The sequence below is a fragment of the Oncorhynchus keta genome, unplaced genomic scaffold (genome assembly GCF_023373465.1).
Source record: "Oncorhynchus keta strain PuntledgeMale-10-30-2019 unplaced genomic scaffold, Oket_V2 Un_contig_2689_pilon_pilon, whole genome shotgun sequence".
Classification (NCBI taxonomy): domain Eukaryota; kingdom Metazoa; phylum Chordata; class Actinopteri; order Salmoniformes; family Salmonidae; genus Oncorhynchus; species Oncorhynchus keta.
The window spans coordinates 47,307-119,395 of record NW_026285230.1 but is presented as its reverse complement, the minus strand read 5'-3'; the positions used below and the strand labels follow the sequence as shown (position 1 = coordinate 119,395).

Genomic DNA, 72,089 nt, shown 5'->3' with positions numbered 1-72,089 from the left:
TGAATGCACCAATTTGTAAGTCGCTCTGGATAAGAGCGTCTGCTAAATGACTTAAATGTAAATGTAAATGTCATTTGTGTAAGTGCTGTGCTTGTTGAATGTCCTTTCCTATAAGCTGAAAGTCTGTTGTCAATTTGTTCACTGTGAAATAGCATTGTATCTGGTCAAACACATTTTTTTCCAGGAGTTTACTAAGGGTTGGTAACAGGCTGATTGGTCAGCTATTTGAGCCAGTAAAGTGGGCTTTACTTTTCTTGGTTAGCGGAATTATTTTTGCTTCCCTCCAGGCCTGAGGGCACACACTTTCTAGTAGGCTTACATTGAAGATGTGGCAAATAGGAGTGGCAATATCGTCTGCTACTATCCTCAGTCTTTTCCCATCTAGATTGTCAGACCCCGGTGGCTTGTCATTGTTGATAGACATCAATATTTTTTTTCACCTCTTCCACACTCACTTTAAGGAATTCAAAAGTCCAATTCTTGTCTTTCATCATTTGGTCAGATATACTTGGATGTGTAGTGTCAGCGTTTGTTGCTGGCATCTCATACCTACATTTGCTAATCTTACCAATGAAAATGTCATTAAAGTAGTTGGCAATATCAGTGGGTTTTGTGATGAATGAGCCATCTGATTCATGATGGAGCCGAGTTAGCCTTTTTTTTCACAAATGTTAATTTAAGGTGCTCCAAAGCTTTTTACTATCATTCTTTATATCATTTATTTTTGTTTCATAGTGTAGTTTATTTTTTATTTAGTTTAGTCACATGATTTCTTAATTTGCAGTACCTTTAGCCAATCAGTTGAGCTGCTAGACTTATGTGCCATACATTTTGCCTCATCCCTCTCAACCATACCATTTTTAAATTCCTCATCAATCCAAGGAGATTTAACAGTTTTTACCATCATTTTATTAACTGGTGTTTATTAGTAACTGGAATAAGTAGTTTCATATATGTGTCAAGTACAGCGTCTGGTTGCTCCTCATTACACACCACAGACCAGCAGCGTCTGGTTGCTCCTCATTACACACCACAGACCAGCAGCGTCTGGTTGCTCCTCATTACACACCGCAGACCAGCAGCGTCTGGTTGCTCCTCATTACACACCACAGACCAGCAGCGTCTGGTTGCTCCTCATTACACACCACAGACCAGCAGCGTCTGGTTGCTCCTCATTACACACCACAGACCAGCAGCGTCTGGTTGCTCCTCATTACACACCACAGACCAGCAGCGTCTGGTTGCTCCTCATTACACACTACAGACCAGCAGCGTCTGGTTGCTCCTCATTACACACTACAGACCAGCAGCATCTGGTTGCTCCTCATTACACACCACAGACCAGCAGCGTCTGGTTGCTCCTCATTACACACCACAGACCAGCAGCGTCTGGTTGCTCCTCATTACACACCACAGACCAGCAGCGTCTGGATGCTCCTCATTACACACCACAGACCAGCAGCGTCTGGTTGCTCCTCATTACACACCACAGACCAGCAGCGTCTGGTTGCTCCTCATTACACACCACAGACCAGCAGCGTCTGGTTGCTCCTCATTACACACCACAGACCAGCAAATATTCTTTACATCATCAACATATGAATCACTACAAAACTTGTTGTGTGAGCTCTTATACACTATATTAGGCCCAGCCTTTGGAACTTTTGTTTTTCCTTAGATATGGCTACTGTATTGGGGATCACTACATCCTATGCATTTGTGAATACCGCTTTAAAGCAATCCTCCTCCCGTAATCAATTACTCGACTATTCAAGCCGAAATCTGTTTTTAGCCTCTTCGAGAGACATGCTAAGCCCTGAACTCCCTCTACTTACAGCACTTTGCTTCGCCTCCCAACTATGACCGCAGCACAGCTGTGCTAAAAACGTTGTTTAGCACGCCCTCTCATGTACAATTGCTTTAGTATTACAGGCTGTTGGGCTGTATAGAGGTATAGGGCTGTATAGAGGTATAGGGCTGTAGGGCTGTATAGAGGTATAGGGCTGTAGGGCTGTATAGAGGTATAGGGCTGTATAGAGGTATAGGGCTGTATAGAGGTATAGGGCTGTAGGGCTGTATAGAGGTATAGGGCTGTAGGGCTGTATAGAGGTATAGGGCTGTATAGAGGTGTAGGGCTGTATAGAGGTATAGGGCTGTAGGGGTTTAGGGCTATAGGGCTGTATAGGGGTTTAGGGCTGTATAGGGGTTTAGGGCTGTATAGGGGTTTAGGGCTGTATAGGGTTTAGGGCTATAGGGGTTTAGGGCTATAGGGCTGTATAGGGGTTTAGGGCTGTATAGGAGTTTAGGGCTATAGGGCTGTTTAGGGCTATAGGGGTTTAGGGCTATAGGGCTGTATAGGGGTTTAGGGCTATAGGGCTGTATAGGGCTTTAGGGCTGTATAGGGGTTTAGGGCTGTATAGGGGTTTAGGGCTATAGGGGTTTAGGGCTATAGGGCTGTATAGGGGTTTAGGGCTGTATAGGGGTTTAGGGCTGTATAGGGGTTTAGGGCTATAGGGGTTTAGGGCTATAGGGCTGTATAGGGGTTTAGGGCTGTATAGGGGTTTAGGGCTGTATAGGGGTTTAGGGCTGTGTAAGGGTTTAGGGCTGTTTAGGGCTATAGGGGTTTAGGGCTATAGGGCTGTATAGGGGTTTAGGGCTGTATAGGGGTTTAGGGCTGTATAGGGCTATAGGGCTGTATAGGGGTTTAGGGCTGTATAGGGGTTTAGGGCTGTATAGGGGTTTAGGGCTGTATAGGGCTGTATGACTGTATAGGGGTTTAGGGCTGTATAGGGGTTTAGGGCTGTATAGGGGTTTAGGGCTGTTTAGGGCTGTATGACTGTATAGGGGTTTAGGGCTGTATAGGGGTTTAGGGCTGTATAGGGGTTTAGGGCTATATAGGGCTATAGGGCTGTATAGGGGTTTAGGGCTGTATAGGGGTTTAGGGCTGTATGACTGTATAGGGGTTTAGGGCTGTATGACTGTATAGGGGTTTAGGGCTGTATAGGGGTTTAGGGCTGTATAGGGGTTTAGGGCTGTATAGGGGTTTAGGGCTATAGGGCTGTATAGGGGTTTAGGGCTGTATAGGAGTTTAGGGCTATAGGGCTGTTTAGGGCTATAGGGGTTTAGGGCTATAGGGGTTTAGGGCTATAGGGGTTTAGGGCTATAGGGGTTTAGGGCTATAGGGCTATAGGGGTTTAGGGCTATAGGGGTTTAGGGCTATAGGGCTGTATAGGGGTTTAGGGCTATAGGGCTGTATAGGGGTTTAGGGCTGTATAGGGGTTTAGGGCTATAGGGCTGTTTAGGGCTATAGGGGTTTAGGGCTATAGGGCTTTAGGGCTATAGGGCTGTATAGATGTTTAGGGCTATAGGGCTGTTTAGGGCTATAGGGGTTTAGGGCTGTATAGGGGTTTAGGGCTATAGGGCTGTTTAGGGCTATAGGGGTTTAGGGCTATAGGGGTTTAGGGCTATAGGGCTGTATAGGGGTTTAGGGCTATAGGGCTTTAGGGCTGTATAGGGTTTTAGGGCTATAGGGCTTTAGGGCTATAGGGCTGTATAGTGGTTTAGGGCTATAGGGCTGTATAGGACCACAGGGCTGTATTGGACCGTAGGGCTGTATAGGACCACGGGGCTGTATAGGACCGTAGGGCTGTATAGGACCGTAGGGCTGTATAGGACCGTAGGGCTGTATAGGGCCGTAGGGCTGTATAGGACCGTATAGGGCCGTAGGGCTGTATAGGACCGTAGGGCTGTATAGGGCCGTATAGGGCCGTAGGGCTGTATTGGACCGTAGGGCTGTATAGGACCGTAGGGCTGTATAGGGCTGTATAGGGCCGTAGGGCTGTATAGGGCCGTAGGGCTGTATAGGGCTGTATAGGGCCGTAGGGCTGTATAGGGCCGTAGGGCTGTATAGGGCCGTAGGGCTGTATAGGGCCATAAGGCTGTATAGGACCGTAGGGCTGTATAGGGCCGTAGGGCTGTATAGGGCCGCAGGGCTGTATTGGACCGTAGGGCTGTATAGGACCGTAGGGTTGTATTGGACCGTAGGGCTGTATAGGACCGTAGGGCTGTATAGGACCGTATAGGGCCGTAGGGCTGTATTGGACCGTAGGGCTGTATAGGACCACAGGGCTGTATTGGACCGTAGGGCTGTATAGGACCGTAGGGCTGTATAGGGCTGTATAGGGCCGTAGGGCTGTATAGGGCCGTAGGGCTGTATAGGGCCGTAGGGCTGTATAGGGCCGTAGGGCTGTATAGGGCCGTATAGGGCCGTAGGGCTGTATAGGGCCGTATAGGGCCGTAGGGCTGTATAGGACCGTAGGGCTGTATAGGACCGTAGGGCTGTATAGGACCGTATAGGGCCGTAGGGCTGTATTGGACCGTAGGGCTGTATAGGACCGTAGGGCTGTATAGGACCGTATAGGGCCGTAGGGCTGTATAGGACCGTAGGGCTGTATAGGGCCGTAGGGCTGTATAGGACCGTATAGGACCGTAGGGCTGTATAGGACCGTAGGGCTGTATAGGACTGTATAGGGCCGTAGGGCTGTATAGGACCGTAGGGCTGTATAGGACCGTATAGGGCCGTAGGGCTGTATAGGGCCGTAGGGCTGTATAGGGCCGTAGGGCTGTATTGGACCGTAGGGCTGTATAGGACCACAGGGCTGTATAGGACCGTAGGGCTGTATAGGACCGTAGGGCTGTATAGGACCGTAGGGCTGTATAGGGCTATATAGGACCGTAGGGCTGTATAGGACCGTAGGGCTGTATAGGACCGTAGGGCTGTATAGGACCGTAGGGCTGTATAGGGCCGTAGGGCTGTATAGGGCCGTAGGGCTGTATAGGACTGTAGGGCTGTTTAGGACTAAAACAAAATGTCTTTTTGTTTTATAATAAGACCAGGATTGAAACAAATGCACTGTGTGGACATCTCACTGTACTGAACAGTCCAGAGCAGTGGGATGGCCACAGCGACACAGTGAGGTATGTTTCAATTTCAGCAGTATTAAAGGGATAGTTCATTTGAAATATAAAATACACATTTCTTTCCTTACCCTGAAAGCAGTGTATGGACAAGGAGAGACTGCAATATGTACCAGTATTACTATCCTACTGTATGTTACCTGAAGTCTTTTCTCACATAAAATCATAGGAATTGTTAACTGAGAAATACTCTTTTCAATTTCATCCCTCGCTCCAGATGAACTGCTGGGATATTCTGGAGATTTTGGGAGTGGTGTGGGATGGGAGGATGAGGAAGAGAAGGAGGAGAACGGAGAAGAGGCGGAGGAGGAGGAGGAAGAGGAAGAGGGGGAGGCAGACGACGGAGGATACATCTGGTAGAAACTGAACCCAAACGGAGAACCTGGTCGGGATGGATCCACTGGCCTACAACTACAGGGATGATGGCTGAGGCTTGCGTCCCAAATGGCACCCTATTCCTATGTAATGCACTACTTTTGACCAGGTCTCATAGGGACACCCATAGGGGGTCTGTCAAAAGTAGTGCACTATATAGGGAATAGGGTGTCATTTGGGATGCACGCATCTTTGTCTCCTAACAGCAAAAGATTTGGGGATTTCGGGGCATGGGATTCTGTCTCTATTGTCGTTGATCTGGGGAGTGGGAGGTGTGTGGGGGGGTACAGTGGTGAGATTGCTAGTTTTTGTCTTAAATATGTGAATTATTGCTTAATTCTTTTCTGTTTTGTAAGCAAGAGAGCGTTCTGTTTCACCATAGAGAACTATCATCTGATAATCTGGCCATCAAATGTTACTGTCAGAAACGTTCTGTTTCATCATAGAGAACTATCATCTGATAATCTGGCCATCAAATGTTACTGTCAGAAACATTCTGTTTCACCATAGAGAACTATCATCTGATAATCTGGCCATCAAATGTTACTGTCAGAAACGTTCTGTTTCATCATAGAGAACTATCATCTGATAATCTGGCCATCAAATGTTACTGTCAGAAACGTTCTGTTTCATCATAGAGAACTATCATCTGATAATCTGGCCATCAAATGTTACTGTCAGAAACGTTCTGTTTCAACATAGAGAACTATCATCTGATAATCTGGCCATCAAATGTTACTGTCAGAAACGTTCTGTTTCATCATAGAGAACTATCATCTGATAATCTGGCCATCAAATGTTACTGTCAGAAACGTTCTGTTTCAACATAGAGAACTATCATCTGATAATCTGGCCATCAAATGTTACTGTCAGAAACGTTCTGTTTCACCATAGAGAACTATCATCTGATAATCTGGCCATCAAATGTTACTGTCAGAAACGTTCTGTTTCAACATAGAGAACTATCATCTGATAATCTGGCCATCAAATGTTACTGTCAGAAACGTTCTGTTTCATCATAGAGAACTATCATCTGATAATCTGGCCATCGAATGTTACGTTCTGTTTCATCAGAAACGATAATCTGTTTCAGAGAACTATCATCTGATAATCTGGCTCAAATGTTACTGTCAGAAACGTTCTGTTTCAACATAGAGAACTAAATCATCTGATAGAGAACTGGCCATCAAATGTTACTGTCAGAAACGTTCTGTTTCATCATAGAGAACTATCATCTGATAATCTGGCCATCAAATGTTACTGTCAGAAACGTTCTGTTTCACCATAGAGAACTATCATCTGATAATCTGGCCATCAAATGTTACTGTCAGAAACGTTCTGTTTCACCATAGAGAACTATCATCTGATAATCTGGCCATCAAATGTTACTGTCAGAAACGTTCTGTTTCAACATCATAGAGAACTATCATCTGATAATCTGGCCATCAAATGTTACTGTCAGAAACGTTCTGTTTCAACATAGAGAACTATAGATAATCTGAACAAATACTCATCTGATAATCTGGCCATCAAATGTTACTGTCAGAAACGTTCTGTTTCATCATAGAGAACTATCATCTGATAATCTGGCCATCAAATGTTACTGTCAGAAACGTTCTGTTTCATCATAGAGAACTATCATCTGATAATCTGGCCATCAAATGTTACTGTCAGAAACGTTCTGTTTCATCATAGAGAACTATCATCTGATAATCTGGCCATCAAATGTTACTGTCAGAAACGTTCTGTTTCATCATAGAGAACTATCATCTGATAATCTGGCCATCAAATGTTACTGTCAGGTTCTGTTTCATCATAGAGAACTATCATCTGATAATCTGGCCATCAAATGTTACTGTCAGAAACGTTCTGTTTCATCATAGAGAACTATCATCTGATAATCTGGCCATCAAATGTTACTGTCAGAAACGTTCTGTTTCATCATAGAGAACTATCATCTGATAATCTGGCCATCAAATGTTACTGTCAGAAACGTTCTGTTTCATCATAGAGAACTATCATCTGATAATCTGGCCATCAAATGTTACTGTCAGAAACGTTCTGTTTCATCATAGAGAACTATCATCTGATAATCTGGCCATCAAATGTTACTGTCAGAAACGTTCTGTTTCATCATAGAGAACTATCATCTGATAATCTGGCCATCAAATGTTACTGTTACAGAAACGTTCTGTTTCATCATAGAGAACTATCATCTGATAATCTGGCCATCAAATGTTACTGTCAGAAACGTTCTGTTTCATCATAGAGAACTATCATCTGATAATCTGGCCATCAAATGTTACTGTCAGAAACGTTCTGTTTCATCATAGAGAACTATCATCTGATAATCTGGCCATCAAATGTTACTGTCAGAAACGTTCTGTTTCATCATAGAGAACTATCATCTGATAATCTGGCCATCAAATGTTACTGTCAGAAACGTTCTGTTTCATCATAGAGAACTATCATCTGATAATCTGGCCATCAAATGTTACTGTCAGAAACGCTGTTTCATCATAGAGAACTATCATCTGATAATCTGGCCATCAAATGTTACTGTCAGAAACGTTCTGTTTCATCATAGAGAACTATCATCTGATAATCTGGCCATCAAATGTTACTGTCAGAAACGTTCTGTTTCATCATAGAGAACTATCATCTGATAATCTGGCCATCAAATGTTACTGTCAGAAACGTTCTGTTTCATCATAGAGAACTATCAAACGCTCTGATAGGACCATCAAATGTTACTGTCAGAAACATTCTGTTTCATCATAGAGAACTATCATCTGATAATCTGGCCATCAAATGTTACTGTCAGAAACGTTCTGTTTCATCATAGAGAACTATCATCTGATAATCTGGCCATCAAATGTTACTGTCAGAAACGTTCTGTTTCATCATAGAGAACTATCATCTGATAATCTGGCCATCAAATGTTACTGTCAGAAACGTTCTGTTTCAACATAGAGAACTATCATCTGATAATCTGGCCATCAAATGTTACTGTCAGAAACGTTCTGTTTCATCATAGAGAACTATCATCTGATAATCTGGCCATCAAATGTTACTGTCAGAAACGTTCTGTTTCATCATAGAGAACTATCATCTGATAATCTGGCCATCAAATGTTACTGTCAGAAACGTTCTGTTTCATCATAGAGAACTATCATCTGATAATCTGGCCATCAAATGTTACTGTCAGAAACGTTCTGTTTCACCATAGAGAACTATCATCTGATAATCTGGCCATCAAATGTTACTGTCAGAAACGTTCTGTTTCATCATAGAGAACTATCATCTGATAATCTGGCCATCAAATGTTACTGTCAGAAACGTTCTGTTTCACCATAGAGAACTATCATCTGATAATCTGGCCATCAAATGTTACTGTCAGAAACGTTCTGTTTCACCATAGAGAACTATCATCTGATAATCTGGCCATCAAATGTTACTGTCAGAAACGTTCTGTTTCATCATAGAGAACTATCATCTGATAATCTGGCCATCAAATGTTACTGTCAGAAACGTTCTGTTTCATCATAGAGAACTATCATCTGATAATCTGGCCATCAAATGTTACTGTCAGAAACGTTCTGTTTCATCATAGAGAACTATCATCTGATAATCTGGCCATCAAATGTTACTGTCAGAAACGTTCTGTTTCATCATAGAGAACTATCATCTGATAATCTGGCCATCAAATGTTACTGTCAGAAACGTTCTGTTTCATCATAGAGAACTATCATCTGATAATCTGGCCATCAAATGTTACTGTCAGAAACGCTCTGTTTCACCATAGAGAACTATCATCCTAATCTGGCCATCAAATGTTACTGTCAGAAACGTTCTGTTTCACCATAGAGAACTATCATCTGATAATCTGGCCATCAAATGTTACTGTCAGAAACGTTCTGTTTCACCATAGAGAACTATCATCTGATAATCTGGCCATCAAATGTTACTGTCAGAAACGTTCTGTTTCACATAGAGAACTATCATCTGATAATCTGGCCATCAAATGTTACTGTCAGAAACGCTCTGTTTCATCATAGAGAACTATCATCTGATAATCTGGCCATCAAATGTTACTGTCAGAAACGTTCTGTTTCAACATAGAGAACTATCATCTGATAATCTGGCCATCAAATGTTACTGTCAGAAACGTTCTGATCATAGAGAACTATCATCTGATAATCTGGCCATCAAATGTTACTGTCAGAAACGTTCTGTTTCATCATAGAGAACTATCATCTGATAATCTGGCCATCAAATGTTACTGTCAGAAACGTTCTGTTTCATCATAGAGAACTATCATCTGATAATCTGGCCATCAAATGTTACTGTCAGAAACGTTCTGTTTCATCATAGAGAACTATCATCTGATAATCTGGCCATCAAATGTTACTGTCAGAAACGTTCTGTTTCATCATAGAGAACTATCATCTGATAATCTGGCCATCAAATGTTACTGTCAGAAACGTTCTGTTTCATCATAGAGAACTATCATCTGATAATCTGGCCATCAAATGTTACTGTCAGAAACGTTCTGTTTCATCATAGAGAACTATCATCTGATAATCTGGCCATCAAATGTTACTGTCAAAACATCATAGAAACATTCTGTTTCATCATAGAGAACTATCATCTGATAATCTGGCCATCAAATGTTACTGTCAGAAACGTTCTGTTTCACCATAGAGAACTATCATCTGATAATCTGGCCATCAAATGTTACTGTCAGAAACGTTCTGTTTCACCATAGAGAACTATCATCTGATAATCTGGCCATCAAATGTTACTGTCAGAAACGTTCTGTTTCATCATAGAGAACTATCATCTGATAATCTGGCCATCAAATGTTACTGTCAGAAACGTTCTGTTTCAACATAGAGAACTATCATCTGATAATCTGGCCATCAAATGTTACTGTCAGAAACGTTCTGTTTCATCATAGAGAACTATCATCTGATAATCTGGCCATCAAATGTTACTGTCAGAAACGTTCTGTTTCATCATAGAGAACTATCATCTGATAATCTGGCCATCAAATGTTACTGTCAGAAACGTTCTGTTTCATCATAGAGAACTATCATCTGATAATCTGGCCATCAAATGTTACTGTCAGAAACGTTCTGTTTCATCATAGAGAACTATCATCTGATAATCTGGCCATCAAATGTTACTGTCAGAAACGTTCTGTTTCATCATAGAGAACTATCATCTGATAATCTGGCCATCAAATGTTACTGTCAGAAACGTTCTGTTTCATCATAGAGAACTATCATCTGATAATCTGGCCATCAAATGTTACTGTCAGAAACGTTCTGTTTCATCATAGAGAACTATCATCTGATAATCTGGCCATCAAATGTTACTGTCAGAAACATTCTGTTTCATCATAGAGAACTATCATCTGATAATCTGGCCATCAAATGTTACTGTCAGAAACGTTCTGTTTCACCATAGAGAACTATCATCTGATAATCTGGCCATCAAATGTTACTGTCAGAAACGTTCTGTTTCATCATAGAGAACTATCATCTGATAATCTGGCCATCAAATGTTACTGTCAGAAACGTTCTGTTTCATCATAGAGAACTATCATCTGATAATCTGGCCATCAAATGTTACTGTCAGAAACGTTCTGTTTCATCATAGAGAACTATCATCTGATAATCTGGCCATCAAATGTTACTGTCAGAAATGCATCTCGTATCATACATGTATGTTACATTGTGAATTCAATTGCTTGAATATTGAAATCGCAGATCTGCTAAAAATGGAACGGATTGAGACCTGAGACAGTGGAAAAGGGTTCAATATTTACCTGGTTATGTTGTCAAAATCAGAGATGCTACGTATATAAATCCTGTAGCTATGATCTATGAAGCAGGACAACGAGACTAGACTACTCTGGTTATATCCCAAATGGAATAATATCCCTTTATAGTGTACAGCTTTTTATCAGGGCCTGTAAAGCTCTGGTCTGAAGTCGTGCACTACACAGGGATTAGGGAGCCACTTGGGGATGCAAGCCTCTCTTTCGAGGGTGATTCCACTACTGAGAGAAATGATTCTTTTTCTCTTAAACGTTTCTTAACGAAGCATATTTCTCGGTTCGATTTTGACGCGGATGTCGTCAAAGTAACGTTGCTCATTGGATCATTTGTGAAAATGACCGTGTTTCGTGCATTATGTGGGTACATACAGGACTGAGAAACAGGCTTGTTATTCAAGGAAGGCTTTTGTGCTACTTTATTGCTAAAAGGTATAACTGATGTACACGGCTCTCTGCGGTCTATAAACCTTTAAAATACTATATATATATATCGATTAACATAGACACAATAACTACTAATATCTCTTATGAAACTGCTTTGGGAACTTTGTTTCTTATTGTTTTATTTCAACTCAAAACTTGTAGAATGTATATTACTTGTCCCTCCCATCAACCTACACCACCAAGGGTAACATGCCAAATGGCCCCCTATGCCCTATATAGTGCACTACTTTCTATCCAGTGCTCATACAGACTCTCTCTGGTCAAAAGTAGTGTAGTATATAGGGAATAGTATTCCATTTGGAATGCAGACACTACCTTATCCAATGGGAACTCTGTAAATCACTTCAAAGAATGTGTCAGTCGATGTTCTATTATTCTCAGTCTTTATTTTGGTGTTTATAAAAACAACGTGTATGCTACTTGAAGTTCTGTGTGTATACTTGAAATCTCACCGTTAGATTGTTTTCTACGAGTATATTGTTGCCATTATTATTCCATCACTTCAGTTGTTTTTAGTATATTGCACGTTATAGTGAACATGAATGTACTTCTCCTAGGCTGAGCACTTTACTATTAAAGGCATTGGGCCACCAAAACCTCTTGCATTTTCAGTACTACTTTACAAATAGCATCTCTCCTGCAATTTTTGTAAGATTTGGGAGGTAAAATCTCTTGAGTCCTTTGTGACGTGACTTCTGTTGAATAGTTAGAAATATAGTGATGTGTACTTGTATGTGATCCACAAAATGACTGACAATGGAGAGTGTGAAAACAAACCCAATGTACATGGACAATTAAAGGATCCTTTATTGCCGAGTCCCTGTCACCTAAAATGGACGTTTATGCCAGAGCTGAACTTGGAGACAGGTTTTCATTTCATTGGTCCTAAACTGCCTCCCGACGTCAGGAAATGAAACTGCACTCTCAACAGTATCGACCCTAGCTCAGCGGTCCCGACCCTAGCTCAGCGGTCCCGACCATAGCTCAGCGGTCCCGACCATAGCTCAGTGGTCCCGACCCTAGCTCAGCGGTCCCGACCCTAGCTCAGCGGTCCCGACCATAGCTCAGTGGTCCCGACCCTAGCTCAGTGGTCCCGACCCTAGCTCAGCGGTCCCGACCATAGCTCAGCGGTCCCGACCATAGCTCAGCGGTCCCGACCATAGCTCAGCGGTCCCGACCATAGCTCAGCGGTCCCGACCATAGCTCAGCGGTCCCGACCCTGGCTCAGCGGTCCCGACCATAGCTCAGCGGTCCCGACCATAGCTCAGCGGTCCCGACCATAGCTCAGCGGTCCCGACCATAGCTCAGCGGTCCCGACCATAGCTCAGCGGTCCCGACCATAGCTCAGCGGTCCCGACCCTGGCTCAGCGGTCCCGACCCTAGCTCAGCGGTCCCGACCATAGCTCAGCGGTCCCGACCCTAGCTCAGCGGTCCCGACCCTGGCTCAGCGGTCCCGACCATAGCTCAGCGGTCCCGACCATAGCTCAGCGGTCCCGACCCTGGCTCAGCGGTCCCGACCATAGCTCAGCGGTCCCGACCATAGCTCAGCGGTCCCGACCATAGCTCAGTGGTCCCGACCATAGCTCAGTGGTCCCGACCATAGCTCAGTGGTCTCGACCTATTACCTTTATGGTCCACTACTTTTGACCAGGGTCAATAGGGTTCACTTTATAAAGAATGGGGTGCCATTTGGGACTCATTCTCTGAGCTACAGCACCAACAATACTGTGATACAAACCTAAAGGAGACTGAGCTACATCACCAACAACACTGTGATATAAAACCTAAAAGAGACTGAGCTACATCACCAACAATACACTGATATAAACCTAAAGGAGACTGAGCTACATCACCAACAACACTGATATAAACATAAAGGAGACTGAGCTACAGCACCAACAATACTCTGATATAAAACCTAAAGGAGACTGAGCTACATCACCAACAACACTGATATAAACATAAAGGAGACCGAGCTACAGCACCAACAATACTCTGATATAAAACCTAAAGGAGACTGAGCTACATCACCAACAATACTCTGATATAAAACCTAAAGGAGACTGAGCTACATCACCAACAACACTGATACAAACCTAAAGGAGACTGAGCTACATCACCAACAACTCTGATATAAACATAAAGGAGACTGAGCTACAGCACCAACAACACTCTGATATAAACCTAAAGGAGACTGAGCTACAGCACCAACAATACTCTGATATAAACCTAAAAGAGACTGAGCTACATCACCAACAATACTCAACAATAATAAAACCTAAAGGAGACTGAGCTAAGGCACCAACAACACTCTGATATAAACCTAAAGGAGACTGCGCTACATCAACAACAATACTCAACAATAATAAAACCTAAAGGAGACTGAGCTACAGCACCAACAATACTCTGATATAAACCTAAAAGAGACTGAGCTACATCACCAACAATACTCAACAATAATAAAACCTAAAGGAGACTGAGCTAAGGCACCAACAACACTCTGATATAAACCTAAAGGAGACTGCGCTACATCAACAACAATACTCAACAATAATAAAACCTAAAGGAGAGGGTAGAGATATGCTATGATGCACTCTTTGGAAGTTGCATGATAACAGCCCTGTACCGAAGATTATATTTAGAGTTAATGGCTCAGTTATACAGTATTTGCAAATACTGCGCATCTCAAACATACTTTATTATCACACGTAGATTAGAAGTGTCGATGTGTAGCATTTGCAATTTAATCTTTACAGCCTTACAACAAAACATGACAAGTGAGGAATGATTGTTAAAAATATTTATGGAATTTCTCACGTTAAAATGATCCGAGTTATCATAAGTACATCCAGTAATAATGTCTATGTGCCAAATGGCAACCTATACTTTATAGTGCACTACATTGGACCAGGGTCAATAGGGCTTTGGTCAAAAGTAGTGCACTATGTAGGTAATAGGGTGTTATTTGGGATTTACAACCTGCGTGTTTTGTCAGCTCCAGGATAATGAATTGTACAAAGAAAGAGACCATCTCCATTTTACATTATTTACAATGAATACAGAAATGTTAATGGTACTCAATAGTTAAATACTGATATACAGCGTTGGGGTTCAGTTTCATTTCAATTCAGGTAGGAAACGGAAACTCCAATTAAATTGTTCCTCATTAAAAAGCTTTGAGAATAAATGTAAATATCAGTTTAGTTCCTGAATTGAAATGGAACTGAGCCCAAGGCTGGCTGATATAAAGGCTGTTATTCCCAGAGATTCAGAGCTACAGACGTACTCTCATATCATTGTACTGATAGTCAAGAAGTACCTGCAGCATTTCAACCATAGATTTGTCTGAATCACAAAGCCAATACTTCACATCATGGACATCATAAATCATTTCAATAAATGACCTACACAGCAGACAGGAAATGTGACAAGTAGATCATCAAAAGGCTGAATCAGACTGCTGAAACACTCCCTCTATTTAAACTATAAGGCAGTATTAGCCTACGTGGCTGGAAGTACCCGTTCCCATTAGTTAATTCTGATAATAATTGTAAGTCGCTCTGGATAAGAGTGTCTGCTAAATGACTTAAATGTAAATGTAAATAATAATCAACTAAAATATGTTGGTGATGGCCATTTCAGATTCAAATTAAATTGACATCAAGATAATAAGAAATGTTGCAAATGACAGAGGCTTAGAATGACAAAGAAGATTTACCAGTAGGCCTAGAAATTAGAGGTCGACCGATTAATCATAATGGCCGATTAATTAGGGCCGATTTCAAGTTTCAGATTGTTATGAAAATCTGTATTTTGGGGCGCAGATTTGCAGATAAAAAAAAAAAACATTTTTTAAAATTAATTATACCTTTATTTAACTAGGCAAGTCAGTTAAGAACACATTCTTACTTTCAATGACGGCCTAAGAACGGTGGGTTAACTGCCTTGTTCAGGGGCAGAACGACAGATTGTCACCTGTCAGCTCGGGGGATCCAATCTTGCAACCTTACAGTTAACTAGTCCAACGCAATAACGACCTGCCTCTCTCTCGTTGCACTCCACAAGGAGCCTATTACGCGAATGCAGTAAGCCAAGGTAAGTTGCTAGCTAGCATTAAACTTATCTTATAAAAAACAATCAATCACAAGTTAACTACACATGGTTGATGATATTACTAGATATTATCTAGCGTATCCTGTGTTGCATATAATCTGACTGAGCATACAAGTATCTAAGTATCTGACTGAGCGGTGGTAGGCATATTTGTGCGTTTTGCCAGCAGCTCTTCATTGTGGCCAAGCATTGCACTGTTAATGACTTCAAGCCTATTAACTCCCGAGATTAGCTGGTGTTACCGATGTGAAAAAGGCTAGGTAGTTAACGCGCACTAATAGCATTTCAAACGTCACTCGCTCTGAGCCTTCTAGTAGTTGTTCCCCTTGCTCTGCATGGGTAACGCTGCTTCGAGGGTGGCTGTTGACGTTCTGTTGCTGGTTCGAGCCCAGGGAGGAGCGAGGAGAGGGTCGGAAGCTATACTGTTACACTGGCAATGCTAAAGTGCCTATAAGAACATCCAATAGTCAAAGGTTAATGAAATACAAAAGAGGGAAATAGTCCTATAATTCCCATAAAAACAACAACCTAAAACTTCTTACCTGGGAATATTGAAGACTCATGTTAAAAGGAACCACCAGCTTTAAATGTAACCTTTCTTACATGGCACATATTGCACTTTTACTTTCTTCTCCAACACTTTGTTTTTGCATTATTTAAACCAAATTGAACATGTTTCATTATTTAGTTGAGGCTAAATTGATTTTATTGATGTATTATATTAAGTTAAAATAAGTGTTAATTCAGTATTGTTGTAATTATCATTACTACAAATAAATAAATAAAAATCGGCTTCGGCTTTTTTTTGGTCCTCCAATAATCGGTATCGGCATTGAAAAATCCTAATCAGTCGACCTCTACTAGAAATATCTGGGACGTGTTCATTTTAGGGCCTGCAACGGAAAACATTTTAAAACATTTTGCAACTGAAAACGAAAATGATTGTTTCCATTGTCCAAGTGCCGTTTCAGTCCATTTTCATCCGTTTGGTGCCTAATGAACACGACCCAGGTCTGCGAACAGGAAAGGGCATGGACCAAGAGCCCTATTCAAACTGGTGCCCAGGCTATCTGGTGTTTCCTTGAGTAGTACGTCACTCAAAGCATGCAAGTGGGATTTATTTTTTAAACCAGCCTTGATCGAATAGGGCCCAAATATCTATTTTTAAACCAGACTTGATTGAAAAAGGACCAATATATGTATTTTAAACCAGACTTGATTGAAAAGGGACCAAATATCTATATTTTTCAACAAAAACCTCTGCCAGGGCTATGTTAGTAGAGTAGCATAGCCTTTTTTGTTAAGATTAGCATTGCAGTGGCCACTGATGGTCATTCCGCTTTATTGCTGCATACCATGGAATGATGGCAATGGCGGTCTCTTATTCTGGCCTGTTACAATGTACCTGCATATCATGGCACTATAGCCATTCATTCATTAAACTGTAGTAGGACAAACATTACATCACTACTACAACCCCCCCCAGGTCTATTATATGTACACATCCCAAAGTCACTTGCAAAATAGTTTGCATACGTCTTTGGCTGAGTGCATTGAAGGCAATAGCTGCGTGGACCATTACAATTGATCTCAAACCCCTGGTACGCGTACCAAATGTCAACCCTATTCCCTATTTAGTGCACTACTTTTGATCAGGGTTGGAACCCTATTCCCTATTTAGTGCACTACTTTTGATCAGGGTTGGAACCCTATTCCCTATTTAGTGCACTACTTTTGACCAGGGTTGGAACCCTATTCCCTTTTTAGTGCACTATTTTTGACCAGGGTGGGGGCATAGAAAGTATGGGTTCTCTGAAGTAGTGCACTATATAGTCAATATGCTGCCATTTGGGATATACATGCCATGTATAGAAATAGAATCAGGTCAAATGGACTCCGCCCCTAAACCTTAGATGACGTTCTATTCGATGCGATTGGAACTTGGGTCTGTTGGAATATTCCTGCTCAGTCTATCTATCCTCTTTCATGTCCTCTTAGTGATAAGAACATCTTATTCTAGGTAGGACTGCTATGTACAAGTATTTGTACCGCCACCATTCACATAAATATCCTTATCATTTATAATCTATTTAATTTAAAACTACTTGGTCCTTCATGTTTCAGAAATAATTGTAAAGTTCACAGTATACCTTATAAAGGTTCTACATTGGTACAGGTCATCTGCCGTATACTGTAGCTTGAATTGCAGCTATGATCAAATCTGTTGGGGTAGAACCGGATACTCTAATTTACACGCCAGAGAACGGGTCGACGTTATACTTAACTAATGGACTTATTAGTATTACACGCAAACCCATCTTGAATCTTGTGACCATGAACCACTTTTAAAAGTTTGCATAGATAGAAACCTTTAAAATGGACCAATTAATGCTGAAATTGACAGATTATTGGGAGCTTCACATCTTTCCACATGGTGTGGGGGTGGACGATATGGGCCATTTCATTTGATAGCTTATCCTCTTCATTCCCCCCAGAAAGATGGGAGTCCGTTTAGTAAAAGAAGCGCTGCCTAGATGTCAGTCGATGTATTGTGCCAGCCACCTGAAGCCATCTCCATAGCCCTGCTTCTTCAGGACACTGCACATGAAAATCTCCAGAGGTCGTGCCTGCAGCTCCTTCACCGACACGTTACCCTGGAGAAGAACAACAGGATCAAGCTGTTATAAAAGACCACTCCAGCAACACGTTACCCTGGAGAAGAACAACAGGATCAAGCTGTTATAAAAGACCAGTCCAGCAACACGTTACCCTGGAGAAGAACAACAGGATCAAGCTGTTATAAAAGACCACTCCAGCAACACGTTACCCTGGAGAAGAACAACAGGATCAAGCTGTTATAAAGACCAGTCCAGCAACACTGTTACCCTGGAGAAGAACAACAGGATCAAGCTGTTATAAAAGACCAGTCCAGCAACACGTTACCCTGGAGAAGAACAACAGGATCAAGCTGTTATAAAAGACCAGTCCAGCAACACGTTACCCTGGAGAAGAACAACAGGATCAAGCTGTTATAAAAGACCACTCCAGCAACACGTTACCCTGGAGAAGAACAACAGGATCAAGCTGTTATAAAAGACCAGTCCAGCAACACGTTACCCTGGAGAAGAACAACAGGATCAAGCTGTTATAAAAGACCAGTCCAGCAACACGTTACCCTGGAGAAGAACAACAGGATCAAGCTGTTATAAAAGACCAGTCCAGCAACACGTTACCCTGGAGAAGAACAACAGGATCAAGCTGTTATAAAAGACCAGTCCAGCAACACGTTACCCTGGAGAAGAACAACAGGAACAAGCTGTTATAAAAGACCAGTCCAGCAACACGTTACTCTGGAGAAGAACAACAGGATCAAGCTGTTATAAAAGACCAGTCCAGCAACACGTTACCCTGGAGAAGAACAACAGGATCAAGCTGTTATAAAAGACCACTCCAGCAACACGTTACCCTGGAGAAGAACAACAGGATCAAGCTGTTATAAAAGACCAGTCCAGCAACACGTTACCCTGGAGAAGAACAACAGGATCAAGCTGTTATAAAAGACCACTCCAGCAACACGTTACCCTGGAGAAGAACAACAGGATCAAGCTGTTATAAAAGACCACTCCAGCAACACGTTACCCTGGAGAAGAACAACAGGATCAAGCTGTTATAAAAGACCACTCCAGCAACACGTTACCCTGGAGAAGAACAACAGGATCAAGCTGTTATAAAAGACCACTCCAGCAACACGTTACCCTGGAGAAGAACAACAGGATCAAGCTGTTATAAAAGACCAGTCCAGCAACACGTTACCCTGGAGAAGAACAACAGGATCAAGCTGTTATAAAAGACCACTCCAGCAACTTCACCTTTTTTTCTGCTGAAAAACATTATCCCCTAAATATCGTAATGTACACACACTTAAGGTTTAAAAAAAAGAAGAATAAGAATGTTTTACCCACTTGTGCCATACAGTGCATTCAGAAACTATTCAGACCCCTTGACTTTTTCCACATTGTTAGGTTACAGCCTCATTCTAAAATGTATTCAATTATTTGTTTTCCTCATCAATCTATCTCTACCTGCACATTCATCTTCTGCCGATCTACCGTTCCAGTGTTTAATTGCTATATTGTAATTACTTCGCCACCATGGCCTATTTATTTCCTTATCTTACCTCATTTGCACTCACTGTATATAGACTTTTTGTTTTCTTTTGTTCTACTGTATTATTGACTGTATGTTTTGTTTATTCCATGTGTAACTCTGTGTTGTTGTATGTGTCAAACTGCTATGCTTTATATTGGGCAGGTCACAGTTGCAAATGAGAACTTGCTCTCAACTAGCCTACCTGGTTAAATAAAGGTGTTCTCAACTAGCCTACTTGGTTAAATAAAGGTGTTCTCAACTAGCCTACCTGGTTAAATAAAGGTGTTCTCAACTAGCCTACTTGGTTAAATAAAGGTGTTCTCAACTAGCCTACCTGGTTAAATAAAGGTGAAATTTAAAAAAATATTTAAAAAATACACACAACAATGCATAATAAAGCAACAACAGGTTACATTTTTTTGCAAATTTATATAAAAATAATAAATTAACTAATTTCCATAAGTATTCAGACCCTTTGTTGTGAGACTCAACATTGAGCTCAGGTGCATCCTGTTTCCATTGATCATCCTTCAGATGTTTCTACAACTTGATTGGAGTCCACCTATAGTATATTAAATTGATTGGACATGATTTGGAAAGACACCTGTGTGTGCTACAGTTGACAGTGCATGTCAGAGGAAAAAAAAACAAGCCATGAGGTTGAAGGAATTGTCCATAGAGCTCCGAGACAGGATTGTGTCGAGGCACAGATCTGGGGAAGGGTACCAAAAAATGTCTGCAGCATTGAAGGTCCCCAAGAATACAGAGGCCACCATCATTCGTAAATGGAAGAAGTTTGGAACCACCAAGACTCTTTCTAGAGCTGGCCACCTGGCAAAACTGACCAATCAGGGGAGAAGGGACTTTGTCAGGGAGGTGACCAAGAACCCAATGGTCACTCTGACAGAGCTCCAGAGTTCCTCTGTGGAGATGGGAGAACCTTCCAGAAGCACAACCATCCCTTCAGCACTACACCAATCAGGATTTTATGGCAGAGTGGCCAGAAGGAAGCCACTCAGTAAAAAGGCACACGACAGCCCACTTGGAGTTTGCCAAAAGGCACCTGAAGAGACTGACCATGAGAAACAAGATTCTCTGGTCTGATGGAACCAAGATTGAACTCTTTGGCCTGAATGCCAAGCGTCACGTCTGGAGGAAAACCTGGCACCATCCCTACGGTGAAGCATGGTGGTGGCAGCATCATGCTGTGGGGATGATTTTCAGCGGCAGGGACTGGGAGACTAGCCAGGATCAGCAGAGAGAAAACCTTGATGAAAACCTGTTCAGGAGCTCAGACTGGGGCAGAGATTCACTTTCCAACAGGACAATGACCCTAAGCACACAGCCAAGACAACGCAGGAGTGGCTTCAGGACAAGTCTCTGAATGTCCTTGAGTGGCCCAGCCAGAGCCCAGACTTGAACCCGATCAAACATCTTTGGAAAGACCCGAAAATAGCTGTGCAGCCACACTCTCCATCCACCCTGACAGAGCTGGAGAGGATCTGCAGAGAAGAATGGGAGAAACTCCCCAAATACAGGTGTGCCAAGCTTGTAGCGTCATATCCAAGAAGACTCGAAGCTGTAATCTCTGCTTCAACAAAGTACTGAGTAAAGGGTCTGAATACTTTTACATTTCTTTATTTTTTTTTTACCCCTTTTTCTCCCCAATTTTCGTGGTATCCAATTGTTTTAGTAGCTATCTTGTCTCATCGCTACAACTCCCGTACGGGCTCGGGAGAGACGAAGGTTGAAAGTCATGCGTCCTCCGATACACAACCCAACCACTGCTTCTTAACACAGTGTGCATCCAACCCGGAAGCCAGACGCACCAATGTGTCGGAGGAAACACCGTGCAATGAGACAAGGACATCCCGCCAATTGTGCGTCGCCCCACGGACCTCCCGGTCGCGGCCGGTTACGACAGAGCCTGGGCGCGAACCCAGAGTCTCTGGTGGCACAGCTGGCGCTGCAGTACAGCGCCCTTAACCACTGCGCCACCCAGGAGGCCCCGGGTCTGAATACTTATGTAAAATGTGATATTTTCCTTTTTTTTAATGAATTTACACAAATTTCTAAAAACCTGTTTTTGTCATTATATGGGGTTGTGTGTAGCTTGATGAGGAAAGGCTGTGGGTTAGGGTTAGGGTTAGTGTAGAAGTGTGGAAAAATGTTGAGTGGTCTGAATACCTTCCGAAGGGCAACTGTACCTGGACCACCTATTGAGATGGGGCTTTTGTTAAGTAAAATCAGGTGATAAATGAGGTGAAAATAGACTGGAGTACCATTAACATATTCTACAGCATATCTAAAGAACGTGAATACTGTACCGCACACACACGTCATTCAGACACACACACACACACACACACGTTAGTTGTGTTATACACTCATCTGAAATGGACTTTTAAAAAAATAAGATAATGATAATATAATAATAATAATAATGATACAATAATAATAATAATAATAATAATAATAATGATACAATAATAATAATAATAATGATACAATAATAATAATAATAATAATGATACAATAATAATAATAATAATGATACAATAATAATAATAATAATAATGATACAATAATAATAATAATAATGATACAATAATAATAATAATAATAATAATAATAATGATACAATAGTAATAATAATAATAATGATACAACAATAATAATAAAATAATAATACAATAATAATAATAATAATAATAATAATAATAATAATAATATAATAATAATAATAACAATAATAATAATAATAATAATACAATAATAATAATAATACAATAATAATAATAATATAATAATAATAATAATAATAATAAAATAATAATAATAATAATAATAATAATTTTTTTATTTTTTATTTTTTTATTTCACCTTTATTTAACCAGGTAGGCTAGTTGAGAACAAGTTCTCATTTGCAACTGCGACCTGGCCAAGATAAAGCAAAGCAGTGTGAACAGACAACACAGAGTTACACATGGAGTAAGCAATTTAGCAAGTCAATAACACAGTAGAAAAAAATGGGCAGTCTATATACAATGTGTGCAAAAGGCATGAGGAGGTAGGCGAATAATACAATTTTGCAGATTAACACTGGTGATAAATGATCAGATGGGCATGTACAGGTAGAGATATTGGTGTGCAAAAGAGCAGAAAAGTAAATAAATAAAAACAGTATAAAAACAGTATGGGAATGAGGTAGGTGAAAAAGGGTGAGCTATTTACCAATAGACTATGTACAGCTGCAGCGATCGGTTAGCTGCTCGGATAGCTGATGTTTGAAGTTGGTGAGGGAGATAAAAGTCTCCAACTTCAGCGATTTTTTGCAATTCGTTCCAGTCACAGGCAGCAGAGTACTGGAACGAAAGGCGGCCAAATGAGGTGTTGGCTTTAGGGATGATCAGTGAGATACACCTGCTGGAGCGCGTGCTACGGATGGGTGTTGCCATCGTGACCAGTGAACTGAGATAAGGCGGAGCTTTACCTAGCATGGACTTGTAGATGACCTGGAGCCAGTGGGTCTGGCGACGAATATGTAGTGAGGGCCAGCCGACTAGAGCATACAAGTCGCAGTGGTGGGTGGTATAAGGTGCTTTAGTGACAAAACGGATGGCACTGTGATAGACTGCATCCAGTTTGCTGAGTAGAGTGTTGGAAGCCATTTTGTAGATGACATCGCCGGTCGAGGATCGGTAGGATAGTCAGTTTTACTAGGGTAAGCTTGGCAGCGTGAGTGAAGGAGGCTTTGTTGCGGAATAGAAAGCCGACTCTGGATTTGATTTTTGATTGGAGATGTTTGATGTGAGTCTGGAAGGAGAGTTTGCAGTCTAGCCAGACACCTAGGTACTTATAGATGTCCACATATTCAAGGTTGGAACCATCCAGGGTGGTGATGCTAGTCGGGCATGCGGGTGCAGGCAGCGATCGGTTGAAAAGCATGCATTTGGTTTTACTCGCGTTTAGGAGCAGTTGGAGGCCACGGAAGGAGTGCTGTATGGCATTGAAGCTCGTTTGGAGGTTGGATAGCACAGTGTCCAATGACGGGCCGAAAGTATATAGAATGGTGTCGTCTGCGTAGAGGTGGATCAGGGAATCGCCCGCAGCAAGAGCAACATCATTGATATATACAGAGAAAAGAGTCGGCCCGAGAATTGAACCCTGTGGCACCCCCATAGAGACTGCCAGAGGACCGGACAGCATGCCCTCCGATTTGACACACTGAACTCTGTCTGCAAAGTAATTGGTGAACCAGGCAAGGCAGTCATCCGAAAACCGAGGCTGTTGAGTCTGCCGATAAGAATTTGGTGATTGACAGAGTCGAAAGCCTTGGCGAGGTCGATGAAGACGGCTGCACAGTACTGTCTTTTATCGATGGCGGTTATGATATCATTTAGTACCTTGAGTGTGGCTGAGGTGCACCCGTGACCGGCTCGGAAACCAGATTGCACAGCGGAGAAGGTACGGTGGGATTCGAGATGGTCAGTGACCTGTTTGTTGACTTGGCTTTCAAAGACCTTAGATAGGCAGGGCAGGATGGATATAGGTCTATAGCAGTTTGGGTCCAGGGTGTCTCCCCTTGAAGAGGGGGATGACTGCGGCAGCTTTCCAATCCTTGGGGATCTCAGACGATATGAAAGAGAGGTTGAACAGGCTGGTAATAGGGGTTGCGACAATGGCGGCAGATAGTTTCAGAAATAGCGGGTCCAGATTATCAAGCCCAGCTGATTTGTACGGGTCCAGGTTTTGCAGCTCTTTCAGAACATCTGCTATCTGGATTTGGGTAAAGGAGAACCTGGAGAGGCTTGGGTGAGGAACTACGGGGGGCGGAGCTGTTGGCCGAGGTTGGAGTAGCCAGGCGGAAGGCATGGCCAGCCGTTGAGAAGTGCTTATTGAAGTTTTCGATAATCATGGATTTATCGGTGGAGACCGTGTTTCCTAGCCTCAGTGCAGTGGGCAGCTGGGAGGAGGTGCTCTTGTTCTCCATGGACTTCACAGTGTCCCAGAACTTTTGGAGTTGGAGTTACAGGATGCAAACTTCTGCCTGAAGAAGCTGGCCTTAGCTTTCCTGACTGACTGCGTGTATTGGTTCCTGACTTCCCTGAACAGTTGCATATCACGGGGCTATTCGATGCTATTGCAGTCCGCCACAGGATGTTTTTGTGCTGGTCGAGGGCAGTCAGGTCTGGAGTGAACCAAGGGCTGTATCTGTTCTTGGTTCTGCATTTTTTGAACGGAGCATGCTTATCTAAAATGGTGAGGAAGTTACTTTTAAAGAATGACCAGGCATCCTCAACTGACGGGATGAGGTCAATGTCCTTCCAGGATACACGGGCCAGGTCGATTAGAAAGGCCTGCTCACAGAAGTGTTTTAGGGAGCGTTTGACAGTGATGAGGGGTGGTCGTTTGACTGCGGCTCCGTGGCGGATACAGGCGATGAGGCAGTGATCGCTGAGATCCTGGTTGAAGACAGCGGAGGTATATTTGGAGGGCCAGTTGGTCAGGATGACGTCTATGAGGGTGCCCTTGTTTACAGAGTTAGGGTTGTACCTGGTGGGTTCCTTGATGATTTGAGTGAGATTGAGGGCATCTAGCTTAGATTGTAGGACTGCCGGGTGTTAAGCATATCCCAGTTTAGGTCACCTAACAGAACAAACTCTGAAGCTAGATGAGGGGCGATCAATTCACAAATGGTGTCCAGGGCGCAGCTGGGAGCTGACGGGGTCGGTAGCAGGCGGCAACAGTGATAGACTTGTTTCTGGAGAGAGTAATTTTCAAAATTAGTAGTTCAAACTGTTTGGGTATGGACCTGGAAAGTATGACATTACTTTGCAGGCTATCTCTGCAGTAGACTGCGACTCCGCCCCTTTGGCAGTTCTATCTTGACGGAAGATGTTATAGTTGGGTATGGAAATCTCTGAATTTTTGGTGGCCTTCCTGAGCCAGGATTCAGACACGGCAAGGACATCAGGGTTAGCAGAGTGTGCTAAAGCAGTGAGTAAAACAAACTTAGGAGGAGGCTTCTGATGTTGACATGCATAAAACCAAGACTTTTTCGATCACAGAAGTCAACAAATGAGGGTACCTGGGGGCATGCAGGGCCTGGGTTTACCTCCACATCACCCGCGGAACAGAGAAGGAGTAGTATGAGGGTGCGGCTAAAGGCTATCAAAACTGGTCGCCTAGAGCGTTGGGGGCAGAGGATAAGAGGAGCAGGTTTCTGGGCATGGTAGAATATATTCAGGGCATAATGCGCAGACAGGGGTATGGTGGGGTGCGGGTACAGCGGAGGTAAGCCCAGGCACTGGGTGATGATGAGAGAGGTTGTATCTCTGGACATGCTGGTTGTAATGGGTGAGGTCACCGCATGTGTGGGGGGTGGGACAAAGGAGGTAACAGGGGTATGCAGAGTGGATCTAGGGGCTCCATTGTGAATAATAATAATAATAATACAATAATAATAATAATAATACAATAATAATAATAATAATAATACAATAATAATAATAATAATAATACAATAATAATAATAATAATACAATAATAATAATAATACAATAATAATAATAATAATACAATAATAATAATAATACAATAATAATAATAATAATAATGATACAATAATAATAATAATAATAATAATACAATAATAATAATAATAATAATGATACAATAATAATAATAATAATAATAATGATACAATAGTAATAATAATAATAATGATACAATAATAATAATAATAATAATACAATAATAATAATAATAATAATAATACAATAATAATAATAATAATAATGATACAATAATAATAATAAAATAATAATAGTATTGATACAATAATAATGATACAATAATAATAATACAATAATAATAATAATGATGATACAAATTCCACAGGCTACATCTATCTCTATGCTTACCTTTCCAGTGCATTGTCCATCGAGAACGAACGCCTGCCTCAGTCCCCCTTCACTGACGGCTTCAGGACGGTCTATCTTGTTACCCAGGACCAGCACAGGCACAGAGAGGATGGTCTCATCTGCTAACAGGGCCTGAACACACACACACACACACACACACACACACACACACACACACACACACACACACACACACACACACACACACACACACACACACACACACGAGGTTGAGTAATGAGACAGATGGGACAGTGAGAATGTTTGTTGTGTGCCCTGGTGTAACCTGCCTCAACTGGGCTACCTCAACGCGTGGGTTTTGTGTATGCATTTTTCACAATGAATTTTCATAAATTAGACACATTGTGAGCAGTGGAAGTGACTTACATCAAGTTCGATCTTGGATTCTGTAAGGCGGTCGTGGTCGGCACAGTCAACCAGAAAGACAACTCCATTGATAGCCGGCAGGTAGTTCTTCCAAACTCTTCTAGCTGTGAAAGAGACAGAAGATGTAGCACATGAGGTAATGTGTCAAGATGCTGACCAAACCCTAGAAAGACAATGTAATGAGTCAAGATACTGACCAAACCCTAGAAAGACAATGTGATGTGTCAAGATGCTGACCAAACCCTAGAAAGACAATGTAAAGTGTCAAGATGCTGACCAAACCCTAGAAAGACATGATGTAATGAGTCAAGATGCTGACCAAACCCTAGAAAGACAATGTAATGAGTCAAGATGCTGACCAAACCCTAGAAAGACAATGTAATGAGTCAAGATGCTGACCAAACCCTAGAAAGACATGATGTAATGTGTCAAGATGCTGACCAAACCCTAGAAAGACAATGTAAAGAGTCAAGATGCTGACCAAACCCTAGAAAGACATGATGTAATGAGTCAAGATGCTGACCAAACCCTAGAAAGACAATGTAATGAGTCAAGATGCTGACCAAACCCTAGAAAGACATGATGTAATGAGTCAAGATGCTGACCAAACCCTAGAAAGACATGATGTAATGTGTCAAGATGCTGACCAAACCCTAGAAAGACAATGTAAAGAGTCAAGATGCTGACCAAACCCTAGAAAGACATGATGTAATGTGTCAAGATGCTGACCAAACCCTAGAAAGACATGATGTAATGAGTCAAGATGCTGACCAAACCCTAGAAAGACAATGTAATGAGTCAAGATGCTGACCAAACCCTAGAAAGACAATGTAAAGAGTCAAGATGCTGACCAAACCCTAGAAAGACAATGTAATGAGTCAAGATGCTGACCAAACCCTAGAAAGACATGATGTAATGTGTCAAGATGCTGACCAAACCCTAGAAAGACAATGTAAAGAGTCAAGATGCTGACCAAACCCTAGAAAGACATGATGTAATGAGTCAAGATGCTGACCAAACCCTAGAAAGACAATGTAAAGAGTCAAGATGCTGACCAAACCCTAGAAAGACAATGTAATGAGTCAAGATGCTGACCAAACCCTAGAAAGACATGATGTAATGTGTCAAGATGCTGACCAAACCCTAGAAAGACAATGTAATGAGTCAAGATGCTAACCAAACCCTAGAAAGACATGATGTAATGTGTCAAGATGCTGACCAAACCCTAGAAAGACATGATGTAATGAGTCAAGATGCTGACCAAACCCTAGAAAGACATGATGTAATGAGTCAAGATGCTGACCAAACCCTAGAAAGACAATGTAATGTGTCAAGATGCTGACCAAACCCTAGAAAGACAATGTAATGAGTCAAGATGCTGACCAAACCCTAGAAAGACAATGTAAAGAGTCAAGATGCTGACCAAACCCTAGAAAGACAATGTAAAGAGTCAAGATGCTGACCAAACCCTAGAAAGACATGATGTAATGTGTCAAGATGCTGACCAAACCCTAGAAAGACACAGTGTCCAACTTAGTTAGGCCGAAGTCTTACCTTGTACGTGGCCGCCCAGATCAAACGTGGTGAATGTCATTCCAGCTATCGTCAACTCTTCCGATGCTTCAGGGAGAAACAAAACACATTTTAAAAAACGACTGACATTGTGTTCACTGCCGTTATTGGGACGTTAAAAACAACACAATAAAGTAGGTTGAGATGATGCCGCCTACTTGGATGCAACGTGGGCACATGCTGTCCAAGTCGGTCATCTTTCAGCATATGCAGAAGGGTTGTTTTACCAGCATTATCCAACCCCAGGAAAACCAACTTTCCTGATTTTTTGTACAACCCTGGGAAAGCACATTGACAAAGTTCATTCAACTTTTGAGTTGTAAAAACACACCACCACTCATTGTGACATGCAGTACTATACTGATCAGGGTGGGTATAATGTGTGGAACGTTCCAACAGGAATCTGTTCCAAAAACTTTGTAAAATAACAAGGATGCCCACAAACAACGCATACAAAGTTGTATAGCGGCAGAATAAGATACCGGGTAGAGAGGGTGGGCTATTTTGTTACGTTTTTCACTCACCACGTTTATTCCGAAAAATGTCTGTCCTCACTCTGGTAGCCTACGGACAAACATTAAGAATAAGCTACCTAGTTAGTTGATTCCTAATTCGGCAGCTAGTAAGCGAGGTGAATTGATCATGTTACTTTGTATTCGTTGTTTGTGGGCATCCTTATTTACAGCGTTTTTTGGAACAGATTCTAGGTGGAACATAACACACATTGTACCCACCCTACTGATAATACATTATACCCACCCTGCCGATAATACATTATACCCACCCTGCCGATAATACATTATACCCACCCTACCGATAATACATTATACCCACCCTACCGATAAGACATTATACCCACCCTGCCGATAATACATTATACCCACCCTGCCGACAATACATTATACCCACCCTGCCGACAATACATTATACCCACCCTGCCGACAATACATTATACCCACCCTGCCGATAATACATTATACCCACCCTGCCGATAATACATTATACCCACCCTGCCGATAATACATTATACCCACCCTGCCGATAATACATTATACCCACCCTGCCAATAATACATTATACCCACCCTGCCGACCCACCCTGCCGATAATACATTATACCCACCCTGCCGATAATACATTATACCCACCCTGTTGATAGTACATTATACCCACCCTGCCGATAATACATTATACCCACCCTGCCGATAATACATTATACCCACCCTGCCGATAATACATTATACCCACCCTGCCGATAATACATTATACCCACCCTGCCGATAATACATTATACCCACCCTGCTGATAATACATTATACCCACCCTGCTGATAATACATTATACCCACCCTGCCGATAATACATTATACCCACCCTGCCGATAATACATTATACCCACCCTGCCGATAATACATTATACCCACCCTGCCGATAATACATTATACCCACCCTGCCGATAATACATTATACCCACCCTGCCAATAATACATTATACCCACCCTGCCGATAATACATTATACCCACCCTGCTGATAATATATTTTAAGTTATTGACGTGAAATCAGAGATTACCTAAAAACTGTAGCACACCACTAAAGCCTCTGTAGAGCCAATCAAAGAGGAATGACATTTCACTGGTCTTTGCCTAAGAAAGAAAACAATCGGGAAGTTAGCTAGCTAGTAGTTAGCACACTGACAACTCAAGACGGGATCAACTTGTCTCACTGGATCAGCAGTATTTTGACATTTGCATCATGACTATAGTGATAGCTACAGACTCTCTTCACACAAATGCACTTGCTACTGATGCTAGCCAGCTTTAGGTTTATCAACAACAATTACAAGTCTTTTCTTATCCTAGCATGCTATTAGTTAGCACCAGCTGATCGCTAACTTAGCTTGCTATCTCGGCTACGTGGCTATCAGCTTATCTGAAATCCTGGCCTCATGTGGACTAAGGACTCTTTAAGACAGACAGACAGCTCTCCCTTTCGAAGTAAATGTATGACGGAACACACGTAACCTTATGTAACTATATAAATGACTGAATATTTGTAATAAAGCTGCCAAAAGCTTACCTGTCCCTGTCGACAATGACAGCTTTGGTCAGAATGTTTTTGCGGATTCGATCAACGAACAGCTGATTGTATTGTTCTTCGAGGTGACTTCGGGAACTTCCTAACTACCCCGGTGGCGCACTAGCGCCGCCTGCTGTGCGGGAGTATATTGCATTTTTTGTATTTATTTATTTAATTTCACCTTTATTTAACCAGGTAGGCAAGTTGAGAACAAGTTCTCATTTACAATTGCGACCTGGCCAAGATAAAGCAAAGCAGTTAGACACATACAACAACACAGAGTTACACATGGAGTAAAACAAACATACAGTCAATAATACAGTAGAAAGATAAGTCTATATACAATGTGAGCAAATGAGGTGAGATGAGGCCATGGTGGCGAAGTAAATACAATATAGCAAGTAAAACAGTGGAATGGTAGATTTTCAGTGGAATAATGTGCAAAGCAGAAATAAAAATAATGGGGTACAAATAAATAGGGTTTATGGCATTCACCTTTCACCTACCTTTCCCATAAAATACCTCAGATCCTCTGCATTATATCATAGGCATTATATTTAGACATTGCATCTACTAGCTCCCATCGTTTCCTCTTGGCAGTGGAGGATTGTTGGATGGAGTGATTCTTCAGCAGTTCTTTTCACGGTGTGATTTCCGGGTAAGAGTCAACTTCAAGGAAACTGATTTTATTCAACACACCTGTTTAAAGAGCTTTTCTTCTGTCTGCTATAAGGCTTGTGTTGTGATACAGGACCACTAGATACGAGTAAAGACTGTGTTCAGAACCGGAGGAGGGGGATGTGGTGATACAGGACCACTAGATACGAGTAAAGACTGTGTTCAGAACCAGAGGAGGGGGATGTGGTGATACAGGACCACTAGATACGAGTAAAGACTGTGTTCAGAACCGGAGGAGGGGGATGTGGTGATACAGGACCACTAGATACGAGTAAAGACTGTGTTCAGAACCGGAGGAGGGGGATGTGGTGATACAGGACCACTAGATACGAGTAAAGACTGTGTTCAGAACCGGAGGAGGGGGATGTGGTGATACAGGACCACTAGATACGAGTAAAGACTGTGTTCAGAACCAGAGGAGGGGGATGTGGTGATACAGGACCACTAGATACGAGTAAAGACTGTGTTCAGAACCGGAGGAGGGGATGTGGTGATACAGGACCACTAGATACGAGTAAAGACTGTGTTCAGAACCGGAGGAGGGGGATGTGGTGATACAGGACCACTAGATACGAGTAAAGACTGTGTTCAGAACCGGAGGAGGGGGATGTGGTGATACAGGACCACTAGATACGAGTAAAGACTGTGTTCAGAACCGGAGGAGGGGGATGTGGTGATACAGGACCACTAGATACGAGTAAAGACTGTGTTCAGAACCAGAGGAGGGGGATGTGGTGATACAGGACCACTAGATACGAGTAAAGACTGTGTTCAGAACCGGAGGAGGGGGATGTGGTGATACAGGACCACTAGATACGAGTAAAGACTGTGTTCAGAACCGGAGGAGGGGGATGTGGTGATACAGGACCACTAGATACGAGTAAAGACCGTTTTCAGAACCAGAGGAGGGGGATGTGGTGATACAGGACCACTAGATACGAGTAAAGACTGTGTTCAGAACCGGAGGAGGGGATGTGGTGATACAGGACCACTAGATACGAGTAAAGACTGTGTTCAGAACCGGAGGAGGGGATGTGGTGATACAGGACCACTAGATACGAACATAAAGACTGTGTTCAGAACCAGAGGAGGGGGATGTGGTGATACAGGACCACTAGATACGAGTAAAGACTGTGTTCAGAACCGGAGGAGGGGGATGTGATGGTATTTATTTGAAGATTTATGACAATTTTCCTATTTCAGTATCAAACAACATGATGCAAGACACGGTAAAGTGCAGAGGTTTAGACGGACTATAAAGGTCATATAGTTACACATTTGAGAAATATAATAAACATAAAGAACAGGCTTCCTTGGTTGAGTACTTGTCATGTTAAGAGGACAAGCATCAATCACAATTCATACTAAAAATGGGAAACTAATTATACTACACATGTTTTCTGTCATTTTCAAGTATATCCTTCTGTTCAGGTGAGAAAGCCTTTTGGTCCAATCTGAAGGCTCTTCTTTCAGTTCACTTAGACATAGAACCATTTGTCAACTGAGAAAATAAGTAAAAAATGTTCCATTGTAAGTGTGAAATCCAATAAAGTTGAATATATAGATATATAGATAACGTATAGAGATATTTTGTAAATAAATCACAGGTGTATTGAATTTAAATAAGATTAATTTCACGTCAAAGCACATACCAATGTAATTAACTAACAAAAGAAATACACACCTGCACTTGGAATAGGGTCTTCAGGGCCAAAAACACATGCCTACAAGACAATATCATTATTATCAATATTACTTATCAAGCACACATTAATATTACTGCTAAGCAGGTTTAGTAGGATAAGCCAAATAGTAGGATAAGTGAAAGGAACTCACAGCATCAACAACAGCCTTGGCATCAGTAGTGGAACAGCAGAATGGACTGTCTGTGACACAGGTGTTGGTACTGGATCAGTGTTCCAAGAAACAGAACAAGGGAGAAAAACACAAATACAACTGTTTTAGTTGAGAAGACTGTAAAAACACAAATAGAACTGTTTTAGTTGAGAAGACTCTGTAAAAACACAAATAGAACTGTTTTAGTTGAGAAGAAAGGGATGCCTCTGTAAAAACACAAATATAACTGTTTTAGTTGAGAAGACTCTGTACAAACACAAATAGAACTGTTTTAGTTTGAGAATACTCTGTAAAAACACAAATATAACTGTTTTAGTTGAGAAGAAAGGGATGCCTCTGTAAAAACACAAATGGAACTGTTTTAGTTGAGAAGACTCTGTAAAAACACAAATAGAACTGTTTTAGTTGAGAAGACTGTAAAAACACAAATAGAACTGTTTTAGTTGAGAAGACTCTGTAAAAACACAAATATAACTGTTTTAGTTGAAAAGACTCTGTAAAAACACAAATATAACGGTTTTAGTTGAAAATATCTGACTCTGTAAAAACACAAGTTGAGAAGACTCTGTAAAACACAAATATAACTGTTTTAGTTGAAAAGACTCTGTAAAAACACAAATAGAACTGTTTTAGTTGAGAAGACTCTGTAAAAACACAAATAGAACAGTTTTAGTTGAGAAGACTATAAAAACACAAAACAGAACTGTTAGTTGGGAGAAGACTGTAAAACACAAATAGAACAGTTTTAGTTGAGAAGACTCTGTAAAAACACAAATAGAACAGTTTTAGTTGAGAAGACTCTGTAAAACACAAATAGAACAGTTTTAGTTGAGAAGACTCTGTAAAAACACAAATAGAACAGTAAGAAGACTGTTTTTTAGTTGAGAAGACCCTGTAAAAACACAAATATAACTGTTTTAGTTGAGAAGACTGTAAAAACACAAATAGAAGTGTTTTAGTTGAGAAGACTCTGTAAAAACACAAAATAGAACTGTTTTAGTTGAGAAGACTCTGTAAAAACACAAATAGAACTATTTTAGTAAAAACAAGCCATTGACTGAACTAAACCGTCTTATATTGCTTTATCGTTGTTAATTGTTACTTGTCTTCGTAGCAATGCATCCGCATCACTGACAGCCTATTTAACAGACGGCCATATTACACAGAGATTGTAAATCTATATCTCAGTCTCACCAGTTCAGTTCTCCATTGTTGGTCTTTTTGGAGATCAGCGCCTTCCAAAACTCATGAGTTTCCTTGACTGTCTTAAGAGCAAAGTCCTGGGGGGGGCATGTCAAATAAGAAAATAAAACTCTGCATACACCTCCACTATACTACTCTCTGTACTGAGCAGAACGTACGTTGTGTCCCAAATGGCACCCTAGTCTCTTTATAGTGCACTTCTTTTGACCAGGGCCCATCAAAAGTAGTGCACTATGGGAATCGAGTTCCACCCTTGATATGTACCAGAGTAACAATGTGTACTTACATTGCAATACACTGTCTTATTCTATTGTGTGTATAAATTTGTTTTTTTAACCTTTATTTAAGTATTTAAGTTAAGAACAAATTGTTATTTACAATGATAACCCTGGGTTAACTGCCTGTTCAGGGGCAGAACGACAGATTTGTACCTTGTCAGCTCGGGGATTTGAACTGGCAACCTTCCGGTTACTAGTCCAACGCTCTATCCACTAGGCTACTCTGCCACCTGTCCTATAATTGATTTAGAGCAGGGATGTCAAAGCATTGTTTTTTTGTCCGGAGAGCCGCACTGAAAACCGGTTGTATTTCCATGTTACTCTAACCATAGTGAGGAATCTCCCATGTTTCCTGACTGTCTAGTCTCCCATGATTCCTCACTGTCTAGTTTCCCATGCTGACTGTCTAGTTCTCCATGCTTCCTGACTGTCTAGTTTCCCATGCTGATTGTCTAGTTTCCCATGCTTCCTGTCTAGTTCTCCATGCTTCCTGACTGTCTAGTTTCCCATGCTTCCTGACTGTCTAGTTTCCCATGCTGACTGTCTAGTTCTCCATGCTTCCTGACTGTCTAGTTTCCCATGCTTCCTGACTGTCTAGTTTCCCATGCTTCCTGACTGTCTAGTTTCCCATGCTTCCTGACAGTCTAGTTTCCCATGCTTCCTGACTGTCTAGTTTCCCATGCTTCCTGACTGTCTAGTTTCCCAGGCTTCCTGACTGTCTAGTTTCCCATGCTTCCTGACAGTCTAGTTTCCCATGCTTCCTGACCTTCCTGACTGTCTAGTTTCCCATGCTTCCTGACTGTCTAGTTTCCCATGCTTCCTGACTGTCTAGTTTCCCAGTTTCCCATGCTTCCTGACTGTCTAGTTTCCCATGCTTCCTGACTGTCTAGTTTCCCATGCTTCCTGACTGTCTAGTTTCCCAGGCTTCCTGACTGTCTAGTTTCCCAGGCTTCCTGACTGTCTAGTTTCCCAGGCTTCCTGACTGTCTAGTTTTCATTTGGGGGATTATTATCACTACTACACAGTTTCTATTCGGTTTGAGTCATTTTAAAGTATATTGAGTTAGTTATCCTACACGTTTATTTTACTCATACCAGCCGTGGGCTGGATTGGACCCCCTCGCGAGCCGGATTGGACCCCCTTTCGGCCTGCGGGCCATATGTTTGACATCCCTGATTTAGAGGAAGAATCCAATAGTAACTGACGCCAATATCAATGTCTTGCTATTGGGCTTTGCTCTTGTTGGCCTTCTGTGCAGAACAAACAGGTGAAAACTGTATTTTTACCCTGTCCTTGAACTCTCCGTTAAATGCAAACTGGTTCTCAGGTTTTCCATCGGGAACTTTATATTTTTTGAACCACTCAAATGTAGCTTCCAGATACCCAGGCTTGAGTCTTCTTACGTCATCAATATCTGCATTGATAACAAGAAGAAGATGTGTATTCCATGGTTAGCCACAAACACATTTAAAAACACCCACTACTGTGTAACTGTTGATCAGATATCAGACAGACATTCAGCGTCTTCAGGTCTCTGAAAGAAAGTAAGTAACCTTGTCCAAGTCAGAATGGCCCATCAACTCACTACATACTGACACCGGCTCCTGTTTCTGTAGCGGGAGGCAGCTTGACGTATAAGTACATCATTCTGGACAGGATGCTAGTCTATTGAAGGGCCTCTAAAAAGCGCTATATAAATCCCAATACATTCTGAATATGTATTAGATGTCCTCATACTGTTAAAGTTGTTGGCCTCTGGATCCTCCATGTTGATGACAATGACTTTCCAGTCTGTTTCTCCTTCGTCGATCAGAGCCAGAGTGCCCAACACCTTGACTTTAATCACCTCTCCACGAGAGCACACCTCAAAATCACAACGAGAGGGAGATGAGGAGATGAAGAAGAAGAAGTAGAAGGAGAGAGAGAGAAAAGAGAAGAGAGGAAGAGAAAGAGAGAAAGAGAGAAGAGAGAAGGAGAAAGAGAGAGAAGAAGAAAGAAAGAGAAGAGAGAGAAAGAGCGAGAGAGAAAGAGAGCCAGAGAGAGAAAGAGCGAGAGAGAAAGAGCGAGAGAGAAAGAGAGAAAGAGAGAGCGAGAACGAGAGAGAGAGAAAAAGAGAATGAGATTGACAACATTTAAATTAGAAGACTATGAATGAAGACAGTACATTCACACAACCATGTTCCTTTGACAAGCAGAAAACACACACTGAGTAACAACAGAAGGTTTCCTCCATTCAATAAAGTTGTAGTGCAGTACCTTGTATCCTATGTCACAGATGTCAATAGGGTCATTGTCACCACAGCATCCTGTATCTGCGTCTTTATGGCCTGGGTCCTCCCATGTCTGAGAAATAAATAAAGATGGGAGAACAGTGATTGATAACCTGGTTCTATTTTAAATAAACCACAACTTATAAAAGGCATTATAGAACATTCATAACCCCTATAGATGCTCAATAAATCATTCATAAACCCCTATAGATGCTCAATAAATCATTCATAAACCCCTATAGATGCTCAATAAATCATTCATAAACCCCTATAGATGCTCAATAAATCATTCATAAACCCCTATAGATGCTCAATAAATCATTCATAAACCCCTATAGATGCTTCAATAAATCATTCATAAATAACCCCTATAGATGCCCCTATAGATGCTCATAAATCATTCATAAGATGCCCATTCATAACCCCTAGATGCTCAATAAATCATTCATAACCCCTATAGATGCTTCATAAATCATTCATAACCCCTATAGATGCTTCAGAAATCATTCATAACCCCTATAGATGCTTCAGAAATCATTCATAACCCCTATAGATGCTTCATAAATCATTCATAACCCCTATAGATGCTTCATTAATCATTCATAACCCCTATAGATGCTTCAAATCATTCATAAACCCCTATAGATGCTTCATAAATCATTCATAACCCCTATAGATGCTTCATAAATCATTCATAACCCCTATAGATGCTTCATAAATCATTCATAACCCCTATAGATGCTTCATAAATCATTCATAACCCCCTATAGATGCTTCATAAATCATTCATAAACCCCTATAGATGCTTCATAAATCATTCATAACTTCATAAATCATTCATAACCCCTATAGATGCTTCATAAATCATTCATTCTTCATAATACCCCTATAGATGCTTCATAAATAATTCATAACCCTTATAGATGCTTCATAAATCATTCATAACCCCTATAGATGCTTCATTAATCATTCATAACCCCTATAGATGCTTCAGAAATCATTCATAAACCCCTATAGAAACTTCATAAATCATTCATAAACCCCTATAGATGCTTCATAAATCATTCATAAATCATTCATTAACCCTATAGATGCTTCATAAATCATTCATAAACCCCTATAGATGCTTCATAAATCATTCATACATCCTATAGATGCTTCATAAATCATTCATAAACCCCTATAGATGCTTCATAAATCATTCATAAACCCCTATAGATGCTTCATAAATCATTCATAAACCCCTATAGATGCTTCATAAATCATTCATAAACCCCTATAGATGCTTCAGAAATCATTCATAAACCCCTATAGATACTTCATAAATCATTCATAAACCCCTATAGATGCTTCAGAAATCATTCATAACCCCTATAGATGCTTCAGAAATCATTCATAAACCCCTATAGATGCTTCAGAAATCATTCATAACCCCTATAGATGCTTCAGAAATCATTCAATTTGATAAACTCATTCATAAATAGATTTCTTCATAGAGGAGATGCTCATTCATAAACCCCTTAACTAAATCATTCATAAACCCCTATAGGGATGCCTGAAATCATTTAATGCTTGCCTGAGGGGATGGCCTCCACCCCTTTAACTTGCCTGAAGATGGTCCACCCCTTTAACAGGGAGATGGTCCACCCCTTTATAAGATGGTCCACCCCTAACTTGCCTGAGGAGATGCTTCAACTTGCCTGAAATGGTCATTCAATGCTTCTAGGGAATGGTCCCCCCTTTAATGCTTGGTCCACCCCTTTAATCCTGAGGGAGATGGTCCACCCCTTTAACTTGCCTGAGGGAGATGGTCCACCCCTTTAACTAGGAGATGGTCCACCCCTGCTTGCCTTAGAGGAGATGGTCCACCCCTTTAATTGCCTGATTCCACCCCTTTAACTTGCCTGAGGGAGATGGTCCCCCTGGTTAACTAGAGATGGTCCACCCCTTTAACTTGCCTGAGGGAGATGGTCCACCCCTTTATTGTCTGAAGATGGTCCACCCCTAAGATGCCACCCCTTCATAAGATGGTCCACCCCTTTAACTTGCCTTAGAGAGATGGTCCACCCCTTTAACTTGCCTGAAGATGCCACCCCTTTAACTTGTCTGAAATGGTCCACCCCTTCATAAGATGGTCCACCCCTTTAACTTGCCTGAGGGAGATGGTCCACCCCTTTAACTTGCCTGAGGGAGATGGTCCACCCCTTTAACTTGCCTGAGGGATGGTCCACCCCTTTAACTTGCCTGAGGAGATGGTCCACCCTTTAACTTGCCTGAGGAGATGGTCCACCCCTTTAACTTGCCTGAGGGAGATGGTCCACCCCTTTAACTTGCCTGAGGAGATGGTCCATGGGAGATGGGAGACGGCAGCGTAGCCTAGTGGTTAGCCTAGTGCTTCATAAATCAAGGTTCATAAACCCCTGATAAATCTTCATAAATCATTCATAAACCCCTTAACTGATGCCCTTTTATAAATCAAAAAATTCATAAAAACTTGCCTGAGGAGATGTTCCACCCCTTTAATGCTGAGGGAGATGGTCCACCCCTTTAAATCCACCCCTTCTTGCCTGATAACCCCTTTACCCCACCCCTTTAACTTGCCTGAGGGAGATGGTCCACCCCTTTAACTTGCCTGAGGGAGATGGTCCACCCTTTAACTTGCCTGATAGATGGTCCACCCCTTTAACTTGCCTGAGGGAGATGGTCCACCCCTTTAACTTGCCTGAGGAGATGGTCCACCCCTTTAACTTGCCTGAGGGAGATGGTCCACCCCTTTAACTTGCCTGAGGGAGATGGTCCACCCCTTTAACTTGACTGAGGGAGATGGTCCACCCCTTTAACTTGCCTGAGGGAGATGGTCCACCCCTTTAACTTGCCTGAGGGAGATGGTCCACCCCTTTAACTAGGAGATGGTCCACTTTAACATACCCCTTTAATTGCCTGAGGGAGATGGTCCACCCCTTTAAACTTGCCTGAGGGAGATGTTCCACCCCTTTAACTTGCCTGAGGAGATGGTCCACCCCTTTAACTTGCCTGAGGGAGATGGTCCACCCCTTTATAAGATGGTCCACCCCTTTAACCCTGAGGGAGATGGTCCACCCCTTTAACTCCTGAGGGAGATGGTCCACCCCTTTAACTTGCCTGAGGGAGATGGTCCACCCCTTTAACTTGCCTGAGGGAGATGGTCCACCCCTTGCCTGAGGGAGATGGTCCACCCCTTTAACTTGCCTGAGGGAGATGGTCCACCCCTTTAACTTGCCTGAGGGAGATGGTCCACCCTTTAACTTGCCTGAGGGAGATCTTGCCTGAGGGAGATGTTCCACCCTGGTTAACTTGCCTGAGGGAGATGGCCCACCCCTTTAACTTGCCTGAGGGAGATGGTCCACCCCTTTAACTTGCCTGAGGGAGATGGTCCACCCCTTTAACTTGCCTGATAGATGGTCCACCCCTTTAACTTGCCTGAGGGAGATGGTCCACCCCTTTAACTTGCCTGAGGGAGATGGTCCACCCCTTTAACTCATTCATGAGGGAGATGGTCCACCCCTTTAACTTGCCTGAGGGAGATGGTCCACCTTTAACTTGCCTGAGGGAGATGGTCCACCCCTTAAACCCTTTAACTTGCCTGAGGGAGATGGTCCACCCCTCTTGCCTGAGGGAGATGGTCCACCTTTAATCATTCATAAACCCCTTTAACTTGCCTGAGGGAGATGGTCCACCCCTGTTAACTTTAAATGGTCCATTGCCTGAGGGAGATGGTCCACCCCTGAGGGAGATGGTCCACCCCTTTAACTTGCCTGAGGGAGATGGTCCACCCCTTTAACTTGCCTGAGGGAGATGGTCCACCCCTTGGTAAACTTGCCTGAGGGAGATGGTCCACCCCTTTAACTTTGAGGGAGATGGTCCACCCCTTTAACTTGCCTGAGGGAGATGGTCCACCCCTTTAACTTGCCTGAGGAGATGGTCCACCCCTTTAACTTGCCTGAGGGAGATGGTCCACCCCTTTAACTTGCCTGAGGGAGATGGTCCACCCTTTAACTTGCCTGAGGGAGATGGTCCACCCCTTTAACTTGCCTGAGGGAGATGTTCCACCCCTTTAACTTGCCTGAGGGAGATGGTCCACCCTTTAACTTGCCTGAGGGAGATGGTCCACCCCTTTAACTTGCCTGAGGGAGATGGTCCACCCCTTTAACTTGCCTGAGGGAGATGGTCCACCCCTTTAACTTGCCTGAGGGAGGTAGTCCACCCCTTTAACTTGCCTGAGGGAGATGGTCCACCCCTTTAACTTGCCTGACCACCCCTTTATCTTGCCTGAGGGAGATGGTCCACCCCTTTAACTTGCCTGAGGGAGATGGTCCACCCCTTTAACTTGCCTGAGGGAGATGTTCCACCCCTTTAACTTGCCTGAGGGAGATGGTCCACCCCTTTTACTTGCCTGAGGGAGATGGTCCACCCCTTTAACTTGCCTGAGGGAGGTAGTCCACCCCTTTATCTTGCCTGAGGGAGATGGTCCACCCCTTTAACTTGCCTGAGGGAGATGGTCCACCCCTGGTTAACTTGCCTGAGGGAGATGGTCCACCCCTTTAACTTGCCTGAGGGAGATGGTCCACCCCTTTGAGGGAGATGGTCCACCCCTTTAACTTGCCTGAGGGAGATGGCCCACCCCTTTAACTTGCCTGAGGGAGATGGTCCACCCCTTTAACTTGCCTGAGGGAGATGGTCCACCCCTTTAACTTGCCTGAGGGAGATGGTCCACCCCTTTAACTTGCCTGAGGGAGATGGTCCACCCCTTTAACTTGCCTGAGGGAGATGGTCCACCCCTTTAACTTGCCTGAGGGAGATGGTCCACCCCTTTAACTTGCCTGAGGGAGATGGTCCACCCCTTTAACTTGCCTGAGGGAGATGGTCCACCCCTTTAACTTGCCTGAGGGAGATGGTCCATGGGAGATGGGAGACGGCAGCGTAGCCTAGTGGTTAGCCTAGTGGTTAGAGCATTGGACTAGGACCCGGAAGGTTGCGAGTTCAAACCCCCGAGCTGACATGGTACAAATCTGTTGTTCTGCCCCTGAACAGGCAGTTAACCCACTGTTCCCAGGCCGTCATTGAAAATAAGAATGTGTTCTTAACTGACTTGCCTGTTTAAATAAAGGTAAAAAAATAAAATAAATAAAAAACTTGCCTGAGGGAGATGTTCCACCCCTTTATCTTGCCTGAGGGAGATGGTCCACCCCTTTAACTTGCCTGAGGGAGATGGTCCACCCCTTTAACTTGCCTGAGGGAGGTTCCACCCCTAACTTGCCTGAGGGAGATGTTCCACCCCTTTAACTTGCCTGAGGGAGGTCCACCCCTTTATCTTGCCTGAGGGAGATGGTCCACCCCTTTAACTTGCCTGAGGGAGATGGTCCACCCCTTTAACTTGCCTGAGGGAGATGGTCCACCCCTTTAACTTGCCTGAGGGAGATGGTCCACCCCTTTAACTTGCCTGAGGGAGATGGTCCACCCCTTTAACTTGCCTGAGGGAGGTAGTCCACCCCTTTAACTTGCCTGAGGGAGGTAGTCCACCCCTTTAACTTGCCTGAGGGAGGTAGTCCACCCCTTTAACTTGCCTGAGGGAGATGTTCCACCCTGGTTAACTTGCCTGAGGGAGATGGTCCACTCCTTTAACTTGCCTGAGGGAGATATTCCACCCTGGTTAACTTGCCTGAGGGAGATGGTCCACCCCTTTAACTTGCCTGAGGGAGATGGTCCACCCCTTTAACTTGCCTGAGGGAGATGGTCCACCCCTTTAACTTGCCTGAGGGAGATGGTCCACCCCTTTAACTTGCCTGAGGGAGATGGTCCACCCCTTTAACTTGCCTGAGGGAGATGGTCCACCCCTTTAACTTGCCTGAGGGAGGTAGTCCACCCCTTTAACTTGCCTGAGGGAGATGTTCCACCCCTGGTTAACTTGCCTGAGGGAGATGGTCCACCCCTTTAACTTGCCTGAGGGAGGTAGTCCACCCCTTTAACTTGCCTGAGGGAGATGGTCCACCCCTTTAACTTGCCTGAGGGAGATGGTCCACCCCTTTAACTTGCCTGAGGGAGATGGTCCACCCCTTTAACTTGCCTGAGGGAGATGGTCCACCCCTTTAACTTGCCTGAGGAGATGGTCCACCCCTTTAACTTGCCTGAGGGAGATGGTCCACCCCTTTAACTTGCCTGAGGGAGATGGTCCACCCCTTTAACTTGCCTGAGGGAGATGGTCCACCCCTTTAACTTGCCTGAGGGAGATGGTCCACCCCTTTAACTTGCCTGAGGGAGATGGTCCACCCCTTTAACTTGCCTGAGGGAGATGGTCCACCCTTTAACTTGCCTGAGGGAGATGGTCCACCCTTTAACTTGCCTGAGGGAGATGGTCCACCCCTTTAACTTGCCAGAGGGGAGATGTTCCACTCCTGGTTAACTTGCCTGAGGGAGATGTTCCACTCCTGGTTAACTTGCCTGAGGGAGATGGTCCACCCCTTTAACTTGCCTGAGGGAGATGGTCCACCCCTTTAACTTGCCTGAGGGAGATGGTCCACTCCTGGTTAACTTGCCTGAGGGAGATGTTCCACTCCTGGTTAACTTGCCTGAGGGAGATGGTCCACCCCTTTAACTTGCCTGAGGGAGATGTTCCACCCCTTTAACTTGCCTGAGGGAGATGGTCCACCCCTTTAACTTGCCTGAGGGAGATGGTCCACCCTTTAACTTGCCTGAGGGAGATGGTCCACCCCTTTAACTTGCCTGAGGGAGATGGTCCACCCCTTTAACTTGCCTGAGGGAGGTAGTCCACCCCTTTAACTTGCCTGAGGGAGATATTCCACTCCTGGTTAACTTGCCTGAGGGAGGGATGTCCCACCCTTTAACTTGCCTGAGGGAGATGGTCCACCCCTTTAACTTGCCTGAGGGAGATGGTCCACCCCTTTAACTTGCCTGAGGGAGATGGTCCACCCCTTTAACTTGCCTGAGGGAGATGGTCCACCCCTTTAACTTGCCTGAGGGAGATGGTCCACCCCTTTAACTTGCCTGAGGGAGATGGTCCACCCCTTTAACTTGCCTGAGGGAGATGGTCCACCCCTTTAACTTGCCTGAGGGAGATGGTCCACCCCTTTAACTTGCCTGAGGGAGATGGTCCACCCCTTTAACTTGCCTGAGGGAGATGGCCCACCCCTTTAACTTGCCTGAGGGAGATGGTCCACCCCTTTAACTTGCCTGAGGGAGATGGTCCACCCCTTTAACTTGCCTGAGGGAGATGGTCCACCCCTTTAACTTGCCTGAGGGAGGTAGTCCACCCCTTTAACTTGCCTGAGGGAGATGGTCCACCCCTTTAACTTGCCTGAGGGAGATGGTCCACCCCTTTAACTTGCCTGAGGGAGATGGTCCACCCCTTTAACTTGCCTGAGGGAGATGGTCCACCCCTTTAACTTGCCTGAGGGAGGTGGTCCACCCCTTTAACTTGCCTGAGGGAGATGGTCCACCCCTTTAACTTGCCTGAGGGAGATATTCCACCCTGGTTAACTTGCCTGAGGGATGGCTCCATAGTTCCAGATGTATCCTTTGTGTGGATACACGTTGGCCACATAACGGAGGTTCCCCTTCTTGATGTCTTGCTTCAATGGATTTAGAGGATCTTTGGTGGCAATCTGAGGAAAACAATACAACATTCACCTGAATCCAACGAACGGAGATATTAAGTGACGGATGCCTCTGTACCTGTTTACTATGCGTTTGCAATAGAATACTGAATAAATAGTAAGCATAAAACCATACTGCTCATTCTAATTGGAGAGGAGCGAGAACTTCACCTCTGTCTCAGCAGAGCTTCTTTCAAGGTGTCGTACACAGAGGCTAACAAAGGATCATACGACCACAAGACAAGTAGTGAAACAAACCTCCATCTTTGCATTGGTCCATCTGGGTACCTCAACAACAGCATGGAAGATGTTCTGTTGGAGGAAATAACCAATGTTTCAGATATCACCACATTTATGTTGAAAAACACAATTAAATAATGATTGTTGATTAATCACACACACACACACACACACACACACACACACACACACACACACACACACACACACACACACACACACACACACACACACACACACACACACACACACACACACCTGAGCTTCATCTGCATACATTGGTATGTCATGGAATGGAGAGATGTATTTTCCCTCAGTATTTCCTGTGTAGAGAGACAGTGATGATTGCACAGTATATCAGAAACATTCTACTGTACTAATGCATTGCAGTAACTTCAAACGACCTGATTATTAATGAACAGTAACGTTGGGGGACTTACGCCAACATGGAACTCCTCAACTCACATACAGACATACTGTAGATGCCTATACTGTAGCATGAGAGACATAATGTAGATGCCTATACTGTAGCATGAGAGACATACTGTAGATGCCTATACTGTAGCATGAGAGACATACTGTAGATCCCTATACTGTAGCAAGAGAGACATACTGTAGATCCCTATACTGTAGCATGAGAGACATACTGTAGATCCCTATACTGTAGCATGAGAGACATACTGTAGATCCCTATACTGTAGCATGAGAGACATACTGTAGATCCCTATACTGTAGCATGAGAGCCATACTGTAGATGCCTATTGTAGATCCCTATACTGTAGCATGAGAGACATACTGTAGATCCCTATACTGTAGCATGAGAGACATACTGTAGATCCCTATACTGTAGCATGAGAGACATACTGTAGATCCCTATACTGTAGCATGAGAGACATACTGTAGATCCCTATACTGTAGCATGAGAGACATACTGTAGATGTCTATATTGTAGCATGAGACATACTGTAGATGCCTATACTGTAGCATGAGAGACATACTGTAGATGCCTATACTGTAGCATGAGAGACATACTGTAGATGCCTATACTGTAGCATGAGAGATACTGTAGATGTCTATATTGTAGCATGAGACTTACTGTAGATCCCTATACTGTAGCATGAGAGACATACTGTAGATCCCTATACTGTAGCATGAGAGACATACTGTAGATGCCTATTGTAGATCCCTATACTGTAGCATGAGAGACATACTGTAGATGCCTATACTGTAGCATGAGACATACTGTAGATGCCTATACTGTAGCATGAGAGACATACTGTAGATGCCTATACTGTAGCATGAGAGACATACTGTAGATGCCTATACTGTAGCATGAGAGCCATACTGTAGTGTGTACATGTCAAGCTGTGTAGCTACCACCACTAAGCTAGTTCATTACCAAACTATATAGTGATGTATTGAAAGAGCTGGTTACTCACTGAAGAACACCCTGTAGTCCAGTGTGTTGGGCTTGCCCCTCTCCTCGATGGTGAAGCTCATGTCTACTGCCTTATTTTGTTCAGTCTGCTTCTTGGTACTGCTGCTAGTGGGCGTACTTCCTGTACTGCCTGTAGGAGTAGACAATGGGAAGCCCATCGCCTCGTCATGCAGGTTAACTAGTAGGTTAAGACCGTTGGTAGGAGTGTGAAGGAGAGTGTGAGCAGGAGGCATGTGCTCCTCTTATGGCCATGGCAACGCAGGGGTTGGTGACGTCAGGCTTGATCTGTGTGTCTGTGCGTGTCTGTGTGTGTGTGTCTGTGTGACAACAGAAGGGGGGCAAGTCTATAAGGCTCTGTGTTAGTCGGTGAACAAGGAACTACCTTCAATGTTACAATAACTGCACAGTTAAATATAGCACAGTACGCGGGTGAATTTAGACTTTGAGAAAGCTATAATTGGTCCTTGGTAGCCTAACCTAATCTCTCTGCTGTAGAGTCCTACCACTTCTTTGTAAGTCCCTGATCCCTACTGCTGTATAAGACAACTAGATCAGAGGCTAGTCTAAATACAACACATTACTGTCCTTGCTTGGTATGTGTTTTGATGCCCAGTTGTAACGGCCGTTGTTGGTGGAAGGAGAGGAGGACCAAAATGCAGCGTGGTAAGTGTCCATATTGATCATTTATTATTATAAGAACACTAAACAAAACAACAACGAAGAATGAACGAAACAGTCCTGTCTGGTGTAGACACAACACAGTCCTGTCTGGTGTAGACACAACACAGTCCTGTCTGGTGGTAGACACAACACAGTCCTGTCTGGTGTAGACACAACACAGTCATGTCTGGTGTAGACACAACACAGTCCTGTCTGGTGTAGACACAACACAGTCCTGTCTCAAAAGTGAAACCAGGCTACCTAAGTATGGTTCTCACAACACAACCAGTCTACCTGTCTGGTTCTCGATGAGACAACCAGGCTGCCTAAGTATGGTTCTCAGTCAGGGACAACCAGGCTACCAAAGTATGGTTCTCGATCAGACAACCAGTCATGTCTGGTGTAGACACAACACAGTCATGTCTCGGTGTAACTATGGTTCTCAGTCAGGGACACCAGTCATGGTTCTGTCAGGGACAACCAGACACTCAAGGGACACCAGGCTCAAGTGTTCTGTCAGGGACAAAGGCACAGAAAACAAACAGGCTACCTACACAGGGACAAACAGGCTACAAAAGTCAGAAACCAGGCTACCTAAGTATGGTTCTCGATCAGGGACAACCAGGCTCCCTAAGGATGGTTCTCGATCAGGGACAAACAGGCTACCTCTTCAAGTATGGTTCTCAATCAGGGACAACGATTGACAGCTGCCTCTGATTGAGAACCATACCAGGCCAAACACAGAAATCCTAAAACATAGAAAAAGGAACATAGACAACCCACCCAACTCACGCCCTGACCATACTAAAACAAAGACATAAATAAAAGAACTAAGGTCAGAACGTGACACCAGTTCCCTCCATAATGTAGTAGATATACAATATAACAGCGTCAGCTGGCCTAAATGTCAGGGCTTTTTGAGTCCCTCTTCATTCCAACAGAAACCGATGGAGCTGACTGGTGGTTAGAGTTCGACCAATTAAGACCATGCTTATGTCTTATGTCCATGGCATGACCTTTCACCACCTGTATAGGTCCCAAATGGCACCCTATTCCCTAAATAGTGCACTGCTTTTGACCAGAGACCCATGGTGCTTTAGGGCAATCTTACAGACTGCAAATGCAAATAAAATAAATATCATACACTTATTCATGCTCTGAAAACAGATAATAACTTGGTATTCATGCTCTGAAAACAGATAACCTGGTCTTCATGCTCTGAAAACAGATAATAACCTGGTCTTCATGCTCTGAAAACAAATAATAACCTGGTCTTCATGCCCTGAAAACAGATAATAACCTAGTCTTCATGCTCTGAAAACAGATAATAACCTGGTCTTCATGCTCTAAAAACAGATAATAACCTGGTATTCATGCTCTGAAAACAGATAATAACCTGGTCTTCATGCTCTGAAAACAGATAATAACCTGGTATTCATGCTCTGAAAACAGATAACCTGGTCTTCATGCTCTGAAAACAGATAACCTGGTCTTCATGCTCTGAAAACAGAATAACCTGGTATTCATGCTCTGAAAACAGATAATAACCTGGTATTCATGCTCTGAAAACAGATAACCTGGTCTTCATGCTCTGAAAACAGATACTAACCTGGTCTTCATGCTCTGAAAACAGATAACCTGGTATTCATGCCCTGAAAACAGATAATAACCTGGTATTCATGATCTGAAAACAGATAACCTGGTCTTCATGCTCTGAAAACAGAATAACCTGGTATTCATGCTCTGAAAACAGATAACCTGGTCTTCATGCTCTGAAAACAGATAACCTGGTCTTCATGCTCTGAAAACAGAATAACCTGGTATTCATGCTCTGAAAACAGATAATAACCTGGTATTCATGCTCTGAAAACAGATAATAACCTGGTATTCATGCTCTGAAAACAGATAATTAACCTGATTTATGTCCTCTACAAAACAGATAATAACCTGGTCTTCATGCTCTGGAAACAGATCTAACCTAGGATTGATTTATGTCCTCTAACAGGATACAGCATCTCTCCATGCTCTGAAAACAGATAATTTGGTATTCATGCTCTGAAAACAGGGACAGCATCTCCTTAGGATTGATTTAGTGCTCTGAAAAGGAGGGACAGCATCTCTCCAATTAGGATGATAGGTTGAAGATACATAAAACCTGAAAGAGGTAGCATTTAATGACCATTCCTTTGATGATGAAAACACTGAGGCCCATTGTTAATAAGGACTATGTACTAGGTGTAACTATGTACTAGGTGTAGCTCTTGGTGCACTCTGGAAAGGCTACCGCAAAAGTGTAAACAGCAACATCTAGTCATCTCTGAACTGAAAACAGATAATAACCTGGTGGCTTTGAAAACAGATAATGAGTTCTGGTCTGGAGCAAACAGATAACCTGGTTCTGGTCTGGAGAGGCCTCATGAGTTCTGGTCTGGAGAGGCCTCAAGTTAGATAGTTCCATTACAGCAAACATGATGGGGGAAAAATGTTATGCTCTGAAAACAGATAACCTGGTCTCTAATTGTACTATTAAAAAGTCTGATAACAGCATCAATGCACATAATTTGTTATGCAGTTATCTACCATCTTAGAAGAAGACAAGCTCTTAGTTGTCTGTTGTAGTTTGAATTTCAAAGGTTTGAGGGAATTGTTGAATGGCAGTTAACAAGTTGTTGTCCAATGGGTTTGACTTCAGGTTGACAACTTCAGAGCCCATGGCCTACAACTCTTCCATGGGGACGTCTCCAAAAATAAACTGTGGGAGACATGAGGACCAAACTTTTTTTTTTTTAGACATTTGAGAAAGCCAATTAATGTTCACAAGAGACTAAAAGATCAAATACAAATTTGGAATAAAAATATTTATTCTTTGTTTTCTAAATGGTAAAGTCAGTCCATCTCGCATTGAAGCTACTAATGGGTTAACGCCTCCAGTGAACACCAGACTAATGGTATTTGGTTGTCCTTCTAACACCAATCTAATGAGGGAAGCATCTCTCCAGCCGATTCTAACACCAATCTATTATTAAGTTGTCCTTCTAACTAATGGTATTAACTTCATCTCACCAATTAATGGTATTAAGTTTCCTCCAGGATTCTAACACAATCTAATGGTATTAACTTCCTCCAGCCGTTCTAACACCAATCTAATGGTACAACTTCTCTCCAGTTGATTTAGTTGTCTAACACTAATCTAATGGTATTAACATCTCTCCAGTTAGGATTGATTTAGTTGTCCAATCTAATGGTATTACAGCATCTAACACCAATCTAATTGATTTAGTAATGGTATTAACTGTCCTCTACACAATCTAATGGTATTAACATCCTCCAGTCAGGATTGATTTAGTTGTCCTCCAATTCTAACACAATCTAATGGTATTAACATCTCCAGTCGATTCTAACACCAATTGAAGATATTAAAAACCTCCAGGTAACACCAATCTTAATTACCATTCCTTTGATCAATGAACACCAATCTAATGGTATTAACTCCATTGTTCTAACACCAATCTAATGTATTAACTTCCTCCAGTCAATTAACACCAATCTAATGGCTAACTTCCTCCAAGTGTAAACAGCAATCTAATGGTATTAACTCTCTGAACTGAGCCCCACTCAAATGGACTTTCAGTACTGGCACCAATCTAATGATTAACTTCCTCCAGTTCTGGTCTAACACCAATCTAATGGTATTAACTGGTCTCCAGAGGCCTAACACCAATCTAATGGTATTAGTTCCATTACAGCAAACACATGAATGGGGGAAAAACTTCCTTAGCCGAAATAACACCAATCTAATGGAATTAACTTCCTCCAGCTTCTAATTGTACCAATCTAAAAACTCTCCAGGCTAACACCAATCTAATGGTAAACTCCTCCAATCAATTCTAACACCAATCTAATGGTATTAACTTCCTCCCCTTGTCTCGAGTCAATTCTAACACCAATCTAATGTTGTCCATCCAATTGTAGTTTGAATTTCAACTTTCCAGGGAATTCTAATGGCACCAATCTAATTGTTGTCCAAAGGGTTTGACTTCTAATGGTTGACACACTTCAGAGCTGACATGGCCTGCAACTCTTCCACCAATCTAATGGTATTAACTTCCTCCAGAATGAGGAACACCAATCTAATGGTATTTTTGACATTTGAGAAAGAGCCAATGAATGTTCAACAAGAGACTAAACCAATCTAATGGTATGGCTGGTTCCTAATTAATCCATTAACTTCTCCACTTCTAACACCAATCTAATGGTATTAACTTTCTCCATCCACTAACACCAATCTAATGGTATTAACTTCCTCCAGTCAATTCTAACACCAATCTAATGGTATTAACTTCCTCCAGTCATTCTAACACCAATCTAATGGTATTAACTTCCTCCAGTCAATTCTAACACCAATCTAATGGTATTAACTTCCTCCAGCCGATTCTAACACCAATCTAATGGTATTAACTTCCTTCAGTCGATTCTAACACCAATCTAATGGTATTAACTTCCTCCAGCCGATTCTAACACCAATCTAATGGTATTAACTTCCTCCAGTCAATTCTAACACCAATCTAATGGTATTAACTTCCTCCAGTCGATTCTAACACCAATCTAATGGTATTAACTTCCTCCAGCCGATTCTAACACCAATCTAATGGTATTAACTTCCTCCAGTCAATTCTAACACCAATCTAATGGTATTAACTTCCTCCAGCCAATTCTAACACCAATCTAATGGTATTAACTTCCTCCAATCAATTCTAACACCAATCTAATGGTATTAACTTCCTCCAGTCGATTCTAACACCAATCTAATGGTATTATCTTCCTCCAGTCAATTCTAACACCAATCTAATGGTATTAACTTCCTCCAGTCAATTCTAACACCAATCTAATGGTATTAACTTCCTCCAGCAGATTCTAACACCAATCTAATGGTATTAACTTCCTCCATCCAATTCTAACACCAATCTAATGGTATTAACTTCCTCCAGCCAATTCTAACACCAATCTAATGGTATTAACTTCCTCCAGTCAATTCTAACACCAATCTAATGGTATTAACTTCCTCCAGTCAATTCTAACACCAATCTAATGGTATTAACTTCCTCCAGCCGATTCTAACACCAATCTAATGGTATTAACTTCCTCCAGTCAATTCTAACACCAATATAATGGTATTAACTTCCTCCAGCCGATTCTAACACCAATCTAATGGTATTAACTTCCTCCATCCAATTCTAACACCAATCTAATGGTATTAACTTCCTCCAGTCAATTCTAACACCAATCTAATGGTATTAACTTCCTCCAGTCAATTCTAACACCAATCTAATGGTATTAACTTCCTCCAGCCGATTCTAACACCAATCTAATGGTATTAACTTCCTCCATCCAATTCTAACACCAATCTAATGGTATTAACTTCCTCCAGTCAATTCTAACACCAATCTAATGGTATTAACTCCCTCCTGTCAATTCTAACACCAATCTAATGGTATTAACTTCCTCCAGTCAATTCTAACACCAATCTAATGGTATTAACTTCCTCCAGTCAATTCTAACACCAATCTAATGGTATTAACTTCCTCCATCCAATTCTAACACCAATCTAATGGTATTAACTTCCTCCAGTCAATTCTAACACCAATCTAATGGTATTAACTTCCTCCATCCAATTCTAACACCAATCTAATGGTATTAACTTCCTCCAGTCAATTCTAACACCAATCTAATGGTATTAACTTCCTCCAGTCAATTCTAACACCAATCTAATGGTATTAACTTCCTCCAGTCAATTCTAACACCAATCTAATGGTATTAACTTCCTCCATCCAATTCTAACACCAATCTAATGGTATTAACTTCCTCCATCCAATTCTAACACCAATCTAATGGCATTAACTTCCTCCATCCAATTCTAACACCAATCTAATGGTATTAACTTCCTCCATCCAATTCTAACACTAATCTAATGCATTTAAATCCTCGGAAGAAGGGTAGAGAATGGGAACGCAGCACTGACTCCATCTTACCAGTGATGTCATTCCCTTCCAGGTTGATTCTTTCCAGAGACTGGATCTGCGTCAGTCTCTCGGGGAAGACAGACAACTTGTTGTTGGCCAAGTTGATGCTGGTCAGATGTTCCAGCTCCCCAACTACATCTGGCAGTTTAGTGATCACATTGCCGTGCAAGTCCAGTTCTGAAAATATATAGGAAATTATCGCTAAATCACCAGCTAACATACCTGAATATTCCTTGCACAGATTCAACACATTCAGTCAAATATTGGTGTACTAGGCTAACCTGGTCCCAGATCTGTTTGTGCTCTTGCCTACTCCATTCTGTCATTGCCAAGCCAATGACAATTCCATAAGGTGCTGACTACTGTTAGGCTGCTATGCTGGCCCCAGGCTACTATGCTGGCCCCAGGCTACTGTTAGGCTACTATGCTGGCCACTGTTAGGCTGCCATGATGGCCACTGTTAGGCTACTATGCTGGCCCCAGGCTACTGTTAGGCTGCTATGCTGGCCCCAAGGCTACTGTTAGGCTGCTCGGCTGGCCCCAGGCTACTGTTAGGCTGCTATGCTGGCCCCAGGCTACTGTTAGGCTGCTATGCTGGCCCCAGGCTAGTGTTAGGCTGCTATGCTGGCCCCAGGCTACTGTTAGGCTGCTATGCTGGCCCCAGGCTACTGTTAGGCTGCTATGCTGGCCCCAGGCTACTATTAGGCTGCTATGCTGGCCCCAAGGCTACTGTTAGGCTGCTATGCTGGCCCCAAGGCTACTGTTAGGCTGCTATGCTGGCCCCAGGCTACTGTTAGGCTGCTATGCTGGCCCCAGGCTACTGTTAGGCTGCTATGCTGGCCCCAGGCTACTGTTAGGCTGCTATGCTGGCCCCAGGCTACTGTTAGGCTGCTATGCTGGCCCCAGGCTACTGTTAGGCTGCTATGCTGGCCCCAGGCTACTGTTAGGCTGCTATGCTGGCCCCAGGCTACTGTTAGGCTGCTATACTGGCCCCAGGCTAGTGTTAGGCTGCTATGCTGGCCCCAGGCTACTGTTAGGCTGCTATGCTGGCCCCAGGCTAGTGTTAGGCTGCTATACTGGCCCCAGGCTACTGTTAGGCTGCTATACTGGCCCCAGGCTAGTTTTAGGCTGCTATGCTGGCCCCAGGCTACTATTAGGCTGCTATGCTGGCCCCAGGCTAGTGTTAGGCTGCTATGCTGGCCCCAGGCTACTGTTAGGCTGCTATACTGGCCCCAGGCTAGTGTTAGGCTGCTATACTGGCCCCAGGCTAGTGTTAGGCTGCTATACTGGCCCCAGGCTAGTGTTAGGCTGCTATACTGGCCCCAGGCTAGTGTTAGGCTGCTATACTGGCCCCAGGCTAGTGTTAGGCTGCTATACTGGCCCCAGGCTAGTGTTAGGCTGCTATACTGGCCCCAGGCTACTGTTAGGCTGCTATACTGGCCCCAGGCTACTGTTAGGCTGCTATGCAAAGATGTGTGCTACCTTAAAGATAAAGGCTTTAAAGCTATCAATCTGATAACTTGTGATAGTGTTATATAAAAGGCCCCTCCACTAAAACATGTTAAGTTAGGGGGGAGAGTACGCATGCATAGCTACCTCTCAATTGAGTGAAGGTTTTGAAAAATTTGCTTGTAACTCCTTCATCTCATTGTCAGCCAACGTGACGATGTGTATCTTCTCTGCAACGCTGTTGAGGACCCTGAATACGCCGTCTGGGAAACTGATCAGTTTGCAGTTTGACAGATCTAAAGAAATAAAGGATAACAATTAGGAATGGCCATGGTTACGTCCCAAATGGGACCCTATTCCCTATTTAGTGCACTACTTTTGACCAGGGCCCATAGGGCTCTGTTCAAAAGTAGTGTACTACATAGGGAATAGGGTGCCATTTGGGATGCATGTATGAGAAAGCATGGCTTAGAGCTGAAGAAGATTAGTATTATATTGAAAGAGGTTATTTCAAAATAAACTTTACAGTCTGTCACGATCGTCATAGTGAGGAGACCAAAGTGTAGCGTGATGTGAATACATACTTTTAATGTAAGACGAAAGACCACGAAAACAAACTTACAAAAAGAACGTGAGCGCTATCAACACTGAGCGCTATCAACACTGAGCGCTATCAACACTGAGCGCTATCAACACTGAGCGCTATCAACACTGAGCGCTATCAACACTGAGCGCTATCAACACTGAGCGCTATCAACACTGAGCTCTATCAACACTGAGCGCTATCAACACTGAGCGCTATCAACACTGAGCGCTATCAACACGCAACATCACATAGACGATAACCCACAAAATAACCCAAGGAATATGGTTGCCTAAATATGGTTCCCAATCAGAGACAACGGTAAACAGCTGCCTCTAATTGAGAACCACTCTAGGCAACCATAGACATATAAGACCCTAGAACGTAAACAACCCCATAAACCTACAAAAACCCTGGCTGAGACAAAAACACACATACTACCCTCGTCACACCCTGACCTATCCAAAATATATGAAGAAAACAAAGAATACTCAGGTCAGGGCGTGACACAGTCATACCTTGCTCAAATCTAACGCCACTGCAACCCTCTGGTTCTTATGTCAAATATGCAATTAAGTTCTAGAACTAGTCAGGCTGAGAGGACAACATAATATCATCCTGGAAGGAGAGAGCTTTAGGTAACACATTACTGCCATCTGCTGGCCGAAAGTAGTAAGACTCAACAACCTGGATATACTTGTAGATCAGGGATCATCAACTACATTCAACTGCAGGCTGATTTCTCCTGGAGTGGATGGTCGGGGGGCCGGAACATGATTACAAATCATTTGTAGACTGCAAATTGACTGCAAGAAGCCTAAACAGATATAATGTTTGACTAGGGTAGCCTAGTGGTTAGAGCGTTAGGCTTGTAACCGGAAGGTTGCAAGTTCAAATCCCAGAGCTGACAAGGTACAAATCTGTTGTTCTGCTCCTGAACAGGCAGTTAACCCACTGTTCCTAGGCTGTCATTGAAAATAAGAATTTGTTCTTAACTGACTTGCCTCGTGAAATAAAACATAATCCTTTCAAACCTTGCTTACATTTGTATACGATCACGTGTCTTTCTGCTATGCGTTGGAATAATTGGGGACAGATTTCTGGTGTTTTTACAGTCTTTTATGACCGACAATGAAAATTAGACAAAAAAGAATAATATACCGTACCAGTCAAAAGTTTGGACACACCTACTCCTTCAATGGTTTTTCTTTATTTGTACTATTTTCTACATTGTAGAATAATAGTTAAGACATCAAAACTATGAAATAACACATATGGAATGATGTAGTAACCAAAAAAAGTGTTAAACAAGCATTCCTCATGAAGATGGTTGAGAGAACGCCAAGAGTGTGCAAAGCTGTCATCAAGGCAAAGGTTGGCTACTTCGAAGAAACTAAAATCTAAAATATATTTTGAATTTGTTTAACACTTCTTTGGTTGCTACATGATTCCATATGTGTTATTTCATAGTTTTGATGTCTTCACTATTATTCTATAATGTAGAAAATAGTTTTAAAAAAATAAAGAAAAACCCTTGAAGGAGGAGGTGTATTTTATTACTATTTTCTACATTGTAGAATAATAACGAAGACATGAATTAAATGAAAGGATTGAATGAACTTACCCAGAGTATCTTTCTCTTCCTCCACGGTTGCATTGACCCTCCGGGCAACATTGGCCACAGCCTCTGCCATTATACTAGGTCTACGAATCTCACCTGGGGTAGAGATGGGGAGAGGTCGGTGTAATACTTCACATTTTAACCAGGCATTTTCAAGTGAATTTTCTTTGGCATATTAAAATATTATTAATTCATCAGGTTAATTAACATGGTTGTTGTTTTTTCATGCAATTTGGTAATTAGCTATTTTTAACATGTTACCAGGTCATGCATACAAGATTGCTAGTTGCAATTTTGTGTCAATTAGAATGTAACAATGCATCTTGTTCAATGTCAGCCATTGCTGCAACATTGTCCTCTTCACAAAGTTCACACAAAACCACATGAATAACCTGATCACCTGTCCCACGTCAAGTTATAGGCGAGATACAACAGTTAGTTAGCTATTAAAGCGAGCTTAATTCGTAGTGATAACTAAATTGCTAGCTTTCTAATGTAGCCTACTCATAATTCCACAAACGACGTCCGGGTGGAGATCTGTATAATATATTGTACAATAGAATCAGCATATAGTGTATGACGGGAGGTGGATCAACCTACCCTTAAACTTTAACTGTGGTTGACAGCTGAAAATGTTAGCAAGTCAGTTCAAGGCTCCGTCCAATCAAATCCATTCCTTTTCAAACAACCACCGTCAAATTTGGCGAGAGACTATTTTTAACCAAAGAGGATACACTGGGCTAAAGTCGATCGATGCACTTTTCAGATGACCTGTTCTGACATTATTGTTAAAATCTGTCACAAATACTTCAAAATGGTTTGTTTTTGTACGCAATTTGAGTTTAAAGACACTATTTTAGCCTCTTGTTGCCATCAATAGTTATATTGCTTCTACAGTACAAGCTACCGTATTGACGAGAGTCATAGGCGCACAAGGAAGTTTCAGAGAGATGACTGCGAAGGACTACAGATTTAAATTCTGCCCATGTCTTACGCAGGATTGATCTGTATAAATATCAGTCTGTAATGGGTGGTTGTAGCAAGTTGTGTCATCACAGTGTAGTGTCTCAGCACTAATAGCACATATACGACTAGGTCAACTGATTGTTGAGTTATAACAGTATAAAAATGGAAGTTCAGAGTTTGACCTACCTTATGATCCTGGTTAGGACTTAGCCCGCTGTGTAATGACAGAGTTGTCCTGCCGCAGCCACTATTCTGGAAAAACCCTGATTGGTCAACTATTTTTTGCTTTGTCAATGGACGTGAAGACAATGGGCACGTATTGAAACGTACTTTCTATTCATTCAACATTAAATCAATCATGGTGAATAGGATGCCAGGTGAATGAGGCCAGAAGATGCCGTTAGTGAATGGACTTTTTTCCCCCAATTGTCCTTGTTGAGTTATTACCTTTATTACCTTGTACTTAATATCTGATATAGTTCTTGAGAAGTAGGCTATTTATAGTGAGGAACATGTATTTATATTCCTGAACTTTTGGGACATTTATTTTTGTGTATTTTTTGGTGATTTCGAGAGAAGAAGAAAAAAAAGAGATTTGGATCATTCTAAAAACTGAAATTCCATCCACCTGTATTGTTTATTTTGTGTCAGGAATTCGTTTTTCGTTGTTGTTGGTGCCCCACTTGTCAGTCTAATAATAGTGTGGTCGTTTCAGGTAAATATGCCAACAATCCAGCATGGTGCATTGCTCAACTCAGAGAATTCCAGAACCCATAGAATTAGAATGAATGAATATCCACAACAGGTCATTCTAGTGAATGTAAATATCATGTTTTTTTTTATAGACAAGAGTCATAAGCATATGTTATGGTACTAATGAATGAATATTGACAACAGGTCATTCTAGTGAATGTAAATATCGTGTTTTTTTTATAGACAAGAGTCATAAGCATATGTTATGGTACTAATGAATGAATATTGACAACAGGTCATTCTAGTGAATGTAAATATCGTGTTTTTTTTTATAGACAAGAGTCATAAGCATATGTTATGGTACTAATGAATGAATAACATGACAAATACATACACATTAATCAGCTGACAAAATATTTTTACAATATGAAACATATTTATGACAAAATCATCCTAAAACAGAGAGAGCAATAAATTAACATAAATACCCAAGCTTTATTTTATTATTATTTACAATAAATATAATGTCAATGTTCCGTTACACCCAGTAGGTGTATACTATAGTATAAACAGTGCTTAAATGGTGAACAACACCATTTGCTATGACTTATAATGAAATGGCATGTCCTCTAACTGATTCCTAAAAGCAGTGAGATAAAATCAGTCCCATTCTGAGAGAAAATCCATACTGTATATATCCAGGCTTTCTAAACATACAGGATATCTACCATACTGCTTGAGTGCACATGTAACAGTATAACTTTAGACCGTCCCCTCGCCCATACCTGGGCGCGAATCAGGGACCCTCTGCACACATCAACAACTGACACCCACAGAGCATCGTTACCCATCGCTCCACAAAGACGCAGCCCTTGCAGAGTAAGGGGAACTACTACTTCAAGGTCTCAGAGCAAGTGACTTCCCGATTGAAACGCTATTTAGCGCGCACCGCTAACTAAGCTAGCCGTTTCACACCCGTTACACAGTCACAATAATCAAAAGAACTAACACCAAGTGTTTTCTTATTGTTTTCGACCATCTGATACAGACTCTTGGATAATAGTTCTGTCAGTGAAATTCCACTCGAATGTTTCCGGAACTCTCTGTTGCGTGTGTCCGAAGGAGACGAGTGGTAGCCTCGTCTCCATCTCAAGCGGTTGTGAGAAGACGGCCCCAGGCTTTGCTCCGGTCATTTCTTTACTGAAGGTCGGGTTCAAGCCTGTGACAGAGGCTACAGGCAGCCACATTCATCCACAACCATATCCTCGTGATGGCGAAGCAGCATTTCTCCATTCTCATAATACAGCATGCTTAGAGGACTCATCTTGGTGGGGGCGCAGCACGCCGAGGGAACCCGCTCAGGGTGGTAGTGTTTTAGGAGACTCTAGAGGGGGGAAAAAAGCATCAAGAAGCAATCTGCAAGTAAAACAACTACAAATAGGCATGAAGCATTGCTATAGTATCTAATTTTTATTTGACCTTTATTTAACCAGGCAAGTCAGTTAAGAACAAATCAATGACGGCCTAGGAACAGTGGGTTAACTGGTCTAGGAACAGTGGGTTAACTGGTCTAGGAACAGTGGGTTAACTGGTCTAGGAACAGTGGGTTAACTGGTCTAGGAACAGTGGGTTAACTGGTCTAGGAACAGTGGGTTAACTGGTCTAGGAACAGTGGGTTAACTGGTCTAGGAACAGTGGGTTAACTGGTCTAGGAACAGCGGGTTAACTGGTCTAGGAACAGTTTAGGAACAGGGTTAACTGGGAACAGTGGGTTAACTCTAGGAACAGGGGTTAACTGGTCTAGGAACAGTGGGTTAACTGGTCTAGGAACAGTGGGTTAACTGGTCTAGGAACAGTGGGTTAACTGGTCTAGGAACAGTGGGTTAACTGGTCTAGGAACAGTGGGTTAACTGGTCTAGGAACAGTGGGTTAACTGGTCTAGGAACAGTGGGTTAACTGGTCTAGGAACAGTGGGTTAACTGGTCTAGGAACAGTGGGTTAACTGGTCTAGGAACAGTGGGTTAACTGGTCTAGGAACAGTGGGTTAACTGGTCTAGGAACAGTGGGTTAACTGGTCTAGGAACAGTGGGTTAACCGCCTGTTCAGGGGCAGAACGACAGATTTGTACCTTGTCAGCTCAGGAGTTTGAACTCGCAACCTTCCGGTTACTAGTCCAACGCTCTAACCACTAGGCTACCCTTCCGCCCCAATGAGCTTTGTACCGTTAAGATACATACGAAAACAGTAAAGATACATTTGAAAACCAATATATTCTATGACACATTTTGGAAAATCCCGTAGAAACACATTGAAACGTACCTGCATGTAAGCATGATTAGTTGGGTTCAAGTCTTCTCCCAAAGGACTTGGACAGACCCCCTCACATCGATAGGCATTATACTTCTTTGGGAAGACGATCCAGGACCCCCAGCCTATCTGATTGAAGTCTACATGCATTTCAACTCTTCGACAGAGAGACGGGTCAATCTCGATGTTTCCGTTAGACACCTCTGGACCCCTCATGTCTGGCGGTTCCCTCTGGCCTGAGTGGCCCCTTTTTTTCCTGTGTCTCTTCGGCCTGCGGAACTTCTTGGACTCGGTGGTGGACAGGAACTTGGACTGTTCGGCCGTGTGGAGGAGACTGGCTTTGGCCTGGGAGCCCTCCTCTGTCCCTGTATGAGAGAATACAACCAGTAAGGCTCTGTCACTCACACACTGACTCTGCCGTGTTCTAGACACAGCCAACTGGACAGGGTTCTGCCGTGTTCGAGACACAGCCAACTGGACAGGGTTCTGCCTTGTTCTAGACACAGCCAACTGGACAGGATTCTGTCGTGTTTTAGACACAGTTAACTGGACAGGGTTCTGCTGTGTTGTAGACCCAGCCAACTGGACAGGGTTCTGCTGTGTTCGAGACACAGCCAACTGGACAGGGTTCTGCCTTGTTCTAGACACAGCCAACTGGACAGGATTCTGTCGTGTTTTAGACACAGTTAACTGGACAGGGTTCTGCTGTGTTGTAGACCCAGCCAACTGGACAGGGTTCTGCTGTGTTGTAGACCCAGCCAACTGGACAGGGTTGGGGAAGTACACATCTCTCTTTGTCATGTTTGATGATCTCCTCTTCATTAAGCTCCTGGAAATGTGTTCCTGGCCGAGCCAGTTCAACAGCGGACCAGTAAGGTTGTATACCTTCCAGTGCTGAGAGGAGTTAATCACAGAGGAGACGGAGAAATATCCCACCAGCTGGTGTTCCTGGCAGATCCCCTGTGTCTGCCTGCACGGGTAGTCGTGGTGATGGTAGATCTCCACGGTAATGTTGGAAGCCCTCGTCGCCCGGGGAAACCTGAACCTGAGCTCCGCTGCTTGGATCCGTTCGTCGGCCAATAAGGTGGTCAGGTCAAAGGTTGCAGTCCAGCGCCGGGGTCTGTGAAATAAACCTATTGGAAAAAAAAAAAACACACAAAAAAAACGATTTTTCAACATTTGTACTGACTAGTACTTCTTTGAACATTATCATCGGATCTGGTCTCATGTCAACTAAGTACTTCACATATATGTCTATTAGACAAACATACATCAAGTTATCCACCTGGACCACCATACAATGTTAAGTACTTTAAGATTAGGCCTATATAGAAATACAATCAAATATTGGTTTTTATGTCAGCCATCTTCTTCAAACCCTGTAAATGGTCTACTAAGGGTAACATAGATTACAAATAATTCATGTTCATTGTTTTTACTTATAAAAAGAGCTTTTAAGCAACCATAGAGCTAATGTGCTAACTGTTAATTTAGGAGGAATACACATGTTCTATTCAAGCCTGGACAGCAATTCAGGCAGAATATTTAGCATATTGTTTCTGGTTTATATCTAAGTAGTCTGAATGAGTCATGCTTGTATTCTAAAAACAATATTGTTTTAATATTTTTTTTAAAGAAATACAATTTTAGATCTAGGCAAAGCATGTTTGCAAATAGAAATTCCAACCATGTTTTTCAATGTAACTAGGCAACTAGTTTGTGGATGAATCTACCATCGGCTGGGGTCAACATCGACATGTGTGAATTAGGACATGAATTGTGATGCAAAGAAGAACAAGACATTGGAGGTGTGGTACATAATTCATCAAGAAGATTAAAGACTATTGTACTATTGTCCAAATGTAATGTGTTGTTGCTATTCGTCGTCTATTTGTTGATTATAGGTACACTGTACCAAAACATCTACATTCCTCTATGGGTCTGTTTTGCTCTGGGAAATAAAACTGAAGATTAAGGATAACACAACGATAACGACAGGAGGACGAGGCGAGGACTAAATCCACTCAGAGTAAACACCGGATCGAAACCAATCATGTAACACGTCCTTAGCTCGGCTTCCGCATATCCTCCGTTCAAACAAATAGGTAACAACTATGACACCTAGCAGTGATGTTAAATTAGATTTAGTGGTGTTGCGAGCGGAGCGGTCCGTGGAACATATATAGGCTAGATGTAGTTATTAAAATCCCGCTCTGGCCAGAGATGTAGTTCTATGTCATCACTCTAATCTAATCAAGTGAAGTGTGAAAAGAACTGAGGGGATTTGTTGATTTGAGTTAACAACAGATTTGAATAGGCATGTCTGGCAACATTTCTAATCAACATCTCCCATTTAAAGAAAAAAAAGAGGTTTGCTTTGAGAATTAGGCTTGAAAACCTGCCTTTTCACACGCTGATCCATGTACGGTTATTCAGGCCGACAAAATGAATGTGGATTGGAGCGCTTTGAGATCGTCTGGCGAAGAGATTTGACAGCCACTGTGGTGCGCAAACATAGCAAGAAAATGATCTCTTAACTTTTTTTGAAGAATAAAAATAATTCAAGCAAAAAATAGCGCAAAACAACATTTAATTTACTGGGCATAGAGGAGGCTAGGCAATAGGCCATAAACTATTATAAAATGCCCTAAACAGGATATTTATTATTATTTTCTCCTGTGTTAAACTAAATTCGGGCAGTATAGGCTAGATGTCAAGAATGTAGCGTATATGCCCTACTAAACGAATGAATAAATATGCCTATAGGCTAATATACTTTAAAAATATATATATAATCTTACTTTTTGCCATCACACTCTTGACTGTGTCTGCTTGTTTTGCGATGGCCTTCTCCATTACGTCGATAGGCCGAGTGAGATTTGACTTGTAATTCCGGTAAAGGTGCATCATATACTTCGGTGCCAGGTGATGGAATCCAGGTGGACGGTAGTCTATAGCAAAGCGTCGTGATGTTCCGTGATAAACTCCATCTCTAGATTTGTGAATTCCTTGAGTCAGCAGTATGAGCAGAGAGGCATGTAGCGCTACACCTAGAACGCCTAATGAACGCATGCTGGTCAAATTGGATGACAGATTCCTCTGTGGGTTGAGATAAACTTGGCTTTTATACCCCTCCGCACCACGCATATTTAACAAGTAGCCGCGAACATTAAAGGAAATGGACATGCGTCTTCAAGGCTTGTGGCAAGGCAGGTCATCGTCCATTGACTTGTTAATGAGATGCCCAAGCCAATGACTGGATGAAGTGTGTTTAGAACGACCAGTGAGCGAAAGTTCCCTATAGCACTTTTCTCATCAATAGATCTTTCAAACGTCACTTTGTTTGTTAGCCTTCATCTACGTTCACTTTCCGTATGAAATAGATTCATTCCAATCGATCAGTTAGGCTATAGATTAGGGTTAATGGTTTTAGTTTGATAAACCTATACATTCTGCTTTCTGTAACGAAGAGCAAGCTGGTTATGACAATAGATTACTATTCATTCTATGGACATAAGTCTATATAGTCTTTCTTACATATGTTTCTAAAATCGGGGCCCGTATCCACAAAGCATATCAGAGGTATGAGTTCTGATATAGAATCGGGGCCCGTATCCACAAAGCATCTCAGAGTTAGGAGTTCTGATATAGAATCTGTCTATATAATCTTATTCATTATGATTTAAAAGGAAAAACAGGTCATTCCTCTTTCTCTTCAGTTTAGGCATGTAGACTTTTAATAGGCTCGAGGGGCAATGTTATTGTAATATCATTAATAGCATGATATTAATAGGTCTGTGTGGGCAAATACAATTCCATGTTTTCAGAGATGTGCTGTATTTTTTGTGTTTTATTATAGACTATTATAAATATTGCGCTCTGCGTGAAAAGAACAGTGGATTGAACGCTCAATGGACAAAAAAACATTCCTCTTAGTGCGCATGCCCAGACCCTGCTTTTATTCAGATAGTGGAAATCCTTTGCTCAGAAAATCTGCGAGAAAGGACCGTATAGGTAGAGAAATACGTGGAAGAAACTATCCCTGAAATAAAACACAAACCGCTGCTTTACATCACTTTTCCTACGTTTATTGAAACATCCGACTAATGAGTGATTTTGGAGCATACACGGTTCTTCCGAGTGAAATGGTGAGTACATGTTACCGTCCTGTCTCATTTCCCGTGTCCACGCGCACATTGGTAGGCTAAAACTGTAAAACATCGGTATTCCGAGTTTGTGTTTATGTGGATATGTTAGCCAAATCTTAAGTGTGTGTGCTGATGTCGGTACGCGCGGCCAGTGCATGACCACGTTGCAACATTGCATCAAACAAAATCAAATGTGGTATAAAGTTGAAGTTTGTGGCATGTGGTTGGCTTGGCCGCCCTCCATGCCTCCTCCAGTCTCCATCGATAGGCTATTGTATGTCGACCCAGTCATGTTTGATGTAGCACTGAAATTGTTTAAATTGTTCCATTAAACTTGTTTGAAGTGCCAACCAATCTATCATTCATTGCCCATTGCGGCTGGTGGGGTGGAATTCATGTGATACAGATGGGGCCGATGTTCATTGGCTAATAGGTGTGTAATATTCAAATGATAACTCTTCGGTCGACTAAATGATTATTGGCGCTTTTACACTTTCAGTAGACCTGTTCAGGTGTTTAACACCTCTTAGGTCCGTTACTGTGCTACAAATACAACAGTTCAGTATTTTGCGATTAGTTAGTTAGACTAAGTTTGTGTAAATAGAGCAGGTGATTTGGACGGCAATTTAAATGTCCTTTTCGTTTGATGTCCTTTACCCCCATTTAAACCTAATAAGAGTGATTTGCCAAGCTCTCGAATTAGGCAGGTCAAATAAAGCAAGATCTGCATTACTGCGTTTTTCTGCATTGACACAGAACCTAGGCGCTACATTTTTAAATCTCGTCAAACTCAAGATAAAAAGTGATTATGAAGATCAATCAAGCCATTACAACATATCGATACTGTTTTTGATACCGCGCTGCTCCTCCTTCCTTTAATCAATAAATAAAGGAGCCACATAGAGAGAAATAGAAATGGCGTCTTTCTGTAGGCACTAACTCCGCCATGGTTCTTTGGACAAAGCCTATGGGGAAATTAATGGCGTTTTTGGCCGAAAATAAGGTCTGGTAAAAACACAGGCTTAGAGGATCTCATACTTTTATTTAAAATGAGATCATCTTCATCAGCTAACGTCACTTTTAGTGAATTTTGAAAAATGTGTCATTTATTTAAAAATAAATAAATTAAAATGTCATGTTTAAGTGACTGATTATCTCATAGAACAAAACGTATTAAATCTCCTAAACCTTTGTTAACCTCAGAACTTAATTTCAGCGTTTTATTCCAAAACCTTTTTCTTTCCTCATAAAAATGTTTCCCTTGGGGATGGCTGAACGAACCAGACGTAATTAATTTCCCGGGTTTTAGGACTACAAGCTGTCGACCTCTATTGACCAGACAAAACAAAATGCAAGCCAAGTTGGACTTGACCAACTCCTATTGGGCTCTTGTTGGTTAATCAAGAGACTGTTCCCCAGGCTTCCTCCCTGACGGAGCCCTATTCCCAATACACTGAGTGTACAGAACATTAGGAACACCTACACTTTCCATGACACAGACTGACCAGGTGAATCCAGGTGAAAGATATGATCCCTTATTGATGTCACCTGTTAAATCCACTTCAAACAGTGTAGATGAAGGAGGAGGAGACAGGTAAAAGAAGGATTTTTAAGCCTGGAGAATATTGTGTGTGTGTGACATTCAGAGAATGAATGGGCAAGATGAAAACATTTTTAAGAGCCTTTGAACGGAGTATGGTAGTAGGTGCCAGGCACACCGGTTTGGGTCAAGAACTGCAACACTGCTTAGTTTTTCACGCTCAACAGTTTCCTGTGTGTATCAAGAATGGTTTACCACCCAAACGACATCCAGCCAACTTCACACAACTGTGGGAAGCATTGGAGTCAACGTTGGCCAGCATCCCTGTGGATGCCCCAACGAATTGAGGCTGTTCTGAGGGGAAAAGGGGTGTGACTCAAAATTAGGAAGGTGTTCCTAATGTTTTGTAAACTCTGTGTGTGTGTGTGTGTGTGTGTGTGTGTGTGTGTGTATATAGTGCACTGTGCACTACTTTTGATCAGAGCCCTGGTCAAAAGTATTCTATGTTCTTTGGGACCTTCAATGCTGCAGAAATGTTTTGATACCCTTCCCCCAGATCGGTGCCTCGACACAATCATGTCTCGGTGCTCTGCGGACAATTCCTTCAACCTCATGGCTTGGTTTTTGACTGACATGCAACTTTCATACCTTTTTATATATACAGGTGTGTGCCTTTCCAAATCATGTCCAATCAATTGAATTTACCACAGGTGGACTCCAATTAAAATCAATGTTGTTTTGAGTCTCAAAAAGGGTCTGAATATTTATGGTAAACAGAATGCACCCAAGCTCAATTTTATAAAAATGAGTCTCATAGCAAAGGGTCTGAATATTTATGTAAGTAAGATATTTCTTCCCTTTGGGCACGTTGTCTCGCTCTCCTCCCTACAGAGAAAAGGCACCACAGACTGGGCCCGTTGTCTCCTCCCTACTTTATAAAAACCACAGACTGGGCATACTTGCAGAAAAAGGCACCACAGACTGGGCACGTAAACCACAGACTGGGCACGTTGTCTCGCTCTCCTCCCTACTTGCAGAGAAAAGGCACCACAGACTGGGCACGTTGTCTCACTCTCCTCCCTACTTGTTTTACTTGCAGAGAAACGGCACCACAGACTGGGCACGTTGTCTCGCTCTCCTCCCTACTTGCAGAGAAAAGGCACCACAGACTGGGCCCGTTGTCTCGCTCTCCTCCCTACTTGCAGAGAAAAGGCACCACAGACTGGGCACTGTGACTGAAAAGTTATCTTGCAAAATCCCTCATTTGTTTCAGGCAAAAACATTCCCTATTCCCTCAACCTTTGATCTCTTTATGTGAAACATGTAGGCATTGCTTGCATGTGACCAATAGACTTGACCTATAGCCCATCATAATCACATGAATACATTTGATTATAACAAACTCCCAACACAGTATCACATGATAGCAAAATGGATGTGGAGGATGTTATATAAAACCTGCTGTGACTGTTTAGTGACTGTTTAGTGACTGCTTAGTGACTGTTTAGTGACTGTTTAGTGACTGCTCAGTGACTGTTTAGTGACTGTTTAGTGACTGTTTAGTGACTGCTCAGTGACTGTTTAGTGACTGTTTAGTGACTGTTTAGTGACTGCTCAGTGACTGTTTAGTGACTGTTTAGTGACTGTTTAGTGACTGTTTAGTGACTGTTTAGTGACTGCTCAGTGACTGTTTAGTGACTGTTTAGTGACTGTTTAGTGACTGTTTAGTGACTGCTTAGTGACTGTTTAGTGACTGTTTAGTGACTGCTCAGTGACTGTTTAGTGACTGTTTAGTGACTGTTTAGTGACTGTTTAGTGACTGCTTAGTGACTGCTTAGTGACTGTTTAGTGACTGTTTAGTGACTGCTAGTGAAGTGACTGCTTAGTAACTGTTTAGTGACTGTTTAGTGACTGCTCAACTGTTTATGACTGTTTAGTGACTGTTTAGTGACTGTTTAGTGACTGCTCAGTGACTGTTTAGTGACTGTTTAGTGACTGTTTAGTGACTGTTTAGTTAGTGACTGTTTAGTGACTGCTTAGTGACTGTTTAGTGACTGTTTAGTGACTGTTTAGTGACTGCTCAGTGACTGTTTAGTGACTGCTCACTGTTTAGTGACTGCTCAGTGACTGTTTAGTGACTGTTTAGTGACTGTTTAGTGACTGCTCAGTGACTGTTTAGTGACTGTTTAGTGACTGTTTAGTGACTGTTTAGTGACTGTTTAGTGACTGGTCACACTGTGTGTGACTTATATAAAGCCTTTATTACAGCAGACTGAAAACAGTTGAATGCATTCGTGTATTGTGGTTTAATTCATTGTTTAAGCTAATTATTCAAAGCTCCCTTTTTGTTATTTAATCCCCCCCCCCCCCCACACAAACACAAAAAAATGCTTGATTGTGTGATGGCATGAACAAATGAATAATTGTACAGTAGCCTATATATTAAAATATATGCCTAAGTTTACAGTGTTCAGACTAAACAGGCCTACAGCTCCCAAGGCTGCTATACAAAGGCTACTAATGATAATGACATTACTTATTATAATAATGCTTAATATTAATAATAACAATAAGAAGGAGATGGAGCGTCAGGAGTGATGGCAGGTAGCCTAGTGGTTAGAGACTGTTTAGGCAAATGGTTAATGATTGGTTACAGTAGCCTATGGTTATGTTAAAATATATGCCTAGCCTAGTGGTTAAGTTACAGTGGTTCAGAGCTAAACAGGAGCCTAGTGGTTAAAATATATGCGGCTAGCCTAGTGGTTAGGTGTAGACTAAACCCTAGTGGTTAGAGTGTAGAGCGGCAGCCTCGATGGTGGTTATACAAGGCTGCTATGGTTACAAAGGCTAGCCTAATGATAGTGGTTATGACGTTACTTATTATAATAATGACCATAGCCTATGGTTAGAGTGTAATAAGGTAGCCTAGTGGTTAGAGTGTAGAGGCAATAAGAAGGAGGTAGCCTGTGGTTAGAGTGTAGAGGCGGCAGGTAGCCTAGGTAGCCTAGCCTGGGTTAGAGTGTAGAGGCGGCAGGTAGCCTAGTGGTTAGAGTGTAGAGGCGGCAGGTAGCCTAGTGGTTAGAGTGTAGAGGCGGCAGGTAGCCTAGTGGTTAGAGTGTAGAGGCGTAGCCTAGTGACTAGTAACGGCAGGTTGCCTAGTGGTTAGAGGTTAGTAACCAGGTTGCATCGAATCCCCCAAACTGACAAGGTAAAAATCTGTCATTCTGCCCCTGAACAAGGCAGTGACTGTTAAATAATAATAAATAAAATAAAAAATAACAGGTGCTGTTTGATTACAATATTATTTGTCTGCTTGTTTGGAAGTGTAAAGACAACAGTCCTAGTGGTTAGAAGGCCTACAGTTCAGGCCTCCTAGACAGTCCACTGGATCAGACTGAGACAGGCTCTATAATGGATCAGGCCTCCAGTCCACTGAGACAGGCCTCTATAATGGATCAGTCCACTGAGACAGGCCTCTATAATGGATCAGTCCACTGAGACAGGCCTCTATAATGGATCAGTCCACTGAGACAGGCCTCTATAATGGATCAGTCCACTGAGACAGGCCTCTATAATGGATCAGTCCACTGAGACAGGTCTCTATAATGGATCAGTCCACTGAGACAGGCCTCTATAATGGATCAGTCCACTGAGACAGGCCTCTATAATGGATCAGTCCACTGAGACAGGCCTCTATAATGGATCAGTCCACTGAGACAGGCCTCTATAATGGATCAGTCCACTGAGACAGGCCTCTATAATGGATCAGTCCACTGAGACAGGCCTCTATAATGGATCAGTCCACTGAGACAGGTCTCTATAATGGATCAGTGGATCAGTCCACTGAGACAGGCCTCTATAATGGATCAGTCCACTGAGACAGGCCTCTATAATGGATCAGTCCACTGAGACAGGCCTCTATAATGGATCAGTCCACTGAGACAGGCCTCTATAATGGATCAGTCCACTGAGACAGGCCTCTATAATGGATCAGTCCACTGAGACAGGCCTCTATAATGGATCAGTCCACTGAGACAGGCCTCTATAATGGATCAGTCCACTGAGACAGGCCTCTATAATGGATCAGTCCACTGAGACAGGCCTCTATAATGGATCAGTCCACTGAGACAGGCCTCTATAATGGATCAGTCCACTGAGACAGGCCTCTATAATGGATCAGTCCACTGAGACAGGCCTCTATAATGGATCAGTCCACTGAGACCTCTAGGATCAGTCCACTGAGACAGGCCTCTATAATGGATCAGTCCACTGAGACAGGCCTCTATAATGGATCAGTCCACTGAGACAGGCCTCTATAATGGATCAGTCCACTGAGACAGGCCTCTATAATGGATCAGTCCACTGAGACAGGCCTCTATAATGGATCAGTCCACTGAGACAGGCCTCTATAATGGATCAGTCCACTGAGACAGGCCTCTATAATGGATCAGTCCACTGAGACAGGCCTCTATAATGGATCAGTCCACTGAGACAGGCCTCTATAATGGACAGGCCTCAGGATCCAGTCCACTGAGACAGGCCTCTATAATGGATCAGTCCACTGAGACAGGCCTCTATAATGGATCAGTCCACTGAGACAGGCCTCTATAATGGATCAGTCCACTGAGACAGGCCTCTATAATGGATCAGTCCACTGAGACAGGCCTCTATAATGGATCAGTCCACTGAGACAGGCCTCTATAATGGATCAGTCCACTGAGACAGGCCTCTATAATGGATCAGTCCACTGAGACAGGCCTCTATAATGGATCAGTCCACTGGAGACAGGCCTCTATAATGGATCAGTCCACTGAGACAGACCTCTATAATGGATCAGTCCACTGAGACAGGCCTCTATAACAGGATCAGTCCACTGAGACAGGCCTCTATAATGGATCAGTCCACTGAGACAGGCCTCTATAATGGATCAGTCCACTGAGACAGGCCTCTATAATGGATCAGTCCACTGAGACAGGCCTCTATAATGGATCAGTCCACTGAGACAGGCCTCTATAATGGAATGGACAGGCCTCAGTCCACTGAGACAGGCCTCTATAATGGATCAGTCCACTGAGACAGGCCTCTATAATGGATCAGTCCACTGAGACAGGCCTCTATAATGGATCAGGCCTCTATAATGGATCAGTCCATGGACAGACCTCAGGATCAGTCCACTGAGACAGGCCTCTATAATGGATCAGTCCACTGAGACAGGTCTCTTTAATGGATCAGTCCACTGAGACAGGCCTCTATAATGGATCAGTCCACGGAGACAGGCCTCTATAATGGATCAGTCCACTGAGACAGGCCTCTATAATGGATCAGTCCACTGAGACGGGCCTCTATAATGGATCAGTCCACTGAGACATGTGTTTTATGCGCCATACGCATTTATTTTCTTTAAATGCGACTAAATGCTCGACTAAAGGAATCTCGTTCGACCAAACAATCGACCAGTCGACTAAATGGGGTCAACCCTAATGTCTTTACTTATTTAGTTACCATTCCTCAGCCATTCTGGAATAATGTTTTTTTTGTCCAAGCCAAGGTAGTGCAATGGTTATTTCTGCCACTGGGTGGCGCAACATTAGCTTTGAGTGGATGACCAGAGTGTTTTTTAAAATGT

The 72,089-nt window shown here is 42.5% G+C and overlaps 4 protein-coding genes, 1 long non-coding RNA gene and 1 pseudogene across 11 annotated transcripts in view; 1 reads left to right on the top strand and 5 right to left on the bottom strand.

Annotated features, from left to right (window-relative positions):
- Positions 1-5,631, top strand: part of LOC127922732 (testican-2-like) — a 13,430-nt gene extending 7,799 nt beyond the window's left edge. The window contains exon 2 of the mRNA XM_052506605.1: positions 5,195-5,631. Coding sequence (XP_052362565.1) covers positions 5,195-5,337 — 143 coding nt within the window. The 3' untranslated portion in view covers positions 5,338-5,631. The remainder of the gene's footprint in view (positions 1-5,194) is intronic.
- Positions 5,632-16,010: 10,379 nt separating this feature from the next.
- Positions 16,011-31,057, bottom strand: LOC127922729 (GTP-binding protein SAR1b-like). Its single transcript, XM_052506602.1, has 7 exons — positions 30,864-31,057; positions 30,358-30,430; positions 28,947-29,066; positions 28,771-28,836; positions 27,217-27,320; positions 26,830-26,961; positions 16,011-18,408 (listed from the first exon to the last, which is right to left on the bottom strand). The coding sequence occupies exons 2-7, from the start codon at positions 30,413-30,415 to the stop codon at positions 18,292-18,294; spliced, it is 597 nt and encodes a 198-aa protein (XP_052362562.1). The 5' UTR covers positions 30,416-30,430; positions 30,864-31,057; the 3' UTR covers positions 16,011-18,291.
- A 1,633-nt stretch (positions 31,058-32,690) lies between these two features.
- Positions 32,691-46,732, bottom strand: LOC127906132 (inorganic pyrophosphatase-like). Its single transcript, XM_052506604.1, has 11 exons — positions 46,478-46,732; positions 45,297-45,361; positions 45,057-45,110; positions 44,688-44,807; positions 37,136-37,222; positions 36,617-36,743; positions 36,166-36,293; positions 34,593-34,678; positions 33,378-33,447; positions 33,226-33,265; positions 32,691-33,042 (listed from the first exon to the last, which is right to left on the bottom strand). Exons 1-11 carry the CDS (start codon positions 46,707-46,709, stop codon positions 33,020-33,022), a joined length of 1,032 nt encoding a protein of 343 aa, XP_052362564.1. The 5' UTR covers positions 46,710-46,732; the 3' UTR covers positions 32,691-33,019.
- Positions 46,733-47,726: 994 nt separating this feature from the next.
- Positions 47,727-49,040, bottom strand: LOC127922730 (uncharacterized). 7 transcript variants are annotated; one of them, XR_008112092.1, is made up of 4 exons: positions 48,866-49,040; positions 48,501-48,806; positions 48,373-48,468; positions 47,727-48,340 (listed from the first exon to the last, which is right to left on the bottom strand). It is a non-coding gene; the product is annotated as an uncharacterized LOC127922730 (long non-coding RNA). The 7 variants fall into 7 exon arrangements; XR_008112090.1 differs by having other exon boundaries at positions 48,373-48,806; XR_008112087.1 differs by having other exon boundaries at positions 47,727-48,468.
- Positions 49,041-49,721: 681 nt separating this feature from the next.
- On the bottom strand, positions 49,722-57,411 carry LOC127922731 (leucine-rich repeat-containing protein 20-like; annotated as a pseudogene).
- Positions 57,412-59,474: 2,063 nt separating this feature from the next.
- LOC118377895 (nodal homolog) lies at positions 59,475-63,857 on the bottom strand. Its single transcript, XM_052506603.1, has 3 exons — positions 63,577-63,857; positions 60,788-61,908; positions 59,475-59,852 (listed from the first exon to the last, which is right to left on the bottom strand). The coding sequence occupies exons 1-3, from the start codon at positions 63,845-63,847 to the stop codon at positions 59,700-59,702; spliced, it is 1,545 nt and encodes a 514-aa protein (XP_052362563.1). The 5' UTR covers positions 63,848-63,857; the 3' UTR covers positions 59,475-59,699.
- Positions 63,858-72,089: the final 8,232 nt, after the last annotated feature.

Coding starts and splice junctions, on each gene's coding strand:
- LOC127922729 (XM_052506602.1), bottom strand. CDS start 30,415: ATGTCATTCCTCTTTGATTGGCTCTACAGAGGCTTTAGTGGTGTGCTA. Junction 27,321..28,770: donor TCTGGGCGGCCACGTACAAG/GTAAGACTTCGG, acceptor TCTCTTTCACAG/CTAGAAGAGTTTGGAAGAAC. Junction 26,962..27,216: donor AATCCAAGATCGAACTTGAT/GTAAGTCACTTC, acceptor GTGTGTGTTCAG/GCCCTGTTAGCAGATGAGAC.
- LOC127906132 (XM_052506604.1), bottom strand. CDS start 46,709: ATGCCTCCTGCTCACACTCTCCTTCACACTCCTACCAACGGTCTTAAC. Junction 44,808..45,056: donor GGACCAATGCAAAGATGGAG/GTTTGTTTCACT, acceptor TGTTTTCCTCAG/ATTGCCACCAAAGATCCTCT. Junction 33,043..33,225: donor AGACCCTATTCCAAGTGCAG/GTGTGTATTTCT, acceptor TTATTTTCTCAG/TTGACAAATGGTTCTATGTC.
- LOC118377895 (XM_052506603.1), bottom strand. CDS start 63,847: ATGCGTTCATTAGGCGTTCTAGGTGTAGCGCTACATGCCTCTCTGCTC. Junction 61,909..63,576: donor CAAGAGTGTGATGGCAAAAA/GTAAGATTATAT, acceptor TTTTTCCAATAG/GTTTATTTCACAGACCCCGG. Junction 59,853..60,787: donor CTAATCATGCTTACATGCAG/GTACGTTTCAAT, acceptor TCCCCCCTCTAG/AGTCTCCTAAAACACTACCA.